The 72,089-nt window shown below is 42.2% G+C and overlaps 1 protein-coding gene across 1 annotated transcript; it reads right to left on the bottom strand.

The window, feature by feature from the left end:
• Positions 1 to 12,790: 12,790 nt before the first annotated feature.
• UVSSA (UV stimulated scaffold protein A) lies at positions 12,791 to 65,859 on the bottom strand. The gene is made up of 13 exons (XM_050338346.1): positions 65,633 to 65,859; positions 65,056 to 65,386; positions 62,351 to 62,471; positions 61,161 to 61,577; positions 59,931 to 60,040; positions 59,198 to 59,326; positions 44,201 to 44,318; positions 31,204 to 31,381; positions 30,079 to 30,231; positions 25,385 to 25,568; positions 24,425 to 24,536; positions 19,693 to 19,876; positions 12,791 to 15,913 (listed from the first exon to the last, which is right to left on the bottom strand). The coding sequence occupies exons 1-13, from the start codon at positions 65,728 to 65,730 to the stop codon at positions 15,820 to 15,822; spliced, it is 2,229 nt and encodes a 742-aa protein (XP_050194303.1). The 5' UTR covers positions 65,731 to 65,859; the 3' UTR covers positions 12,791 to 15,819.
• Positions 65,860 to 72,089: the final 6,230 nt, after the last annotated feature.

The raw sequence follows: 72,089 nt of genomic DNA, 5'->3' as shown, positions 1-72,089 counted from the left end.
TTTTTCTTTCTGGGTCCAAATATCCCAACTTTCTCACCTCTAAACACCGCGGCCCTGGGGATCGCAGAGGGTTTCCGGGAAAAAGACGGTTGTTGTGAAAAATAAATAGTTATTCCATGTCCTGAGAGGGGAGAAAAGGGGGTAGCAAGCGGCGGGGGATAAACTTCTCGGTTAAGGAGAAATAATTTCTCTGTGTCTGAGGGGACGAGAGGACGACTCGGAGGTTTCCAACCCCGCCATAACAGAACTCTGTCAGTTAAAATTAGTCAGCAAAAGAGGTCTGGAATTTGCTCCAGACCGAGCCTCGAAGCATTTTTCATCTGTAAGGGAAAAGCAGGAACGGAGCATTAATAGAATTCAAAAGACATTTTTTAAAGTAGTGCGGAGCTGGGTTAGTAATTATTCCTCTAAACTCATCTGACTTTTGTCATATTAAATAGATCTGGGGGATCAGAAAGACCGACGAGGTCAGCCTATCGCTAATCTCACACTTTTATCTCCAGACAAGGAGAGAAATGCAACTCCATCCCTTCTCTCAAAATAAATACACTCGGAGGCTCCACGCCGCGGTGCGCTTTGCCCGCTGACAAGTTCCCCGGACGCTCCGCACTGCGGCCACATCGCCTCAATGTCGTGGCAGTGGTCAGGAATACGTCTGGGACTGATTGAAAATCACGAAATTTAATTCTTCTCTTTCCCCATTGTAATTAATGTTAGTTCAAGTGGTGGTTTAATTTAGGAGAAGCGTTCCGAAAAGTAGCTCTGGCCAGAAAAGTACCAACACCGCCCCGGAAAACGCCAAGGCTTTCTGGCCAAAGGAGAGTGGCAACAGCGCTCGCCGCTTGTAAAACTATTTTAATGTCAAAAATAATAGTTAAAACTCTCTATTATAAATTCCCATTTAACATATCCCAGAAACAAAATGGCAAGTCCAGCGTCCACCTCCGTCACCAGTTCTAGTCGCGTTGCGTTTTGGTGGGGTTTTTTGTGGGTTTGTTTTTTTTTTTTTTGTCTAAAAAAATTTTTGGTTGGGCAACGGCAGGGATTTCCTAGGGGGGCAAATTAAACCTCTAAACTGCCAGCTTCGGGTTCCCGGTCCGGTCCGCCTGTGAGTGCTGGGGCTGAGCCCAGCTCCTGGGTCTGCCCTGCAGACGCAGCTTCGAGCAGTTTTTATTAATTGTTATTGCAAAAATTACCCCCTGCAATTTCTAACCGGTTCTACAGGTTGCAGGACGCTCGTCTGCACTCACGGGGCCGGGCTGGGAGAAAAGTGACCCGGTTCCCTTCTGTGCGGCGGCGATCGACCGCCTTTTCCATGCGCCGACCTGAACAGAGAGCTGGAAAGGGCTCATAATGAACCCCGAGTTATTAAGGGATATTTTCGGGGTGAAAAGGACTACAGTAAACCTCTCTGCCTCTTTTTCTCCTACAAAAACATCCGTATCCGAAATTAGCGCGTTGAACAAAACACACTTTTAAAGCCACCCTTAATTTTACACATGGGAGTTGGAGGGTTCAGTGTGGGGATACGGACCAGATTTGAGGTGTATTCAGATTTTTGGGGATTAAAACCAACTAAACTACGGGCTGGATGAGGGTGACAGACCAGCGATGCACTTCCTATTTATATATCTCTGTTAACCAAGTTAAAGCTGAGTCCTCGATTAGGGGTTCCCGGAGCTGCGCCCCCGTTGAGAGTGGAGGGAAGTTTAGGACTGTCTGAAAGCACCCGCTAAAAAGGATGGTACTCACAGGCCTCTGCCCCCGACCTGCCCGCAGGGCCTCCCCCATCCCCGTCCCGTGGAGAGAATTCTCCTCCCGCTCCCCTGAAGGAGCCCGGGCCGGGGTGAGGAGGAGCCGGTTCTCCGGAAAGCGCAATTTGCTTTTAGGCTTCATAATGACAGAACCGTCAGCAGAAGTCCAATAGCCTTAAATATCGGATAATTACCCTGTTCTCCGATGGAGACCCGTTAATTGGAGCGTAATATAAACCCAAATAAATTAAATGACCGTTAACTAGTTTGTGCATTGCACAAAATGAGTTTAATTAAGTTTGTATCTGCTCTGCTAATCAATACAAGTATTTACTCCACTTTAATACTTCCATCTCGGGAAGTGACAAGAGGTCAAACCAGACGCAGGAAGGGTTAAAAACGCCAGAGCAAAAACCAGCAAATCTCCCATCGATTCGGAGATTTCCGTCACTAAAATTGTTAGAAGCGCTGTGACATCCCAGGCACGGCTGGCTCGGCCCGGGAGGGGGTTGTCCCCGGCTGCTCCTCGTCCAGCGTCCCGGGAACACCCATCCTGCTGTCTTCCCAAAGTCCTTTCCAGCCACCGGCTGTTTAGTGGGCGCGTTGGAGGAGGTGGGAAGGGGGGTTATATCGCCTGCCCCGGGCCACATCTCGGTGCCAGCTCTTGCCTGAGGTGGGTAGCTCGGCAGGGACAGCTCTGGCAAAGCCTTCCCCGGCTGGGCAGCCCCTTCCCTGCCCCAGGGCTGCAGGGAAGGCTCGTGGGTGAAGGCTGCCCTCCGGCTCCGAGACACCATCCCTGCCGCTTCTGCCAGGCTCCTCGCCATGTACCCCCGGCTCCTCACCCTGTGCCCCCAACCCACTCCCGGTGCAGGGGGTCGGAGGGGCCGGCGGGCCCCGACCAGCCGCATCCCCACGGCGGGCGGAAAGCCTGGAAGGGCCGGGCACCCGTGTCACGACAGCAGCGGGGATACGGGGTGGGTGAATCCCCGAGGACGGTCCGGTTCCTCCTGGGTCCAGGGCCGGGCGGGGGCGTGGGCCGGCCGGCGATCCCTAACAGTGGCTGTCGCTTGTCCGCAGAGGACGGGGAGCTCTACAAGGCCGAGGAGTGCGACCTGGACTACAGCAGCCGGCCGAGCCGCAGCCCCGACAGCGAGCTGCCGGACGACGAGGAGCTGTGCAGCGAGGAGAGCGGCAGCACCAGCAGCAGCAGCGGCGGCAGCTCCGGCCCGGCGGCCCCCGGAGAGCCCGACCCGGGGCCGCTCCGCGCAGAGCCGGCCGAGCCCGGGGGTGTCCCGGCCCCGCCGCCCTCCGCCGCCCCTCCGCCGCCCGTCGGGGCGCAGCCCGGCCCGCAGGCCAAGCCCAAGAGGAAGCGGACGGGCTCGGACTCTAAGTCGGGGAAGCCCCGCCGGGCGCGGACAGCCTTCACCTACGAGCAGCTGGTGGCGCTGGAAAACAAGTTCAAGTCCACGCGGTACCTGTCGGTGTGCGAGCGCCTCAACCTGGCGCTGTCGCTCAGCCTCACCGAGACGCAGGTGAAGATCTGGTTCCAGAACCGGCGCACCAAGTGGAAGAAGCAGAACCCCGGGGCGGACACCAGCGCGCCCACGGGCGGGGGCGGCGGCGGCGGGGCCGGGGGCGCGCTGGGCGGGGGGCCCTGCCGGGGGGGCTCAGCCCGCTCAGCCACTCGCCGCCCATGGGCGCCCCGCTCTCCATGCACGGCCCCGGCAGCTACGCCGGGCACCCGGCCGGGGGGCTGGTCTGCGCCGCGCAGCTGCCCTTCCTGCCCAGCCCCGCCGTCCTGTCGCCCTTCGTCCTCGGCTCTCAGACTTACGGCGCCCCGGCTTTCTACACCCCGCACCTATAAGCCCCGGCGCCCCTTCCTTCTTCCCGGCCCATCCCCGCCGTGCCCCTTCGGGACCACCCGGCCGGGCTCTGGGGGGCCGCTCGCCGCACGACTCCCCCCGCTCCCGAGAGGTGAAACCAAGAACCGACTGGCAGCGACACCGGGAGAGGGGAAGAAGGGACGACCAGGTGTTCCCACCGACCCCGGGGGTTCAAAAGGGCGGCCCTCCCGCCCTCCGTCCTTTCTACGACCCTTTTTGTACGCGATGTGTCCGGACTGAGCTGCTGAGGGGAGGAGGAGGAAGAGGAAAACCTCCCTCCCCTGTGTACATACAAGTAGATGTAAATCATCTTTACCTGTATTTTTATTTTTCACAGTCCCTCGTTGCTATGTGGGTTTGATTAATTTAATTATTATTATTATTATTTGACTTTGCTTTTATTCTGGTCTGGCCACACTCAAAAGACTTTAAAAAAAGAAAGTATTATGTACCCATTTGACTCTCAGGGTAAAGCAGAGAACTTATTGGTCCTGTCCCTCGACATTGCCGAGGCAACGACGCTCCGCTCCCTCCCGTGACCTCACGGTGACGACGGATATTTTTTACAGACGTCACTCTCGAACGACCCCCGAGCTCGGCCGAGACCCTGCGGACCCGCGGGACAGAGGGAATCTCGCCCGGGAAGGGGCAGCGGGGGCAGCTGCCCGGGAGCGGGGCTGGTTTTTTTTACGTTAATCATTTCTGTATATTTCTGGTTGTTACAAAAAAAAAAAAAAAAAAGGTTTTAACTTTGTAATTAATGTATAAGGTGAGGGAGTAATGAGCAAGAGGTGACAAAGAAAGCACTTTGTTTGCTAAACACTTTAAATCAATCAATAAACTCTAAGGAAGCGGTGGTGGCGAGTCCCTGTTTTTCGGCTGAATCTTTGTAAGAAAAGTTTCCTCGGGAAAACGCCTGGCTCATGAGACACTTGGAGGGATGTCTTGCGTCTTCCTTTTTTACTCTGAGAGCGTATTTCTTATACGCAAATAAACTTTATTCTTCTTGTACGAGAGAGGGTATTTCCCTTCTTACTTCCCTTGTTTGCAATTTCTTAATTGGCTTTGTCGATTTGTGCAATATTAAGAACAAAAAAAAAAAAAAAAGGAAGAAAAAGAGAGAAAATTTATATAGAGAGAGAATCCGACATCTCTGCCGTGTTTCCGCTGTCGGCGAGTCCGATATTTTGGATTTATGTAAATTTAGTAAATCGTCTCTTTCAGATTCCACCACTTTAAAATATAAAGTAATCTTCTCATCGCCTTTCCGCCGATTACTTTTAAACTAGTACCGAAGTCGGACTTTTATAATCCGTACTGGTTTTTTTCTAATTTCAAAAAAAAAAAAAAAAGAGTCTATAACCGCTGTGAGCACCCCGAGGTGGTTCCCGTTGGCCCAGGGACGCTGTTATATCGATTTCTCACTCCCTGCGTGACCCCTAAGTACATGCCGGGAAAGAAGAGCTCTCATTTCCCACTAGTTTTTTGTGTTTGTGGCGCGCTTTTTTTCTGCCCTTTTTTTTTTCTTTTTTTTTTTTTTTTCCCCTCAAGGGCAATTTAAAAAAACCCCAGCGTTTTCCGGAGCGATTTTGGGGAGCGCCGCGCACCCCCATCCCCTGGGGATCGGCTGTGGCAGCCACCCCCGCATCGCCGCCCGGCGGGAGGGGTGTCCGTGGTTCCCGGGGTGTCCGGACTTCGCTCCCCCTCTTCTCCTTCCCCCTGGTCCCCCCTTGACTCTCCAACCTGGCTCCAGTCTGGGATCGCGCGAGTCCGGACGCTCCGCAGCCTCACCCCGCTCCCGCACACCCGCTCCAGAATAAAACTGAACGTTTCAGTCCTCCCGTGGAAACAAATTCTGTCGCGATTGCTGATATTAGAGGCTAGAGGGGAGTAGATCCGGCTCCACGGTGCAGACCCCCGCAGGGTCGGTGGTTTCCACGGCGCGGTGGGTGCGGGGTCCATCAGCCTGCGGGAGCCGCGGGGAGGATGCGGGATGCTCCGGGGACTCACTTTCCCGCGTGTGGAAGCGTACAAGCGCCAGAAGTCTCGGACCCGACTCATTTGCATGTGCGACAATTAGAACTTTTACGATAAAAGATGTTCTGAAGTAAAATTTCAGGGAAAACCTTACAAATAGTGTGTTCTGCACAGCTCTTGCTGGTAGGAGAAACCCAGCTAAACTGGGAAACAGATGCTCAGGAGATTTTCTCACATTGCACAGCTATCCTTTTGCCTGCCAGGTTTGAGTAAGTGCTACAAACAGCCGAACTGTCAGCTCAGGTGGGGCACGACACAGCTGAACAGATAAATCAACCCCTCTCTACACTCAAGGAACTCCAAACAGTTCCTTCCTCCCCAGGGGGAAATAATTAGGCTCCAACAGGAGCTGCTCCGAGCTCCGGAGTGCGTGATATTCCTACTGCAGGTCTGTTAGCGTCCTGCCAGTGAAACCTGCTCATGTGAGTATTATTACTCACAGCTGCTGGATGAAGGAGACAGTTAGGCTGAGATCCCCAGTCATTAAACGCGATTTAACAAGGCTTCTCACATTTTATAGCAATGCTGAAAACAGAGCCGCAGGTATCTTTCTCAGCATAGTTTAGGAAGTTATTGATAACCTTTCCTCGAGTGCCTCATCCAGGGGTCTGAGCTCATAGAATTCGAGAGCAAAACTGCAGAGCCTCAGTTCTAGTGCGTGTCCTCCCCGGCGTGCAGCCCTTGCAGAGGGGCAGGGCACCTCGTACGCTCCGGTCACAGGATACTGCCTGTACGCAGAGGGCATTTAGAGAACCAGCACCAAAGAGCTAAAACTCTTAACAGTGCCCCCCGGATCACGACTCTGCAGCTGGTTTGTGGTGGACTGTGTGGTTGCAGCCTCGGCAGTGAGAAGTGGGATGGTATTGACACAGGGCAGCTGTCGAGAAACATCCCTAGTCCGAACGCTCAGCCCCTGGTAAAGCAAAATGCTCTCACCTGGCTGAACCTCCTGACTCCACCCCCGCGTTCCTGCCCGCTGACACTCCGGCTCTCCAGGAGAATGAAACGCGGTTTGATGCAGCAACTTGAGATTGGTCCTACCAGATGGCCCCCAAAACTCCCACAGCGACCCCTCAGCAAGGTCCAAAAGCCATTTCCCATATGGCACCTACCTGATGTACCTGCTGCACTGCAGACAACGCCTGGTGCTCCTGCACAGAGCTTTCTGAAGGGCTGAAGCTCGTTTTCAGTGAGTCATCAGTGAGCTATAGACACCTTGCTACAGAGTAAACAGAATGGACTGGCTGAGGGGATGATGGTTATGACACAAGCAGGAGGTGTTTGCTCTGGTTCGTTCCATGAGCTAATTATTTTTTAATTACTTTGTTATTCATTCATAAAATTTAACGTTAGGAGACTAAGAATGCAGAACACTTTCAGGAGGACAAAGTCTCAGCTCAGGTAAAATGAGCAGCACGTTTGGAGTCTGATTCATTGTGTTCAAGTGACATCTTTGGCATGTACCAAAGATGAGCTGGGGCATCAGCATATTTTTCAACTAATTCCCGTGAAGTCAACGTTAAATCCAAGGGTGCAAACTTGTATTAGGGAGAAAAGATTCACATATTAATTGCATCTTACTGTTGTTCACTATATGAATGAATGAGGTTAAGAGAAAAGTAAACTGCACCTATTTTACTTCACGTATTTCAGCTTATTTCAGCCAACAACTTTCAGCAGTTCATGTTTACTCAAACAGCAGTAAAATAACTTATAATCGAAATAACAGAAAAACCCCACATAAATACAGACAAGTACATTCAAAACAATTGAGGGAGAACTGAAAACATTTTGAAATATTTTGTGTCATTGATTACATTCAGCAGTCGATGATGTTACACCAAATCATTGGAAACCAATTCTGTATTATAACTCCTCCCCAAACTCCTTTTATTATTTCCAGTTGAGCAGGGAATGTAGGTGTAGTGAGTTACTTTTTAAAGTTAATTCTTGGAGGTTTTTGACATGCATCACAGACCTTCTGTTTCAGATTGAACTCACAGTCATGTTACACGTTTCTTCTCCTGTACCGCATAAGCAAAATGCTAAAAATAAAGCTTTGTTTGTAGCAACTTAAATCTGTTTCTCAAAAATACCCCGTGATGTCTACTTGTAGTCTGCCATATTGCAAATATCCATTAACTCCTCTGTTACATGATAAAATAATTTTGCTCAAACACAGTTGAGTTTAAACACTCAAAGGAACATTGTCTTACAATGTCTGGGCAGTTCTGGTCTTCAGGTTGCTGTTGTGTCTCAAAGAGTAAACAAGCCAATATGTTTGTTGTAGAGCCTTTCTTAGGAGCAAATGAAAGAAAGATTTTCTTTTTTTTCTGGATTTCTTTCCAGACTCTGGGAGGTAGAAAAAGGCAGAGACCAGAGAGGACACTGAGGAAGAAGAGGACAGGCAAATAAACAAAGGGGATCCTCACCAATTTGTCTCACAAATTGGGTTTACACAAATAGTTTATTACAGAAAGAACATTCTTCTCTATCTGAGGCTTTTTCTTCCTCTTCTTCCCCTTCTGCCCACACACTCACATTCTGTACCACATGCTCACATCACACAGACATCTCAGGTGGACAGAACGAGGGTTGTCACAGTGAAAATAACCCTGGCAGTTAGAGCTCTTTCTCCTTTCCTGATGCTGTCTGGCAGAGATGTGACTTCATACAGAGTAAGTTTTAAAACAGGTTATCACAGCCTCAGGAACCTACAGCTGCCCAACCTGGTGGTGCTGGGAATCCTGTGGATGCACCCTGTATCAACAGAGAAACACCCAGGACCCAAAAGTCTGGGCATGCAAGGTCAGGCAATATCTGTATTTGATTCTCTAGTTTAATCTCATGACATGAGAAATGTCCAGCTATCTAAAACTAGCTAGCTGTGCCCAAAGTACTAGACTTAATTTTGAAGTACATCTTTCAGATTTTCTTCTCTGCAATGACACAAACCAGAAACATTTTACAGTGACAACGGAGGAGGGATGACACCACAGCAAAGAACTGTAAGTCACAGAAATATTTATGTGGGATGACATAATAAAGATTGTTATGATTGACACAGTAAAACTTCACCCCTTTCAGTAAACTGCTGCTTTTTCAGGAGAAGGAAAACAGTTCTACTAATCTTAGTACAAATAAATAATTATTGCTCATTTTCTTTGTATCTTTTTTCTCCCTCAACCACACACATACATTACAGGAACTTGCCCTGCTCATATGGGGACTCCTTCCTGTCTTTTCACCTGTAACACAGGTAGGATGACAAGCTTTATTTCCTCTGCCTTTGTTCCCAGAGACTGCAGGAGGGGAAGAGAAGAGCAGGAAGAGCTGCTAGTAAGGTTCCTCCAACTCCTTGTGTGGAATGAGAGTTGGTGGTGCCAAGCTGCACTATCTGTGACCTGTTAAATATTTTGAGATGTGTGATTTGGGGGCTTCAAGCACCAGCATTATGCCCTGTAGTGGTGATCTGGAGTGAAATACTGTGTTTGCCTTGAGTGTGCTCTGCAGCTCCCCTGATCACACTTGCCTTTGCTGCTTCTGCTTCAGCACTTGGGAAAATAAACCCATGCATGCAACACTTAATTTCTGCCTGGGTGGCAGGCTCTCCTCCTGGTGCTGTCAGCCTTCAGCTGCCAAAAATGCTATCACAAAACCTCAAAGATATCCAAAAGATTATCCAAATTTCCAAACAGGCAGGATCATACATTGTATTTCCATATACCCTTAACAGGGCACGGGGACAAGAGTGGCTCCATAATGGCATTATAAATACAGCAAATTAATGGTGGATGCAATGCCAACACCTTGTCATTATGCAAATTGGAATGTCGGCAGGGATGGTTATTCAACAACCCCTTTCTAAGTAACCAGACGCCTAATGCTGCTCATTACACCTAAACTAATTAGCACCACATTTAAACAATTTTAATAAGCTTTTTCCTTAACCCCTTGACAGAGGGGATTCCTGATGCTCATGCAAAAACATGCAAGCCCTTGGCACAGGAGCACTGGAGGTTTGCTCAAGGTGCTGGCAGGCAGAAAAGCAAGGGGAAGTCCATCCAGAAATTCAAATGACAATATTTAGGTCATGGACATTTGAAGATGAAGGGACATTTCTCTAGAATAAAGTCCAGCTCAGTTTGCTCATGGGCTCTGGTGCAGCCTTGTCACGAGCACAAACACACTGTGCCCTCTTCCCAGTGTGGCAGAACCTGCTTCCCCACTGCCCTCCTGAGCTGGTACTACATTTAGGCTCTGTACTACCCAGACCTAACTAATAGGAAAGGCTCAGCAAGGACATGAATTTATTTCTTTCTCCACTCAATCAGCTTTGAAGAAGAAGAAGAGGAGGGAAAGCATCAACTCAGAAATTGGAGTAATGAACAGATCTCTCTCCTTTTCCTTCAGGGACAGCATCCGACTCCCACAGCTGGAAGGACAATAACTTTGTCCCATGGGTCCAGCTGCCAGGCAGACCCAGCTCTCACCCACATGTATTTTCCAGGGGATATGCTAAGTTTTGGAATGCTTACCACCTCTCCCAGGTCACCAGGGCTGCCAGATGAGGAGAGCCCAGACTAGTCTTGATCTGAGTCTGCTGCTCTGAGGCCTTTCCCACCCTCTGTCTTAATACCTCCAATTTCTCTTGGAGGATTTTGTAATAGGACCATCACCCCATCCATTAAGAGGGACGCTCCTATGGCTCTGAATGTACCAGCAGGTTTGAATTTCCTTCACCACCTTTCACCTTCCTTTCTGTGTAATCCCCCTCGGTCTCCCCACCCCACACCCTGGCAGGTGTCTGAGCTCTGCACTGATGTGGCACAGCTGCACAAATTTGGGTCCACGGCACCAGCTAAGCTGGGAGAGAGACCTACCTGGGGCTTCCACCTCAAACCCTCCAGCTGGCTGCAGGAGAGCTGCATTTAGGTGGGGGTCTCTTTCCCGAGCTGTGGTTCTTGTTCTGTGCTTGGCTGTGTAGCTGACTGACCCTCGCCCTGATTTCCCACTGCTGGTTTGGCTCCAGACCTGCCCTTTATCTCGGTGGACCTTCAGGTAACTGTGACTGGTGTCTGACTCTGTTCCTGTTACCAAGATTGAGGGTTTTTGTTTGGGTGTGTGTGATGGTGCCTTGTCAGGAAGGCCATTGCCCCTTCCTGTTTTAACCTTCGGCTCCTCATTTGCCTCTCTCTGATGCCTTGAGTCCTCTACTGTGTTTTTTCTCTCACCTTGCAATGGACTAACTTTCCTCTGCACTCCCAGCACTGTGGAATTTTCCTTGGGCACTGCTTGGAGCAGAACTTTCATGTTTGCAGATGCAAATTCAAGTGTTATTTTCACCCGGCAGCAGGATGCTGTTAATTATTTTGGGTATATTTAAATGTAGCTGTTCCAGTGCATGCCAGAACAGACATATGGAGAAACTGCTCTCCAGTAATTACCAAAATAACACCCTTCTCTCAGGCTTTGGTGTCCAAGAGGTCCTGAGGAATGACCTAGCTGGTGAAAGTATCAATGAGGGAGCTCTCTCCTGAATCCATGAAGGTGTTTTTAATGGTAGATGTCAAGGGAATGAGGATTCAAATCCAGCCCTCCTTGCCTCAGTCTGGGGACTGTCATCTGCAAGGCTGTTATCCTTTCTCTAGTTTCCTACATGAAGCATTTTTAGCTCTACTGCGGCTCAGTGTCAGTTCCCATGTGAAAACAGGTGATGTGAAATGTCTCCTACCACTCCCCTTCCATTTAAATTGCCAGTGGCTTGGGCTGCTCCCTGAGACAGGACACGGGACTGTCACCTCTGGGGCCGAGAAGGGATCTGAACTCCACCTCCTGAACATGTGCTCCAGCAGGAGAGCTGTTGGGTGCGTTATGGCTTCCACTGCCTGTTTAAAATCAGTGACTTTGTTAGAGGTGCGTGTTTGGGGGTGTGAGGCATCCCCAAAGGTTTTAAACACCTGATTTTCATCACTCAAGTACTGCTGCAACATCCAGATGTCCTTACCTTTTCCGATGCATCACCTACAGAGACATTCGTGTCACCTCCATGACTAAAGGTATTAGTGTGTTTAATGGCACAGGATCAGCTCCACACACAGCTGCACCACAGCCAGGCATTTGCAGTGTGAGAGACCACCAGATGGCTCATCTGCCTCTGCTGAACTGCTGTGATACCTGCTGAGCTGGGTTTTCCCTGGCTGGCTCCTGAGATTCAATACTTCTTGCTTCTGGCTGGGGGCTCCTTGTAACCAGGAACACCCTTACTGTCCATTTCCACAGCCACTTTAAATGGAACAGGTTCATTTTTTGTTTGTTGTTGTTTTTGGTGTTTGTTTTCAAAAAGAAAGATGTTTTTTCTTTCAGTAATGTCTGCTTTGATTCACTGATGCTTTCCCCAACATGCAAACTGTTCTAAGTAGTGTGATCCACCGTCCACGTGGAACCGCTTACAAATCCCACGTCTGTTTTGCTTACAAAACTCCCAAAAAGCCCCACAAAAAACACAACCCCAACCCCCCAGATAAATCCTTTAAAACGTAATTTCTAAGAACTCCCAAGGGTTACAGTTTTCTAGTAGAAATTTTACAGAAAATGAAATCACAAGGTATCGTACAAAAGATGAGCATGGACCCCTCATCCCTGTAACCTCAGAGGGCATGTGCTGAAGGATTGCTTTTATTCAGAAGCTCCATACCAAGCTCATTTATGTCACTAAGTACTTTGTACTGGAGGACCAGACTCTTCATTCCAACCTTAAACAGCACCAAATCCATACATGCCACAGCCTTTTTCCTTCCAGCCTTTCACTTCCCAGATGCAACCATACTCTCAGGTAAGAGAATAACCACGGAGAAGTCTTTGCTTTCGCTTCCTGTTTTACCACTGAAACAGCCCTACTTAAAAAAGGATGACTCAGATGCATCAGCACAGCTCACAAATCCCTTTGGACACACAGTGTTTAACCTCCATTACAACTGTTCACCTTAACAACACTCCAAGGGCAGAATCACCCCAAGGTGTTCAGGTACCTGGGAATCGCACGCAGCATCCCCAGTGGGCAGAAGTACAATTGCAGAGGTGTCCGAGTCAGAAAGACAAAACCACACACAGAGATTATGTGAATGAAACTTGCATTTATTTTTTTTTCCCCAGAAGTCCTGAGCACAGGATTAGAAAGTCCCAGCAGAAATGCTGCACAATCAGTTGAGCAATTAAGACATTTGCAGAACTAGAGAGCCCAGAGACCTCAAATCTGTAAACTGCTGTTAAGTAAAGTGACACACAAGAAGTGTCATGTATCTAAAAAGTAGATTGCTCTGTTTCGAACTTAAAAGGATTTCTATTTAGTGAAGGTAAACTGGATCTTTGGAGATTGATGCCTTTTTTTTTCCCTCCAGCTACACCCAGGAAGAGGAGAAAGGTCCCCCAAACCCTGTGAATTGTGTCTGACCAGTTTAAATGAGAATGCTTAAGTGACAAATTCAAGACCTGTTGTGTGTGCTGAGTTGCTCTTGTAGACAAATAACTGGATTAAAAGAGGCAATAATTAACACAGGAGGGGAAGGGTTTGTCAAACACCAGATCAGGGGAAGATACCTGTTGGTAAGAGGCCAGGCTAAGGAAAAGGCAGTGCTACAGGGGATGTGTGATCAACACATTCTCCTATGAAGGGTCAGTGGTTTGTCTTGCTTCAAGGCAGAAAGAGGGAGAAAAAAGTTTGTATCCAACTGAGTATATTCCCTACCTGACAAGGGAAGTTCTCACAACAACAACAACAACAACACACAAACAAACAAACAAAAAGGCAGGAAAAGAAAAGCTTTAAAAAAAGCCATTGCTGGCCATCAACCTGGCCCAAAGTCCAGGTACCTGTGTCTGAGTCACTTGCAAGGAAACCTTAATTCTGCAAATTGTCCTTCTGCATGGAAGAGGCACTCGAGGAAAACACCTTTCCTTTGGGCATGTGTGCTTCTAATAAGGAAAGGTGGAAAGCACAGAGTGACATGACAGGAACAGGTTTAACTGGCAGATTGGACAATTGACTCCAGAGAGGAAGTTTTAGCTCACAATTCTAGAACTGACATGACTGAGTAGCATCACAAAATCACAGAATGATTTGGGTTGGAAGGGACTTTAAAGATCATCTCGTTCCAACCCCCATGACGTGGGCAGGGACACCTTCCACTTGGCCAGGTTGCTCATAATGCAGCATTACTTCTTTTTTTTTTCCCCCTCTCAGACTTCTACCACTTGTTTCCAATCTCAGTCCCTGGGCTTTTTATGAAAGGCCCAAAATGGGAACTCCATGGGTTAAAGTGCATCTACTGTTTGCTGGCAACTTTCTAGTGCTGACATTTGTTGCCTGAACCTGCAAAGAAGGGTTAAGTGTCACTACAAAATACAAATTCCCCACTCTTGTCGCAGGGAGCAGAGAAAACAGAATTTATAATTGAACACCTTCAGCCTGTGCAGGCTTGAGAATCTCTGGAATAGTGGCACAATGACCCCTGTGGCTCTTTGGAATGTTAATCACCAAGTGACAGTTTCTTTTGGACTGTCTGGGGATCCAAGCATCCAATGACCAAGATTACATTCAAATGTGTGGGATTTTGTTGGTGGTGGTTTTGTGTGGTCTTTTTTTTCCTGTGTGACTTTCTTCTTAATAAGAAATCAAATCAATTCAGAAGGTGATTCAACTGACTTGATGATGAACTTGGTTTGTCCTTGCTTACATTTTCACCTGAAGTCTTCACTGCTGCATTAGCAAGATTCATAACAGAAGTGGCTTTGCTTTCCAGTGCAGTAAATAATATTTGAAATTCTGGCTTTTTATTATTTTCAGTAGTTCAGAAGTACATCAACCTGTGCTAAAGAACAAAATGTCTTCCAAACTGCAGAGCTTTTGCAAGATAAACTACCAAGATTCAGCATTAATTGCTTTATAAGCAATACCTGTGCAAGTCAGAAGGTATTTGGCAGAACTGTAAATTAGCTTCTGTCTGAGGTGGCTAGAAACTACATTGAGTTGTTAAATTTTTCTCATTTTTAATTCTTATAATCTGCATGAAGAAACACCTCCAACAGGTGAGTGACTAAGACAGAGCTACAGAACCCATTCCATTTTGTATTCAGTATTTCATTGAGAACTTGCAGTTCACTTTGAAATTGATTTTCAAACATTGTCCCTCTGGTTCTCTGGATTTCCTTCCCCCACAAAGCTGTGTGAAATCTTGCAAGAGCACAGCTGGTCAGTGTTTCATTCGTTCTCCTTAAGACACAACTAGAGGCAGCAAAGCAAGTTTGGCAGTTCTGGTTAAGGACCCAGCCAAGAACTACAATCCACACTGGATCCCGCTGCCTTTTTAAACTTCACACTTTCACTTCATGCTTTGTTGATAGCAGGTAAACTGGAGCACATTCTGCGTATTTCTACAGACTTTCACAACATGCCTTCCAGGAGTGGTTCTGAAAGATACCGGGACGTGACCCTGGGAAGACAAGAAGCAGCCCAGGATGACCTTGTCACTTCAGCTCTTCCCTTTGTGCCACAGCCACCACGTTTGAATTAGCTCCTGGATTTCAGTTTGAAATGAGCTGCAAGACATTTGGATTTTTTCAGTGTGTACACAAGAGGTTTTTAGAGGTACTGCAGGAACCACTGTGCTGCTTGCTGTGGCACATAATCTAGAAGAGCAGGTTGAGCAAACACTCTGTGCATTGCCATCTGTGGTAGAAATCTAACTGGTTTTAAGTATTTTGTTTTTTTTTTTCCTGGAGGCATGAAAGTGGAGGCAAATTAAACACATATGCTGGCAAAAGGAAGTATAAATTACAGGAGTCCCGTAGGAAGGAAAAAAAACCAAACCCCAAAATCTGAAAATTTTACCCAGAGAATGTACAAGTCACAAAACATCTCTATTTCATGTACAGTTCAAATAATTATCAACTTGTTGAATGCATTCCATTCCATACCATCCCATCTTGGCCAAAATTAATGTTCATTATCAAATAAGTTAAAATTGCAAACAATTTCAGAACGACCCCTGTGAAAATGTGCCTTGCACAGTATTTTAGTATAAATACAAATATCTTTGATCAAGGTTTTTTTGCAGTTGCACTCAAGAGCAAAGATGATCAACAATTTAATTCAGTGCATAATTAAACTGGTTGGCAAACTTCTCGTGCTTCCTTTGGTCCACCCGGTTCATGGCTTTCACGACCCGTTTCATGGCACCTCTGAAAGAGAAACAACAAAAAAATAACAATTATATTGAGTCTGTGCAATCTCAGAGAATGTTTATGAATGCTGTGGGGAAAAAAAGAAAAGAACTATGATTAATCACTAGCAGGCTTCTGAACACGGCATTGATGAGGCTGAACAAATTTGTCTTGTTAACTAAATTAGCTGCAGCAGTATAAATAGTTTAATTCAGCAATGATTTTATTAACAGGAGTAAACAAATTCAAGTCTTTCAGTTTAATGGCTGTGCCTTCCATCCTCCCAGCATTATTTCTGATAGCCACACACAGCAAGTTTGATCTTCAAATGAACCTAACTGCTCTCAGGGAAATAATAACTGAAAGTACCTAACAGGATCTTAAAAAACTAATACTCAGAAACCCTTATGGAATCCAACCCTCAGTCTAGAATGTTTGTGTGAGGAAAGGGTTTGCTGTTCACTTCAGGTAACTTCATTTAGCTAAATTCATTTAGCAACTTTCACAGGTTACTAAGAGCCTGTTTGATCAGATGTGGGCCAAGTTAAGACTCTTTTGCTCACACCCAGCAGCATCCCCATTTCTGAGCAGCAGCTTTTAATCCACAAGCACAACTCTAGTTTGGGAAGACACCAGACAGTTTTGTGTATCTCCAGGCAGAGAGAGAGGCTACTGCTGCAGAAGTTAAGAGCCTGGAGTTTAGACAGTCAGGACAATGTGTCCAATATCTTATATAAAGTGGGAATGGGATCTCTGCTGCCTCAGGACGGGCAACCATTCAAGCCCTCTGCAGTGCCTGCTGTGCTTGAAGAAGGCTCTGGAATGTTCTTCATATTAAAAAAGGAAATGAAGGAATGAACTTCGGAGCTGTTATGCTTTCTGTTGCTCCTAAAATCAGTGAGGGCTTGCCCCCTTGTTGCTGCTCTATTTGCTGCCATTGTTTCCTCCCAGTAAAGGTGGTGCCCAGAGATTTCTTTTGGGAGGGACTGCTCTACTTCTCAACTGGGTAAGTGGGGAAACTTCTTTTTTCCCCTCCACAAACCTTGGAGTGGAGATCACACAGCTGAGATTTTGAGGGTGAGGAAAAATGATGCCTAGACAGCATGAATAGAAGATTGTCATAAAAGGCACAGAGAGAGCAGGTCTGTATGTCCTCTAACTGGTAAGGCAGAGGAATGGGTTCACAAATCCAGAGGGGTAAGACAGCAATAAAAAGAGGCAGCAGAAGCAGTCAAGAGAATGCTCTGTTGTGAATATCTGCCCCCTCAGAAACTCTGAGCAGCTGTTGTGCACAGCTGAGTGCATCTTGCCTTGTTCTTGCCTGGATTCTTTTTACTGGTGACTTCAGTTGCCTCGGGAACAAAAGCTCAGCAATCTGAGGCTGATACTTGCAGGTGTGCTCAGATGTCACCCTGCCTCTATTCATGAAGGAATTTATCTCCTAACACATCTCCAGGTAAAGACTTGGATGCTCTGCCGACGTGGGAGGCAGAGCAGCCACAGGCTTGGTTTGAGGGACTCTGTCCCACTGAAGAACGTGGGAGGGTCCGATGTCTCCTTGGATTCCTACACCAGAAAGGCAGTTGGCAAGTTCCATCACACAAAGCGGATGGTTTCAAGTCCAGTGCTGCCAGACTCTATTTTGTCACAGCCTGCCTTTATCACTTCTGAGGACATCACAAGCTGTGCAGTAAAATGAAGACAAGATGTGCAGCTGGTAGTGTGCCCCAGCCCTTTTCAGGATCCTCCAGGATCCTCCAGGCTGTTCCAGTTCTGCTCCCATGGTTATCTCCAAGAGAAGCTGATTTCAGTTTTGGCCAACTGCTCTCTGTATCAGCTTCATTTCAAAAGCCATTTTGAAACATCTGACAGCAGAGGTTTCTCCTTAATAACACTCTAAATGGTGGGATTAAAGATTTTTCCCAGCAGCAGCTGCAATGAAAACCAACATTCTGAAAAAACACCTCAGGAGAGGTATACTTTTAACAAAATTCTGCCAATTAAAGTTACCAGAGTAAGGAAAATGTGGTCATGGTTTTGCACTTCAAATATTACCTAATTGGTAGGAGAAAAGTGAGCCTTTAGCAGTGCAGAGTGGCCTTGACACTTTCATGTCAGGTAGGTTTTACATTAGCACCACTGGATTGTGCGATACTGTAAATGAAATGAGATCCCACTTTGATGATCTGTGTGCAATTTCACTTAGCTTTATTGGCAGACTGGAGCCTGGGTTTATCACCTATACATTTCAAGTAATTTGGGGTTGTTATAAGGAGCCAAGGTTATCATCTTGTTTAGTGCTGCAAAGCATGAAACCTATTAAAAACATGACAGGTTTGATTCCCTATGCCTGGCACTAACACACACTCAAAATCATTAGCACAAGCCACAGTAAAGCACGATATGGAATTCTGATCATTAGAACTGTAGGCCTCTGAGTTCTAAGACCAGGTGACATGAGAATTTCACAGAAAATGTGGTATTTCCATACCTGAAAGCAATGTGGATTTCGCTTTGTTATTATAACCATTACATCAGAAAAGGGAAAATAAAAGATTTTAAACAAATATTGTGCCTTGGATGCTGTTCAACTCACCCAGTATGTTTAGGGAATAACCCATCATTAATGATTTTGTAATAAGAATTTTGCTTTTTTGATTTGACAACTTTTCACTATCCTTTGACTACTTCATTTTTGACATGTGAAACTCTTAAAAAAGTTGCAGCTCCTTCCCACCTGATAAAGACCAGAGCTTGCTCAGGCAAATTTATGTTGCAGCCACATCTGAGCAAGAACAGACATCAGAAATGGCACAACAGAGCGGACACATGGAGCTACTGTACTTTCTAAAGCCTGTTTAGTGATGGTTGGTTGGCTCCACATCCCCTGAGCTGGTGTGCCTGCTATAAAATGAACTCATCTGTGTCTGTGTAAGTCCTGGGCACACCTTGGTTTGACATGGGGGGAAAGGGTCATGTACAGAAACAGCACCATGGAGGGCACAATACTGTGCCCACATGTCTCTGGTTCAGGGAATGATCATCTCCAAACTCTTCTCAGTAAGGGAGGAGGAAGGTGCAATGGCAGTGTGACACTGAATAACACACAGGACGGATCCCTGTGTGTCCACACTGGACTGGAAGGTTCTGCATGAGGCCCAACTGGCCATTCAGCATAGCCAGGAGTGGGAGAAAGGAAGCCCAGCAGTACTTAAAACTTTGGGAAGTCTCTGAGCACACACCAGAGGCTTGAGGGCAACTGCCAAGACACTGCTACACACCAAAAGCCAAGGGGTTTTGATGGATTCTTTTATTAACTGAAGTTCTGCTAAGGTCAGTCCATCTTGGGCTTTCAAAAGGAAAAACTTTATTTTCCCTCCACCTACACCACTACAGCAGGTCTGATGCTGTAAGTTGTGTCACTCTGAACACATCGTCTTCTTTCCAGCTCCAGTAGTGTTTGCACACATAAAGCAGCATCCATTTGATTAATAAATGATCATCCAGAGCAGTCAACCCAGCCATTAAAGGATTAAAAAAAAATTGAGAAAGGATGAAAAAAATCTTCCATAGGGAAATTTTGTAAATTAGCTGCAAACCATTCTCAAAGAAATGGTTTCTCTCTTAGTCATCAGTACCTGCTATTCTTTACCCTCCAGACATATGGAAGATATTCCTGCTCTGCAGTCAGACAAGAAAGCTGTTTAGTAAGTGCATGTTAATGCAGAAACAGAAAATAGTGTTGAAGCAAACAGAAACAGTCATTTAACAGGCTTCAGAGAACACAAGCATCTTACTTATTGAAGACTTTCTTCTCAAGCCGGGACCGAGAAGTGTTCGCCTGTTGCTTCAGGTCTGTCAGATTTGGGTATTTTTTCTTCTTCCCTTGCTTCTTCTGTCCTTTTCCATTATTTTTAGAGGAACCAAGATCCAGTCCTGTAGCAGCTTCAACTTCCCTCATGAATTCTGGATCTCTCCACTCTGTTAAAAAGACAAAGTATGGGCTTTGAAACAACAAACCCTGGGAGGATTTGCAGTTCCTAAGGAACAGGTTCTTGTCACCACCGGGCAAAGGCAGAGTGACTGTGCTCTAAGTTACATACACAAGGCAAGGGGAGGATAAAGGAGTTGGCCAAAATGACAGATCTTGATGAAAAAGCCCTGCCAGTCTGGGGTTAGTATCTATTATTGGCTGTTGTAGGTTAAACTGTTCTGTAAGAAAACTTAAAACAAGTTATAGCAGTTCTGTAGTAGCAAAATTCCAAGGAAAATACTCCATGTAGGAGAGGTGACATAAACAGAGTGATTATTATTTGGAAATTGAAAATGTCAACGATGTAGCTGAGGAACTAAAAAAAAAACCCTAAAAAAAAGGAAATATGTCAACTTTTGAGCAGAGTAGGGGTGACAACATTGTGACTTTTCTTGCATTAATAATATGTGCTTTAAAACATGAACTGGAATAAAATTCTTGAATAGGACAACACAACCCTGTTTCCATGAGCCCCATTTTGCATCTAAAAAAGATTCTACTTTCTAAGCATCCCACATTTCCTCAGTTTAATTATCTAAATCAAGTTTCTTCTCTTGACAATGGCACAAGTTAATTTATCTGATCAAAACCTGTTTTACAGTTTTATCAAAAACTTAATGCTTCAGGATCCAGCTACACACTGTAAATGGATTCTGATCCTAGATGCCACCATGGGAAAAAGCATGAACAATTTAGACTGTAAACTCTTTGAGGAAGCCATGGTCTTTCACCTTTAGTGTAGAGTCTTGTGCATCAGAACAAGGTAACGAAGTAAAAATGTGGCTGGAGGATGGACATCTGCGAGGGGGAAACTCAGGAAAATGGCATTGAATTGTAAAGACTTTGAGTACATGGGTTGGAAAAAAAAATGTAGGAAGTACCACTTCAAGGAGAACATGGACCAAATTCAGCATAATCCGTATTTTAACAACAGGAATTGCCAGTCATTCATCATAGTTTCCTGCACATTTGTCAGCCTCCAGAAACTGTAAACAAAAAGTCTACTATCTTTATTTAACATCATTGTAGATGTTAAATATAGAAAAATAAACAGTCCTAAAGGACTACACGATTTCTTTTATACACCAAGATGGTCGCTGAGTGTGACAAACCCCACTAACAACATTTCAGGAAGGCCAGAGGCAATGTCCTCACTTAAGAACACGGTGTTAAGGAATACCAGAGCAGTTTTCCAAGGAAAAGTTAGATTTAACCTACTATAGGACTGATTAAAATCCAACACACCAAAAAGCACGAGGAAAACGAAGCTGTTCCAAGAGCTGAGCAGAAGAGGTAAAAAGGGAGAAAACAGAACACGTAAACTTGATAGATCATAAGACCTCAGAGACTTTTTTTTTTTCTCTTTTTTTTTTTTTTTTTGAAGTGAAGGAATACAGAACAGCACAATTCAGATACAGGAACGATTAATCCAAGATTAAGGAAAACTGTCTAAACAGTTTATCTCCCAGTAATAAGAAGGCGTCACAGTTTAGGAACCCCGTGAATGGAGCAATTGTTTAAACACAACGAAAAAATGCCGGCATCCAGTAGAGATGAAATGAGCATTTGAGTAAAATGAAGGAGCAATTTAAAAGCTTTTGAGAAAAATCAATAGAATGCCAGGGAAGAGCAGGCTTTTTGAGCATTGATGGGCCCCTAAAGCTCTTCATACATTGTTACTGAGTTTAGCAGCAGGGAAAAGAAAATTACACAGTTTGCAAGGGTAGGCGGGAATCAATACTGTAGTTAGTAAAGAGATGCTATTTCACATCTGAGTGGCCAGCGGCCTGCCTGCACCAGCCTGTCCTGATACCTGTTTGTTAACAAGTCACTAAGGGCTGAAAAACCAGATACTCTTCAGGGTTGACACAAAAAATAGGCACTTAATTTGCTCCTGTGTGCGAACTATTGGAAAAGGATGAACGCTGCAGATTAGCGGGTCAGCGTAATCCCGCCTGGTTCACTGTTTCAGGACTGCAGAGCCCAAAGCACCATTTTGTGGATATCAGCTAGAGTTTAAAATTTTACACTAAGATAAAAAAATGCTCCATAATAACAACGACAGTGTTGTCAAAACACAGTCATTCTCACACAAACTGCATTACTTTTATATAACTGTTTCCCCCTTTCAATGACACAAAGATAAAAATAAGCCTACCACTCAGTAGGAAAGAGATACAGGAAGAATTTTGGTGCAATTTACCCCCACAATTGATCCCCAAATTTTATTATTTTTCAACATTTTTCGAACTGTCATAATTAATAAATGTTGTTGTCAATCAATAAGACCAAAGGACTAACTGTACACTTGCATATTTTTCGTAGCAACACTGCTAAGACTTGCTTCAAGATCTTTCTAACAAAAAAAAACCCAAACCCCAAAACCCAAACATCAGAGCAAACCAACCAAACACACCCCTCTAAACCACAAGCCCCAAGCAAAGTAAAAAACATTTTCAAAGGTTGATGAAAATATTATAAAGCAAATATAAAACCAGCGAGGCACAAGGAAAAAAGAAAGCAACAAAAAGCAACAAAAATAAAAAGTATTTAGTGACATCTGGTATACGTGTGGCTTTAGAAACCTGGAAGGTTTTGTCCAGTAAATTAAGTGCCACAGCTTGTGCAGTATTTCCCCAGCCAGACGGGATGGACCTTTGTGTGACATCTCAGCTTAACAACCACACTCAATAATGCAATGCCAACACTGGTTTGGGACTAACATACACATCCTTGTGGGCCAGAGGTGAGAAGCCTCTAACACCACCGAGCTGACACTGTAACAAAAATAAATACTATGTCTAGCCTTAAGCAATAGCAATTTCACAGGGAAAAAAAAAGAATCAATATTTTTCAGTGCAAGTGGTTTTTATACCAGAGTATTAGTTTCTAGTTCGAGATCTCAAGTACACCTACTAGTTTAACTTGCTAGTTTTGGTCTGTCATAACTAAGCTGGGAACTTTCCTTTTCAACACAACATCCACACTCCTGCCCTGGTTTCGCTGTGACAGTCCAACAGTGTCCATGCTGTCGGCTGGGTGCCAGTTTAAAACACTTATTCCACCTGGACAGGGAGGGAAACTACCTGCAAAAGTAGCACTTTGACACCTGCAGATACCAGGTGGTGTTCAGTAACTGCTGCACTGGTGTGGTGCTGAAACACTCTCTCTTAAGTGAGAACTAACTCCTTCAAGGGAGTATTCTATAAGAAATTAAAATGCTAATGCTCACGGGTGAGTTTAATTAGAATGCAGAATACTTACCTAGAACAAATATCTTATAACAGAGAAAAGTAAGTCCTGCTGGAAGAAGGAAGATTAAAGAAAAGCTTCGAAAACAAATCTGTCCCCTCCAATTATACTCTATGTCTCTGCTGGATAGATCCCTCTCTCCTGTCTTCCTTTGCAATCTATCAACTTCCAGTGCCTTCCTGCTTGCAGTCCCCCAAGTATCTTCTGTCTATCATTAATGAGGTTTAGTTGTACTATTGCAAGAAAGTCTCTTGTTCTCCTTGGAAGTCTTCCTGCCCAGCTACTCACTGCCTGCTGTTTTTCTAATTCCCTGCGCTCCTTACCTAGCAGTCCAGAGCTGCACCCTGCCTAAAAATGCCCAAATAATAATCTTGGGGAAGGAAGAGCCTTCCCCTCTACACCTGAAAGCTGCAGCCAAGATGCAAGGAGAAGGCCATTAATTTTGTGGCCCATCCCCAGTTGGTTAAAATCAAAATCCAGAGTATTGCACAGCAACGTGTAAACAATTAGACAGCACAGCTCTGCTTGCTGCCTTCCTCAAGCCCATCACAAACACCCCTTTCAGAACTTCAGAATGGTTATAATGCCAATAAAGCAAAGGCCAAGGTGAGCACTTCTCTAGCTCAGAGGGTTTTCTAGCAATGCTGCACAGATGCACAGCATAACAAGGCCAAAAATTCTCCTTCTAAAACACAAGTGGTAAGTCAGTAGATACGGGAAATGTAGACTATGAGAGATATGAACAGATACAGCAAAAACAAGTTCCCGCATTGTGACAAAACATACACCTCTCCCAGTATTCGTGGGAACACAATGATCCCAATAAAATCATCATTATGTTGCATAAATCACCACTGCTAGGGAGCAGCAACATCAGGTGACTTCTTCTCAGAAGCACGGAACAGTTACTGTCAAGCATCTCCCAGGGAAAAGGTTTAATCATCCTTGATAAACATGCTCCTTAAAGACAAAGGCTATAACTTCTCTGGGTGAGCAGTGTTGGGAACATTACAGTAACTACTGGAAATAAAGCACAAGTGCAATGTTAACCTTGTTCTGTGTACACATGCATCCGTATTTGTCATATGAGTAAACACCACTGCAAATGAGCTGCAAATTAAAATCACCTGGAAAGTAAAGGGGAGAACGTGGTTAGGAGTGGAACAGGTAACAGCTATCTCCCACCTCTCCCTAATACTTTTTTAAATTCTATTGTTTTTTAGGATGCTATGCAGGACACAGACCTGGCTGGGCTGCTTGCTTCTCAAACCTCATCTTTTCTTCTCTGGCTCTGTCCTCTGCGTTCACAGGAACCCCAGAGTCATCCCGAGGAATTATCTTTCCATGGAAAGGGCACTTGAGAAAGAAAGAGGAAAAAAAAAAAAACAACAACAAGACTTTTGAATGAAAAGAAAATGCTTACATTTTATTCAACACAACATAAAGCTGGACACTGGAGCTGAGCAATGAAACTACGCTTGATTCCCAGTTCCCCTTAGAAACATCAGAATCCCATAAACATCATGTGTTTAATGTGTTCAGAATCTGAAAGAAATGAGCTCTTTTTCATACAAATATCCACTTTCAAGAGACCAGGTAGCACATCCTGTCAAGTCTGGGACTAGGGCACCAATGACGCATCATTTACGCTAATCCCATTTAAATTATTTCAGTGCATTCAGATCCTTCAATCTCAGATAATACAGGAAAAACAGGGATACTAGAAGTATTTAAGCAAAGTAGTTCTGCTCAACAAAACTTGAAATTTTGAGGCTGTGTAGAATTTACCTTTGATAAAACTCAATTTGTAAATAAAATTTCTTTGCCCCTCAAACACAGAAGTTTCCAAAACCAGTTAATATCAAATATGCCCCTAAATGAAGAAAAATTTTCAGAAAAAAAAAACAAACACCTGTTTCTGCCTTACTGCCAGGTACTCCTACAGCAAGTATAGTATAAATAAAATACAAATAATTTATACTGAATGCCAAAAACATTTAAGAGTTCTTTAAATGTTTACAGCTTCTTTACCAAAAGGCTGTTTCCCATAGGAAGCAAATATTAACAATGAACTTCTCCAGATGTGATGTTCTTCCACTCCCTTGAGCTATATTCACAATGTGAAACTAACTTTTATGTGTATGTTTTAAGGAGATCTCCTTCAGATACCACAGATCTTGGAAGTTATGTAACTCGATGCCTACCTTAATCCGATCTTGCCTTTCACACAGACTCCCATCAGGCATTGGTGCCCGACACTTGTGTTTCACCGGCTCAAACTTGCCAGCGAATGTTATATATCTAGTTTTTAACATTTCCGTTATTTCTTTATTTTCCACCTCTTCCTCTACTTCACTGGGTGCCCAAAATCGATGCTCAGATGTAAATCTGCGAAAATAACGAATGGAAATTATCCACAGAGTTGTAAGAAAGCACATAAAGATGCCAGTATCAACCTGTGCTAAACTCACAAGTGAAAGGAAGGGAAGCTTTATCAGCGAATTAAAAAATCCTCTATGACTCCACCAGTCTTTCTTATGACTCCTATATTATGAAGATGCTTTCAAAATATCACCAAAGTCCCTCTAGTATTGATTTCCTGTTTAACCTGCTAAGCTATTACAAGTCTGAGCTTTAGCTCATGATCAGACATCCAGAGTCAGTTATCTGATATCTGGATTCAGGGAATAACTTTGTAATTCTGTAGTGAACATTCTTCATAACAAAATACTTCTATGATTAAACACAAGACAGATCAAGGAGGAAACAGCTTGATCTTAACTGTACTCCTGCAGCAGCAGAGAAGCAGGAGCTGAAATCAGAGTGTGTTGCAATCCACTGAGATCAAGGGAAAGAGCAATCAGCTGAGCCTTATACAGAGTCTTTCTTCCAGGTTCTCCTTTACAGTGCCAGTAAGTATGAGAAATTATCAGGTGTTCCTCTAGGAAATTAGGCTAATCCATTGAAAATCTATTTTAAAATGAGACACCTTACCTATATTTACAGACACATATAGGCAGACAGACAGAGAAGATCAGTGCCGTGTCAGTGGACGTAGAGAGTGGGAGGGAAGGGCAGCAAGGACCCTTGAGTGATGTAGTATTGCCAAATTTTCTCAAGGGCGTTCATATAATTTCATTTTAGCCACGCTGAGCTGCCAATAGTCTGTAATGAGAAACAGGCAAACCCAGAGGGCAACTACCTGACTCATTTTAGTTGCTAATCTTAGAAGACAATGACTGTCCCTATGAAGGCAAATGTTTCCTTCTCCTAATCATGAAAAGAAATTATGGGTGACCATCTGAAGATTAGATATCTAATTTTAAGATATCTGAAGTTAAACAACAATAATCCCACCCCAAATTTAATGAAATACGAAGCTGAAGAGGAAAAAATACTACTAAACTAAGGAAAAAAAAATTCCAGCCTCCATGTCTGCTGCTTATTAAAAGCAAAATGGAGATACCAAATGATAAATGTCTCAATAAGGACATAAAATCCACAAAGGACACTTTACAAACCCTTTCTCCTACACAGCTCTTCCCCCATTCAGTTCCAGACTTATTTGAGAGGATTTTCTCTATCCACATCCAATTCCTCTCAATCACTCCTACCCTTGGACGTCATTCCTACTTCTGACTGAGACTTTGCCTTCTGCAGCCTGCAGAGCCATACACACATGATCAGTGGCTTCACTCGTCACACCAGTCTCAATTCACCAAAGCACACAAGCCAGCAACTGAAAGAATTACTGTAGAAGGCCTGAAAGGGTTTTGATGAATTTTATGTAAGCAAGTTTTCAGCAGGTGACAAAGGAAAGAAAAAAAAAGTAGGGGAAAATACCTGACCTTGGCAACCTACAACTTAAATAGGTGCTGGTTTTATATATATCTCAGTATGACTTTAGTCCAACATTTGAATGGTACAGTATTTTAGCTTCAGGAATTATAGGGCAAGACAATGAATAGAAGAATGAAATAATTTTATTATTTGCTTAGTTTGATGCGATGCTGAAACCAAGACTGACTGCCAGCTCTGTGCTACCAACTCTGCAGCCACACAGAGGGGAAAGCATTCCTAAAAAGACCACACAGTATTTTTACGTGCATGGTAGTCTTGCAGAAACTCTCTGTAAAATTCTAGTGTACTCTGGTGGTCTGAACTCCCCTCTCCCTCTAAATTATCAAATTAGAGTTACATGAGAATGAAGAAGCATTTAACAGTTGTGCATGCTAACCTTTCCAATCAGGAAATAGTTCTATTTAATATTTTTTCTGTCTCACTTCCCTTAAACACGCATTCAAAAAATGTAAAAAACCCATTAAAATTATATTTTACTCTATGAATCATTGATCAGTATTTGAGGACTGGACTTAAAACACATATAAATTCCTACACATATATTCCCAAATATTATTGTTTACTACAAGCATCTAATTTACTTTCTCCCAACATGACTTACAAGCAGGTGAGAGAAGAAAAAAGCAGTGGTAATTCCCAAAGTTTTCTGATTTCTTGTTGTAAGTTAAGCAACATTTTAAAGGGGCAGATACTTGTTCGAAAAAATGATGCACGTGACAAGTAAAACCTACTTGGAAGATGAATCAGAAGAGGAACAGATAATCAACTAAAAGATAAAAAAGATCAACACCTCACACTCATAGAGTGTTCCTGATCCAGACAAATAATAGAGGGTTTAATATATGAGGAGGAATAAAAGACAAATAACGGTTAACAAAAAACTAAAAGAAAGACAAGCTACTGGAGAAATGTTGCATTCTTTCAACAAATTTATAATGATCTTAATTCCTGAAATGATGGGGAACTTACAGAAGAGTTGAATAAATGTAAATTCTAAAACCAGATGCTTACAGAGATCCTGAAGCAAGTGCAAAATGGGCTGATTCAAACAGCCTAGTCAGAGTCAGTGCTGCACTAATGATCCTCCTCTGCTCCCAAGAGTAAACTCATTTAATTCAAGGAGGAGGGTAGATGAGTTTAGAAGGTCCATGCTATCCAAAACAGTCTGCCAAGCTGACAGCAGACTCTACACAATACAACACTGTGCTGTATACACTACCTACCCCCCCAAAAAAAGAAATATAAAGTACTGCTATAGTTTCATAAACTCATTTTAAGAGTTGTTAAACTAGTTTAATGAGTTGTGTAAGTGAAGGCAGAAGTGAAGAAAATTGTTCAGCCCAAATTTTTGTCAAGCTCACAGCTACTGTCACTTTCTAGGGAAGGTGATGGATCACCATTGACCAGCTAAACAAAACTTCTTTAGAAAATCATCTTCCCAGTAGCTACATTCTCACTATCAAACTCCTAATTTATTGTAAATGCTATGACTAAGTAACTATACTATTAAGGAAGTGAAGTGGAAAGACTTTTCCCCTTCAAATTTAAAAAATTCAAATTCCATACACATCCCATATGTGTTGTCTGTTTTCTAGTTTCCTTTTTTCCCCTAAGCATCTTATAGAGCCAGTATGTGTGCATACAGAAAAGGTAAAGGAGTTGACCAATAGCTACCATAATTTCTCAATAAATATATTTTATCCTCGGGGTCAATGGTATTGTGTGTGCAGAGTTACTTAAATTATCTTTACTTAGATTGGCATATCTGTAGTTATAGACTATAAGGCTCAGAAGTGTGCCCTCTATTTTATTGGGAAGCATAAAAATAAAACAGTACAGCACAAAGCAGACAGGCAGTGAAATATGCTTCTGATTTCACTTAGGACTCGAGTAACTCATCTGCAATGTAAAATAAGGCCTTACTACCTTTTTGGCACTATCACAGACAAATGCTTCCTAAAGGCCCTGCTGAAAATCTTAACCATTTTACAGGTTTTGAAGACCCTACACCACAAGAGATGGAACCCAAAGCTTGGAGTGACTGTGGCAAAGCACAGTTCTATATCAAATTGAACTAGTTTTCAGTAATTTAAAGAATACTCAGCATTTTATGCCACCTGGTACAGGGGCAAAGCTTTCCTTTTGTTCTGTTCGGCCAGCACTGTCTTAACACTGTGACCACGTGTTGGTTTTCTCGATTTGTTTTGGTAAGAAAACAAACTAAGTGACAGTAATACTGCTAAGAATATAAGAGCTTGATTTGCAACACAGCCAGTCACTGATTTTTTACTTTTTCAAGCCGGGTATGGTACACACTGATTGTAAAGTTCTGGTGGACTTTAAGGAAACTTATACGTAAAGGGAAGACTTTGCATCCCAACTTCCATTTGAAATTTCTAAAAGGGGTTCATAACTGACTCCTAGAAACAAGTTCTGATGGATACCTACCAGCTCTTCTCCCCAGCACTGCTAAAGCCTTCCCTAAGTCAGCAACGAGTTGAAACACAAAACCTTCCCAGACAAGAATGGAAAGTGAAAGATCCACAATTCAAATCCTGTAACTGCCACCTTTTTCTTGTGAGACTGAATAAGCATATCAATTTCCTCAGCTACCACCCTGCAAAGTCAGGAAAAATACCCCTGACACCTCCCCAGCCTTTCTCCTGCCTTGCCTGCTACTTATTTAGACAGCAAAGTCTCCAGCTGAGGGAATGCCTATCAAGCACTTGGGCAGAGCACTTTGCATAATGAGGTGCCAAGTTAAATTGGAGTAACTGATTCCATGCTGCACACATGAAAAGAGCAGAAAAAAAAAGCGTGCTTTGAAGCATCAAAGGATATTTAATTAGTATCACATCTTCTCAAAACAAATAACATTTAAAGGTAGAATTTCTGACTTTGTTTATGGGTCCTACAACACAAGGGAAAGGAGAAGAGTAATTATCAAAAGAAATAGCAGTCACCCCACTGCATGACCCCTGAGTACAAATAAATCTATTTATTTGTTTAATTTGTCTTAAAAGAAAAAGAGCATTACTTGAGAATCTTCCCAGCACTTGGCTGATCCTCTCCCCAGTAGTGAAGATCTAATCCAAAAGGCATGAGGGGAGCTTTAGCTCTTTCTTCCTCTAGTTTTCTTCTCTTACCATCAGGATCCTCCAAGGCTGCTGCCTCAGGAGTTGCAGATTCACTGGAGAAAATTGATGAAAAGTCAACACAGAAAACAGCAATGATCACAACAACTTTTTCTCTGTTTTCATTAGATTTTTCAGATGACCAACACTAATATTACCTTAGATCTAGGCAGGTATGTGGTACTGGAAATCATTTTTATAAAGAACTTACCACGGTAAATTCATGCCCGTGTTTGCATGGCAGTGACACAGACTGCAAAGTCTTTCTTTTGTTGACAAAATTCCATCTTGCAATGTACTCATCGTGCAACACCACTACAGAATTCATTAGTCTTACTGACTGAGCTTCACACAATCTCAGTCACCGTACTGAAACGTTAAATCTTTAAAGACTGAAAGTCAAAATGTACACTCCAAACTCTACAGTTCTAATGAAGCAAGCCCCTTTCTCAGATCACATTCCACTTTGCTAGGTTTTGGGTGCCTTTGTGGCCAAGGCAGATGTGTCTTTCCAGGAACGTGCCACTAAGTAGGTGACTCCCAGTTTTATCCCCAAATCCCAGATAAATGCCAGGCAAGGCTGGAGGTCTACCAAACTTTGAACAAGACTGACAACAAATATGAACCAGTGCAACACATCTCCAGGTAGCACTGACACCTAAAGTCATTGGGGAACCAAGAGAAGGTTGAAACTAGTTGCTAATTTAGTATCAGGATACGTTCTGTTTAGCTGCAAACAAAAAATTACCCGAATAAATAGGGATAGGATTTTTTGTTAGCAAAGAAGGGAACAGTGTATTTTCATAAAGGCCATTTACACCAAATGAAAGCTAAATTAACTGGGAAGTAAAAGATTCCTTAAGATCATGGTGCAATATTCAGCAAAATGTTAAGCAATGAATGTAACTTCAAACTGAAACCAAGACAGCCTTAGCAGCTTGCCTAGTTCATGAATGCTTTTCTGTGTGCTGTCGTGACTGATAAACACAGGAGCAAGAGGATTCTACAAGAATTAAAACAAAGATAACCTGGTGTGAGGAGGTGGTAGCTTTGGCAGTTTGTCCCTAATAAGTTTCAGCGTGGCAGCTGCACAGGTTGGATCAAGTTCATCTTCATTCCCTTTCAGCTGCGCTCGGGAGCTCGGTGGAGCTGGTCCCGTTGATGTCTTCCCCACTGGAGCTTTTGGAGGTGCCTCAGGCTCCAGCCCTGCAAAAAAACCGTGATGTTTAGGAGGGATTCACTTCTCCCACCCTCACAGTGGGAGCAAGCAGCCCAGGGTGCTGATTACATGTCTTACTGCTTTCAGTTTGCATTAGACATCAATCCCACTCAGGGATATTCCTGCCTGTGAAATGTTTCTCATTTTTTAACAGATATATACTGAGTAACTACAGCAAACCAACTTTTAAATTTGTGTGACGTGACGACAAAGAATGGTGTTACTTCATTCACTTTGGAAAGAAGGATTTTACAACACATATTTGCCCAAAGTGCAATACTCCTTTTTGTCTCTAAGTTTCTAGTGCCACATCTGTTGCCGGTACGTCATTTCTGTACTCAGGGTTATATTAAGGTACAATAGAAGAAAGGAACTACTGGCACTACTGTTTAACAACTAAGAGCCTCAAAAGACATCTAAGAGTAGGAGAAAGCAAAAAAAAAAAAAAAAGCCACACATCCATATGGTACTGTCTGCTAAGATAAATTCTTTGTGGTGGCTCAGCAAAAAGTCCTGCTGAAACTGTTCTATCCTTGAAAGGGGGAGACACATCTGGGTGGGGATTCACTGCAACACAGGACTGATAAGAAGGGGAACCATCATCACCCAAAGCTTATTCAATGAAAAAACAAAGCATGTTTGAGGCACACCCCTACTCTTTGATGAATCTCAGTTACCATATTGAGAATGTAAAACTAAACAGCCTTTTCTTCTTCCTGATTTGTTAAGGGGCAGCACCAGGGAGATTCAGTTCCTAAATATAACTGCAAACGGAATTATCCAGAGAACATTCTTCTTTCACAGATACTAAACCACAGACTTTACCAAGAGGAAACATCCAAGTGCTGGCAGAAGCAGCAAGGACACCCCCAAAGTGTGCTCCAGAGCCAGTAAATGCCTGAGCCACACCTGAGGAACAAACCCCTCTGCAGGGCAGCACTGATGTTCAGCACCAGCAGCTTAATTACTGTGGGGCCACTTAATTACTTTATACAGCCAGATTAGAGAGCCAGCACGGGCTGTAAGGATGCAATTAGAAAGGCTGAGCAGTTAGACAGCACTTGCCTCTACCTGCTGAGCTAGAGAAGCAGCTCTATTAGCCAGGAGTAGAAACAAGAACTTTTCAGCCAATGATAGCTAAAATTGGAAAGATGAGACCCCTCACACTAATGTAATAGACTGTACTTGTCCCCTTTTTTAAGAAAGCCTTCTTATAAAATAATTTAGTGAAATGCAAGGTCTCATCCCTCAAAAAAACCCCCCTCTAAATTAATACAAGAAAGTCATGGTTTCACAAAACTAAAGTTTTTAGCAAATTATCTCAGCCTTCTTATGAAAAGCAACCAAAGTTTAACTAACATGTTTTAGCCATTATTTGTCATTTTTACTCTCTTGCCAAATTATAGCCAGTCTTGAAGCTGCATCCAGAAGCACTCTTGTTTTGCTAGTAATTAAACGTATCACAAGACATCAAGTAAAAAATGAAAAGCTCATGTGATATCTAAGACCTGCCCTCTGAGTGGGAAACTGCAAGCCCCATAGTGGCAGATGACTTTGGTACACAAAATATTTTCATTTCAGAGAAAAAAACATTTTTCACACACACACAAAAATTGGAACAATTTGCCCTGACTGCTCTTTCCACCTTTTAAGGTATTCCAGTAATTCATCCTGACCTTGATTCATTTGCACCACTCATTCCCTTTAGCCTATGGAATGCAACCCATGGCATTGCTGACTCAAGTCACAGGTGGAGGTGCAGAGGCAGCAGCCTTCAAGATCCACCCCCTGGGTACACATGGCTCTACATTTTCCAAGTATCAAGATCAGGAGCTGAGTCCTTGTGCAGGGAATGACATCTCATCCTTGTTTTGCAAAGCTCCAAGCTCAGGGCACTGAGAAGGATGCCCTGTCAGCCTCCCTGTTTAACCAAGTTCCTGGACACACTCTCCCCAGAGAGAGCTGACAATCCTAATTCAAAATCCACAAAGCTAGAGCCTCTCAGAAGGAGAGGAGAAACAAAAGGAAACATCCACTTGGATCTGGCTTGTGTGCACGTGTAGCCTTTAAATTTTGTTGCGTATAGCAAACGGTCACTTCAACCATTCCTAGATTTTCTGAATACAACTATCTCCAGGAAAAAAAGAGAGCACCCCAGAATACTCTCAAAGATGAGGACTCTTCTAACACCATCTGAGATCCCAAGTCTCTCTCTAGTATAGTTTCTGGTGGTAACAATGAAGGGAAGTGTTTTAAGGGCAAGAGCAGCAATGATGATGGCAGCAGATGGCTTACCTGCCTCCTTCGAAACAACGAGGGAAGGAAATAGCATCTGGAGAAGGAAAGAGGATGAGAGAGCACTAGCCAACAGCAGTTAATAAGCTTTCATAAAGACTTCTTTGCCTTCTCTGCTTGCTCTCCCATGACACCTCAACATATTCCTGCTGCTTACCCAGTGTATGACACAGAGGAACATGGACCATTTTAAGAAGATGACTGAAGTAACAAGATGCAGCCTGGGTGGGACAGTGTTTTGCCATGTCCATAGAGCAGAGCCAGCTCTGGCAGGCTGATGCATCCCACCTCTCCAAACAAAAGGCTACTGGAGTATCATGTAGATACCCCACAGGGGTGAACACACATCTGAGAGGGGGTATTTCAGTAGCACCAGTCTGGCAGCTGTCCCAGAAAGACTTCAGCAAGTACCCAACTGTCCAAACGTTCACAGGCATGGAGGATTGCACAGGGGACAGAAGAACATTCACTGCAGTCTGAAGCCAGTGTCAATCCAGCTTTTCCCCAGCTTCCTGCTCTTATCTCTGGAAAACAGCCCAAAGCCAAAGCCTGCATTCCTAAGGCAGTGCATCTGCAAAGACAGTGCTGCTCGAGCTGTCCAGTGCTTCCTGGGAACTGAAGTTAGCATGGACCATGATGCAAAGGGGGATCACCCCCCCCTTTTTAATTTTCATGTCCTCAGATGGGAGGTTAGAACCTGTCTCCCAGCTGTGGGCAGCCAGAGCCCACCCTGCTGTTGGTTGTGACGCTGCTGAGCACCCCTGACACTACTACTCCCTTACTCACTCCTGTGAAACCTGTGAACACACCACAGTCACCGTGTTATCCAACCTCCTCTCCAAAGTCAACAAGGCTTTACAGAACATCGTAAAAAAATAGTTTAAAGGACTGATCTGTGCATTGGAAACAGCCTCAAAATTAGCAGAAGGACCAGGAATAAGGGAAGTGATAATTAAATATAATAGGATGGATCTAAGCAGAGAAATATCTAGGCTAAATAGCAAAAGAAATTATCTCATTACACTTATTAGGCTGCAGACTTGCTCTTCAAGAGGGATAAAGGTGCCTTCACAAAAATGTTCTTTTAAACAGCACTTCAGTGAAATAATGATGCAGGAATTTTGAATTTATGCCTCTGAAAAGGGGGCTGGATAGGACTCCTCAGCTCTTGTCATAGGCTGGAAAGGGAAACAGCCCCTCTCAGGTGCTTTGTAGCAAAGTGAAGTAGAATTAACCCAGAAGATTGTTATAACCATACTTCAGTATCATCAGTATTTGGGAAAGTAAACTCTCTTTTATGACAGAAACAAACAGGCCCTTTGGCATGAACAAGGTTAACTGAGAAGAATATGTCACAGACTGCATCTGCAACGTAGAACTGCTTAGACTGTATTTAGAATTTTAAATTGCTTTTATTCCCTTTTTTTTTTTTTTTAAGGAGCCTTTCTGAAAAGCATTATTTAAGGCAACATTCTGTTTAAAGCATGTGTACTATTTACAAATTGTAAAAAGTCAGAAGACAGCAGGTTTGTGTCTGTCAACATACCTTTTCTCTCATCTTCAGAGAAAAATGTGCATATGCAATAAAGATCTCAGAACACCCCTTTTTTTCCCAATTTTTTCCTATGATGTTTACAGAAAACATGACTGCTTGTTCACTACAGTGATTTTGTTGGGGAGGAGGAGGGGAACAGCAGTGACAAGCACTCAGCAACACACAGAAAAGGCAAGAGAGATAAATGGACAATGTGACATTTAGACAGATAAAATCACATCCAAAAGATCAATATAGGAATTCTTAAGAGTTACAAGAACAAAATATTTTCTCATTGATTTCTTATTTTAAGCCATTAACAGAAAAATAGCTAAGGGTAAATACACTACAACATCAGTAATACCACCTCCACTGTGGAGTTTTAAAAAATATTTGTGTATGAAATTAGTTTTTGCAAACAAGATAAAGACAAGAGTCACCATGCAGGCAGCCCCAGCTGAATGGTGTCCAATGCCAGGGTGGGGATGCTTTGTTTTGGTTTTAAGATATAGATTAAGTACAGTTTTAAAAGTAAAATTCATTTTAAGAATCCTGCTGTTCTGCGTGGTTTATTTAACACCAAGTACAGTGCCTGGGTTCAAACTGTTCCAATGGCAGCTTTGAGAAAGAATCATAAAAATGTTTAAATCCCCTTTTTTGTTTAAATTGACCAAATGGCACCTATTTGCCTGAAGCAATAAAGTAGACCATGTTCACAAGATAAATCGATAGAAGGAAAGAGAGAGGCTGGGGTTTCAGCTGAAGTTAGGCTGCTGAATGCTGACATTATTGATTTTAGCTAGTTCAGCTGGCCTTGTAATTAAAATGTAAATTTGAGAAAGAGATTATGTCCTGACAGAAATGGTGGGATTAGGGGGAGATAAAAGCCCCTCAGTGAAAATTCAGAGCAGGAGCAAGCACAGGTTTCCTCAGCTGTGTGGATTTAGACGAAATCTAGCTACTTCAGATTCACTTAAGTTTAATTGAAAAAACGGAGATAGAATATAAACAGGTATTATGGACTTCAACTTCCCTGAGAAAAAATTTAATAATTTCTGTTTCCCATTTGTTGAATCTTAGTCAAGCCAGGAGTATGTGATTCATATTAGCCCAGACACTCTCCAAGGTTGTCAGGAAAATCCGGCAGTTCAGCTACAATATTTCCCCACTTACTCTATTGTGCTCACAATGAAAATGCCTGCCTGTATTTTACTCAGGAGCACAATAAGCTTTAGCCCTAAGTGAACAGGACTTTGCAAAGCTTCCTTCATATGGACTTGCAGACCAGAGGATGCTGAAATGCCAGAGGTGGCTTTAGCAAACACTCTCACCGAGCACATAAGCTGTGTGTGCACTCAGAACAACTCATCACATGGACAACTGCACATTTTAATATTTCTGTATAAATTACACCACTTTAAAAAGTTTTCAAGGGGTCTTTACAAGCAAAGATTGTAAAAAAACCCAAAAAAGATGTCCTCGTTGCCTTTGAATGCAGCTGTGCTCATTTACATGTATGTAAAATTTGGAATTCCTCTTTGGAAATTCAAATTAAAGAAAAAAGATAACTATGTTAGTTAACGAGAGGAGTTCATTAACATTACATAAATACTTTCTTTGGCCTAATGGAATTATAGAATATATTAATCTGTTATACCATTACCTCTCATTAATTAACCCTAATTTATTACTGTTTTACAGTCATAGTTAAGAACCAGAAAAAGCCCAAAGATGCAGAGTTTATACTAGACTCTTTCTACACCTTACACCCTGATGTCTTAAACTTCTTGCTTATCATTTTGCAGGCCCTGGACATTGCATAGTTCCTCCGAGGCATTCCACTATCACAAACCACTCAAAATATATCAACATCTGGTGCAGTCACTATTAATTGCCAACAACTTAGCAGAACTCAAGCATATCCCATATCCTGTTAGATTTTTCTGGGAACCTTATTTACATAGAAGGACCTCACCTGAGAGTGAGGGAAGTTTGCATGACCAGCCAATTAGGATGGATCAGAAGAAATATCTAAGTCAATACTTCTACATGGATGTAGAAGTATTTTGTTGGAAGTGCTAATCATGGTTTTTCATAAACATGAAAAGTTTTCTTCATTCCAAATACTGTATCACAATGATTTTTACTCATTTATTGTCCTAAGTGTAGCTAGGCCTCCGCAGACCTCAAAGGGCCTCAAGGGAGGTTCAGGTTGGATATTAGGAAATATTCCTTCACTGAAAGAATGGTTTAGCATTGGAACAGGCTCCCCAGGGAAGTGGGGGAATCACCATCCCTGCAAGTGTTCAAAAAATGAGTGGATGTGGCACTTTGTGATATGCTTCAGCAGGCATGGTGGTACTCGGTCAAAGGTTGGACTTGTTGATTCTGGAGGTCTTTTCCAATCTAATGATGATTCTGTGATTCCACATAGAACTTGGTGTTTGTCCATACACAGACATATTCAAAATACACTGGTATAATGAGGCAGTCTCACTTGTCAACTTATAATTAAATATTTCTAATGTACTTCTAATGTTGTATATGCTAAGAAAAATTGAGACCACACAACACATTTGATTTACTTCATATAACAACTATGTCCGATTTTTTAAAAAAAGATTCATAGTAACATTAATAGAAATCTTATTCTGAATACTAAATTATTGTCTAGGGAGAGAAATACAACTCTGTGTTACTTGCATTTTCCAAATTTAGGAAAAAAGAGCCCAAACTACAAAGGGCAGTGAAAGGTAAGTCGGTACTTCTGCCTGTCCTTTCCTCTGGAAAATATGATTTGCTTTTTCCCCTTAGAGAAGTCAGGTAATACCCTTATTTATCCTAGACAGTGTAATTCTAAGTCTCAAATTCAGCTCCTGAGAACAGAGGAGTGCTCCTGAGAACTCAGTGAGAGCGCTTCATCCCCTCTGAAGTCTGCAGGTTTGTTTTTGCTGCGGTCTCCCCTAAGCTGTTTCTCCCCATAAAACCATTTTCAATATTCTTCACATGCAGGAAGAATTCCCTCAGGAAGTTCCTGAGGTATGGAGACCAGACAAATCAAATCTGACTGAAAAGCTATTAGATATTTAGAACAGAACCCAGACAAACTGAGAAATCACTGCAGTAAGCAATGAAAGAGCTTAAGTATAATTTTTAACTTCCATTTAGGCATCAGACTTATACCTCACCCCAAATAAACCACCTTACCTTATGTCTGAAATACAGGTACCTGTCAGCAACACAACCTGCTGTACTGACCCCACACTTGGCTTCTCTTATTTGCACTGAGTCACCCTTGAGTCAAGTCTACTTCATGATCACTGCCATGATAATTAACCTCTCTCCTGAGGAAGCCTGGACTCCCTCCCATTTTAAAAGCTATTAAAAAAAAAGAATTTTAGGAAGTTTTTCAAACGTGCCCACCACTGGGCAATCCTAATAATACAAAAACTAAACAAAGTATTTACCTAAAAAAACAATAAGCACTGAAAGCAGGTCTTCCACTGAGTATGTCAGAGATGCCCAGATGATGTAGTCAGGGATGTAAAATCAACACTTAGGATTTGTGCTTTTTCCCTGTGATTTCCAGAAGATTTTCATGTGTACTATTAAAAAGAACCAAAACCCCACAATGGAATAGAGGAAAACGTAACTGTAAAATCAAGAGACATTAATTCTGTTTCAACTAAATCTGTTAGACGCTTCTATGAAGGAAAAAAGATAAGTATGAAAGTTATCATTTCTTCACAGGTTAGAATAGGTGGCATCTGTTTTGCTTTATCAGCACTTGCATATGTGTGGATTTTTTGCCAAGTGTAGCTTTAAATCTGTTATATAAACCAGACAAACTTTTTTTTTTTAATGGGAGAAAAAAATGTAGATATAGGATAAAAGAGCACATTACCATCATATTCAGTAACTAAACCCACTGTTTTCCTAATTCCTACATCAAAAATGAAGGAGAAAAACAGAGCTAAGAAAGAGTGAGCACAGTGCAGCTCACAGCAATATCTCTGTGTTAGATGACATGCCTGGCTTCAAATTCAGTGTCCTTGTTCTCAGCATGACACAGACAGAACATTTGTACTTGACCACACAAATAAAGACATTTAAAAGCATTTAGGAAAACTTTTCTGGAGGGAATTAAAGAACCAGATGCCAATAAGTCAGTAATTAATTTTCCTTTTTTTTTTTTTTAATTTGTAATGATGACTCTATGATGTTCCACATTTCTGAGGCTGTTTTGTTTTCATAACTGTGTCCCCTGCATGTCTTGGCAGATGAGAGAATAACGAGAATAAAATTATTAAGAACAATATGCATGCAAGTCTGCTGCTTAGGTACAGATCAGAGTATACCTAGTCCATACAAACAAGTACATTTTCCGAATAAATGCCCCAAAATGCATGACTTTTACTGCTTCAAATAAAAAAAAATCAATCATGCATTAGTCTACACAGTATTATGCTGTCATTTCTAATACAGGCCTTTTCATGTTCTAAGATGCAAAAGCTATAAAACCCCACACCTTTAATGAAGGGTCGCCATAGCAAGTTTATTTATATGTCTAAAATGCTCAGAGCGAGCTGCAATAGAATAACTTCTGTGGTCTGAAGCATTCCCAATTCTATGGAAAGAACCAGGTGACAACTTCTCTACTGAGGAAAGAGTGCTTTTGTACACCTTATTAGTTCAGTTGGGGTATAAGTCTTCTTTCTCATGTTGCTATGACTTTTCATAGTAACAACAACAACAACAACAAAAACACAGAGAAAAGTATGACTCAAACACCATCAGATTAGGAAGGGCAGTGTGGGGACATTTAATCCACAAAAGCACATCACTCTGTGATGAGGAAGAATTTCTGAAATGGATAGAACTAACCCTTGGGATTTTAGAACTGCAGCTTTGATCCCAGTATGAAAGAAGTCTCAAGCAGTCTTTAAGATGCAACATGAACCACTGAAGCAGCTCTCAGGGACCTAAAAACATTCTGGCTTAAGGCTCAAGTACAAGAGAAGTATTCTGTTTAACCACATTTGAAATAATGGTTTGTGTTCTTGACTGTACAGTCATTCCTCACAGAATTTTGGATAAGGATGAAACTTGATAACCAACAGACTGCTTCCATGCTAATATTCCCAAGTCAGATGTCTTTCTCGTGGCACCACTTGGAAAAGAGCAATAGCACTTCCCTGTCCTCAAGGCATTTTGCATAATGCTGGTTCATGAATGCTTGTACTGGGACACAAACAGGAACTATCAACTGAGGTGGGTGCAGGAAGGAATCTCTTATCCTGGCATCAGCACCAAATTTTGTCAATGGCACAAGAACGACATCAGGATGCACAGCTCCATCCTTACCTCATCCACCTTTAAGGCTTTATGCCAATGCAACTTCCATCTGACCAGCAAAGGCTGGCATGTGGAAAATCTCCAGTGGAGATCCCTAAAGCTTTCCTTTAAATGTCCTTGATTTCCCAGGGCTTAGCAATACCAGCCATACAAGGGCAGTGGAAATCAGCAACACCAGTACTGAGAACAAGACCGACCTTCAGCAAATTATTTTCAGTGTTGTTTCTTTCTCAGCCCAATATTCCTCTTTAGCAACACAAGGTATTAATATTAACCTCCTGGTCCCACAGGAGGGCTGGTCTCTTGTCTGCTGCAGACATCAGGTGCAAGTGTAAATAAGGATTATACAAATGGGAGGTCGTTAAAAGTCTGGTAATGCTAATTTGGCATGACACCCCTAATGGGTTATATCTTCACACTCCAGTTATCTAATCACCTAAATTCTTTTAACAAATTTACATTTCATTTTATACACGGAGATTCAAATTGACCTGCTCAATTCTCCCTCCACCCAAACTGTACCCATGCTCAGTTCATTCACACATTTAATATCCTTATCAATTTTGAGATCGTCATCATCAACCACATATACAAACAGATAATACAAATGCGCATGTCTACACAGTTGTGGATAAAACTTCCCTTGTCTCTAAATATCTTTTAACTTTTCACAAGCTTCTTAGATCTGAGGAGAACCACAAAAACACATGAACGAGCTGTGAACTGGAGAAATGTAGCAAAGCCCCACCTGAATCACATTTAGATAAAGGTAAAGTCACTGCTGCGATCACTGCACTTGCTCCTGGAACAAAAAGGCACATTTAATTAGAGAGGTGGCTGCCTAACACAGCCAGCTCTTGATGAGAACATGCTGCTATGAAATCAATATATTATTGTGTATTTTGACATGATAATTCACTTTCCTAAACGAAGTGTGTCAAAGGGATGCTTATTTTGGTTTTGCATATTAAAAACAGTGCAGAAGAGAACCCAGTAGAGCAAATTTGCCTCATGCAGACCTGAAGTAATCACAGAAGTCAGTTGGTTTATGCAATAGTTTTATATATTGGTCTGTGAGATAGATTTTTGAACTGGTAACTCACCAGTTTGTCCAAGAAAGCAACTGAAGTACACAAAGACAGAAGAATGCATGTGCTTAAAAGATTGCCTGAATTCCTTTCAGGAATTCTGAGTTATTTTAAGACCCTTTCCTGAACTGGGAACTTATGCAATAATTTTAATGGCAGTGAGTAAAGCTGAATGACTTCGGAAACAATCAGGAATGATGAATCCTTTCAAAATGCTATTTTTAACAAACACACCAGGTAAAGAACAGCCAAGTGTGACCATTAGCTCCTACATAACTACATGTATATAAAGTGAGAGATTTTTGTTTCCTGATTGATTGGCTGCTGCACTATAATGTATTTTCCTATCAGCAATTGTTTAAATACAAATTGGGAATTTCTTAATCCATTTTATATAGATTTTTATATATACACTCAAATAGCCTTGAGTAGATAGCAGCCTTGTTCTTTCATCCTTTTCCATGAGGAGGAATTCAAATAGCAGCCAAATATTGCCTTAGGGTGATAAAAAGGGTGGTAAAACACTTTGTTTTTAAGAAATGTGTGTCCACAAGGAAGACAGGATAAAAAGAAAGAGGTGAACACATTTCACTTCCAGTGGAAGCTGACAAGTACAAACAGAACTTTTGCAGGTTAGAATTCTTTAGGCTGCTGCTAAAGATATGGAAAACAACTTCCAGTACCTGGAAATATTACAAAAATACCAGTTTTGGCACAAGGAATAGTGCCAAAGGAAGGGAAAAAAAGAAAAAAAAGAAGAACCACAGCTACGTAAATAACCAACCTCATTTGTTCATTCATTTACTATCATTACCAATGCTTTGGACTCTTCCATCAGTCACACATATATAAGAAGCTTTTCACAACTGTCTGGAGAGCTGCTGCCTTTCTTTTCCATTATATTCCTTTTCTCAAAGTCCCACTGTTAGCAATAATCAGAATTTACTCAGTATTTATTGCAAGACTGACACAGTTGGGATAACCAACACACACAGGTATAATTTTATCAAAATATAACATTGTTTTCCATGAACAAAACAATAAAAGACTGTCCAGTTCCTGAGTTTGTGTCCTCCAGGCCTCTGCCACTGTTCTGTGTTCACACACATCTGCTTCCCATTTCATGATCTCAGTGCTCCCAATTCCACTTCATCTTCCCCAGTTCTTGGCTGGACAAAGTAAGTGCCTGCAGGCTGTTTCAGGCACCACCTATTCCAAGAGCCACACCAAACCTCACTGCAGCTCCCTGCTCAAGGTACCAGTCGAATTCCCAGGCCTCTAAGAATCTGCAGTTGAAAATTTCCAACTCTCTTAAAGGCATGGAGGAAGAGAACCACATTCAAACAAACTGGAACCAGCCAGCTGGACTTGCTGCAAGTCCCCTTAGGTGGGGAACATCAGATAATCAAGGCAGGCCTTACTTCCCAGGGTATCCTGGTAGGTTAGGTCCCGATTGGGTAGATGGGCTGAGGCACAAGCAGGACTTCCCACCTGGAGACACCCTTGAGCTGACCCCTGTAACTACAGGTGATTGTTACTGATCACCTTTCACTGTCTGTAGCCAACTTTGATGGCAGAGGACAGTAAAAAGATCACTTGAGCTACACAATCTTGGGTTTACACAGGCACACCCCTTTTTTCAGCCAAAAGAAACGTTTGGCTTGTACAGGTAACAGCTGCAGCCTGACTTTCAAGATGGAAACTGCAGATAAATGAAACATAAGCATCAATAGGACTGAAAAAGGCACAGCACAGCACAAATCTTACACAAATAGTCACAGAGGAGCAAAGAAGCAAGACACTTCTTACAGTGGCCAAGATTTTTAACTTCTATGTGGTGGCAGCTACCCTTTCCTTCTCTACAATGTACTGAAATCTTATGAGTCCTAAAGTACACGATGCTGCCCAGAGGCAAAGCTGCAGACACTTACTGAGATGTGCAAAGGACAAAGGGTAATGCAGCAAAACTGAATTATTTAAGATGAACTTTTCCTCAGCAACCTCCCCTCTCAATTTCACAAAAACACATTGTAAGTGTACCTCTGTTTAAAAATTACCTACTTAGAACACACAAACAAATATCTCATTTCAGCCACCTTGCAGAGCTGTAAGTTGCCAGCTCTAAGGGAGGAAGTGGCTGTGCACCTCCAACTGCTACTAATGCAGGTGGTGGAACAGAACCTTCTCCCATCTCACCAGACCAGCATTTCTAATATTCCAGCTCATTTACAGCTTTACTTGGCAGTCCCTTCGCTCTCAGTATGTGTTTTGCACACTTACAAGCACACAGGGGGCTGCCTCTGGCTCTTAACTCCACGGATGGAATGAAATAAGCTGCTGGTCTCTCCTGCTCCTAGAAAGTATTTGTTTATCTGGAGCCAATCGCTGTTCCTGTGTCCATGTAATGACTTCCTCAGAGCAGGCAGAGATTACCCACCCCACTGATCACTTTATTACTTCGGAATGGCTGTTTATTTACTTTAGTGCAGCAGCAACACGCAGGGATAAAGCTTGTCACAGCTGGGCAAACTCACCATATTCCTTACGCAGGTGGTCTGGAATGTGGGGCTCATAACCTTCCTTCTCGGGGACCTCCACAAAGTCATCTTCATCCTCCTCGTCCTCCTCATCATCATCATCCAAGGCTTTCATCTGCAGAGATATTTTTGTTGGTTTTTTTTTTTTTTTTTTTTTGTAAATGTAAAGATTGCTTTTCATTTCCCTTTACTTAACTGAAAATATTTTGCAGACATCTTGATAGCCCTACTGAGACTGCTCTATGTCAAAACTATTTCCCTAATTATGTATTTAATCTTTATCTAAGATTAGGCCTTTGCTTAACATTTTATCTCTAAAGCCATAGTCTATCCTAAGGGCTTCTTTAAAGCCCCTTTTATCCATTAGAACACACACAGTTGGTGAAGTCTGAGAAAGTGTGAAGCTATGAAATAAGACCAAAAAATCTTAAAACAACATCCAGATTTTGATTTAATGAGCAAATTATAGCCTTACCTCTTCTCCTTTGGATTATTTCACTCATTCAGCAGCACCCAAATAGTCTGTGGCATGTTAAATGGTATCACAAACTGTTTCAGAGCTCAAAACCAGAGCAGGCAAACAGGAGGGGAAGGTGATGAACTGGCAAGTTAATACTGACCCGAGTAGGAATATTCAGTAAACTACAGTGGTTCACTGTGTTTCTTCACAACAGCACTAAAAATAACTGGCAACACTCATTTCTTAGCTCATTTGGTACATCCCAACCGTTCATTCCATTAGACTGCACACACTGCTATGGTTAAGAGCAACAAAACAGGATTTTTTAAAAATGTGCATTTGGTCTGTCTTGCAGTCTGAAACTGAGTATCTACAAGTAGCTGAAAAAAAAAATGCAGTTCCTACCAACTAGCCAGGGCAATTCATTCACCTAAGTGGTTTCCTATATCTCATTTCATCCAGCTACTACTGTATATTCCCCAGCAAATCTCTCCATTTTTTCTAAGCTTTTTCCACACCTGAAAATGATTTTTTATTCTAAATTACACGTAAGCTTCAAGAATCTGTGCCACCAGACACAGCCTGTACTACCAGAGCTTTAAAACAGCAAATGCCAGCTACCTTAAAAAGGTAGCAATGATGAAGGCTTTACACTGTATTTCCTTTGCCCACCTTCAGAGTCACCTTATTCCCAACAACAACATAATTAGCACTTTATTGTACATTTCCCATGTGCTTTTACAATTCTAGGAAATAATAAGGGCTATCCCCTTAATCCAACCTTAGCACAGGCTATCACTTTTTTCCACTTCATTGCAGCAACCCAGATAAGGAACAGCATCATTTTCAGTATTTTCAACTGTGTTCTTTACTCCTCTTGGTGCACCTGACTTCTGTTGATATTCATATCAACTCCTCATTGCTACAAGCACCAGAGGATACTGTAGGTTTTGCCTGAAGCAGAATTTTCCCAATTTAATGCACTACTCTAATCTTGTGTCACAGCTGAGTTCCTTTAAATCATACATATACTCTGAAGCCAAAAACCTAGAAACCAATCTTGATTTATCGAATGTAGTTAAGAATTTAAAATAAATAACAACTTCCTTTAAAAAAATTAGTATTTTTTGGAGGGTCAGTATTATTTGTAAGCTGGAATGAATTAATTTCTAATACAGAACATTAATTGGTATTAATGCACATTGATACACATTAACACATAATGAATGGATGGTACAAATTAGAAGTAAGATTCTTCCCTTTGTTTAAAAATTCACTTTAAGAAAGCTGCAGTTCCAGTGAAAAAAAGGAAGAGGAAAAAAAAGAAAGATTTACTCTCCTGAAGGCCAGAGCTGATTTACTATTTCATTCTCACCAGAAAACACCTAATTAGTCTTCATTTTAAAATAAAGACTCATCATAACCATGTTTGAGAGTACCCTGCTGCCAAAGGCAGGCAAGACCCACTACTCAAGTCTCTTCAGCACAATTATCCCTCCCTCAAGAGCTGCCAACATCCAGGCTATCCTGGAGGATCCTGCACCCGGGATTACTTTTTGTTTCCCCCTGCAATTATTCTTCCTCATGTAAAAGCAAGCAGCAGTTCAGACCATACCTGGCCTGGCCAGATGAACACTGAGCCAAGATAAGAGTTCCAACCAAGGAGAGCGGCAAATGTTCCACCACTCATCACAGACTCCCAAAGCCACCAGACTTGAAAGCAGAACATCTGTGTTAAACTACAACTTTCAGAAGACCTTCCCAACGGCTTCTAGAACGAAAAAAAATCATCAGGCTTTGTACTGCACAAGAGAAGAGGGCTATGGACTGAAGAGAAGTTTGCTTGTGTTTTGATTTTGATATTTTGCTGGTGTTGTCATCCTCTTTTCATCTATTAGGAACAAATTAATTAAATTCACAAATAACCTCCACTCCTATTGTGCTACAAGCTGGACAACACCGTATTTTGCACGCTCAGGTTCCATTTCTCCTCTAGCTATTAAAAGAAGATTTCACCAAGCTAAAACCTGTCATAGATTATCTTAGTCTGCAACCTTGTGCCATAATGTACAAGCTGATCAACTTTCACATCATAAAGCAGGGAAGGTAAATTCAGTGTGTTTCCACAGTTTTTACTCAGCAGTCTATAAACAAATAAACAGCAACAGGTTTAAAGAACTGAGAAACAGTGTTAAGAGAAAGAAAACTCGGTTCTGACTGATCATTTAACTTAAATTGCCAGATTTTACCTAAAGTAGCAGGGATATAATACCAGTACTTCCTTGCATGTCATATCTGAGAGGACTAGAAGGCATGCTGGGTGCTATCTTTAATTGAAATTTCCCCAAATTTGTTCACATGTCACTGGGGACATGTATCTCTCCATACAGTAACACACTAAAATTCAGTGGGCTTCTCCAATCCCCAACTTGAAAACTGCATTAGAAGCAACTTTGCTGCATAACCTGCACGGCCTAAAACTTTAAAGCACGCGAAAAGCCTGACAGAGAAAAGGCATAATCAGATGCAAATTCACTTTGTTTAGGTACAATCCATGAACTGTGCATTCGAGTACTATAGAAAACATTAATCATGGGAAACTGTAATTTTTGTTATCAGTCTAACACTAATCAAAAGGGAAACCTGTCACTACCGCTGACCTGTGAAACGTCCCAATTATACTCTTCGGAAATGACAGGAGCACTTAACTTCCTCACTGAGTAAATGACGACGATCAATCAAGTTTGAATAACAATGAGCCACGGAGCTGAAAATTATTTTTTGTATAGAATCTCCCCAGGAATTTATGAAAGGTGAAAAGCAACCCAAGGTTTTAGGGGCATTATGGCTTTCAGCTAGTGCAGCACATATCAAACACTAAACAGAATTTATGTGTTTTAATTTTCTAAAAGGTAGATGTGGACTTGGTGCTACAATGCATAACATATAATGCCAGATTTTAAATATGGGGGTCATTTTCATAAAATATTATGCGTATTGTTCACACCCTTGAATTTCCCTGGGGTCTTCTATTAAATTTAGATTTCCTGTAAAAAAAAATTAACTGCTTAGCTAACTATCAGGAATTAAGCCCCCTTTTCCCTTCAAACAGACATGAAGTCTTTATTTTGATAAAATCTTCAACCAAATGAATAAGTTATCTTTTTACTTTAAAATATTAAACTTGTCTTTGGTGGAAATTCAAGAAGTTGCATAGTAGTATTGGGTAGTTACATCTCAATTTACTTCATTCCACTGGTACTTCATCACCACCATCCCATTTATGCTGGTTTGTTCCATTCCCTTTCTACAGAAAGCAGGAGAGTTCATGGACAACACCCTCAGCCAGAAAAGTATCTTTTTTCTTTTTTTTAAATTCCTCTTTTCAAGCATGAAGAAAGCTCCAAAGCAACCTCTACAGATGCAGTATGAAAGCTCAACCACCTATAATCTACATTTCCACTTCAGGTAAACTTCTTCAGTCAATTAAAAAACAAACAAAAAAAAAAACAAAAAAACAATCCACCATTAAATCAGAAGAAATAAATATTGAAGATAACATTTTAAGTGCCAGAATTAGTAAATGATAATCCTTTAGAAATGAGAGGTTAGGTACTTGCACACAAGAAAAAGGAGACTAGGACAAAAACAAGCAAGATGCCATTTCTAGTGAGCCACGTCTGGAGGAAGTAAAGTATAAATGCAAGTGATAAATACCTCAATGTAAAGCTTTCCTTGTAGTGTACAGAATTAAACACCTCTAAGATAAGTAGTCATGCAACTGCTTGTTTCTCAAACACCTGTCAAAGAACGTGGTAAAAAAAAAAAGGTCCTGGTTTCAAATCCATTCTGATTATCAGGTGATATGAGGAAAGTCACTAACACAGGCCACCATCAGAGACAGAGGATGAACTACCTCTCCTCTGTCACTAGAGAACAGACCCCCTGAGGGCAGACCAGATTCCCAGAGATCAGTGGCTACTTGCATCACCATTGCTCTTCAAGTTGCATGGAGAAGGGATTTTTTTTTTTCCCCCCTGTTAACCTGCTCTAAAATGCTGAAATTTCTTTATTTATTAATTTATCTAAGCCACAGAATCATTTGCAAAACTATTGTTGCTGTTGGTTGGTCTTTTTTTTATTTGGTAGCATTCCTGACTAGATATCTCCTGGTGAGAGGAAATAGGGTTTAACTGGGCAATTTCCAGATTCTTGAGCTGAACCTATTTACATATGAGAATATGGTTTTAAAAAACAACAAAAAATACACATGCATGATCTTCACTTTAATCACTTAAAACATCTTCTCCTTTCTCCTGATTTTCACTAAGAACTTAAAACAGTGCTGACTAGATCAAACCATTTACTCCCTTACTCATAAAAAAAAAAACTGGAAAAGCAGATGTTTCCTTATTACTAAAAATCCTGAAAACAGACACTGGGTGCCAGCAGAAATGCAATTGTATCTTTTACTTTGCAGTCAACACTGCAACAGCCCCCGGCTGTGAGTGCTGCTCAGGGCAACCACAGCTCCACTTAAAGGCCCTGTTCATTCATCTCAACCAGGAATAGATATGGAAAAAAAGCCTCCACCCACCACACAACACTTGGAAAGATGGGAAGAAAAGCCTTTGGCCCTTTTCTCACTTTGATACAAATTGACTGCTACGTTCTGTTACGAGGATTTAAAAACCCAGGTCTCTGCAATCGTAATTAAAGCAAGCAATAAAATGACTGAAATATACAATGCAATCACTTTACAGGAGTAGATGTACAGCCTTTACTAATTATTGTAGAGAAAGAAGGAAGAAAAAAGATAGCACATGAAGAAGTCGTATCTACTTCCTGAAACACCACCCACAAACTACAGCTGGGACCATTAAATAAATTTTGCATGGTCTAATTAACTTGGTTTGCAATCTCAATTACTTTTCACCCAAGAAATCTCTTTTGCTCAGTTTTATGTGTGCCTGTTTCCCTTTTTAAAAAAAAAAAAAAAATGATGTAAGGCATTCTCAGACAAGTGAACTCTAAACTTCATTTGTCTTTCAGCAGGCTTGATGGCTATGCATTTAAAAACCCATTCTATCTTATAAACTAAAAATTAAATGTACTCAGCTGTGATGGTCGTCATTGCATCTGCTATTTATATGCTAATACCCTCACTGAAAGATCTTGCAAATTATTCCACCATGCCAATATCTCATGTGCATCTACTCAAAACCAACTAAATATTTTTCTAGAAGATTTTGGTTAGGGAACCAGAATATTTATTGCTGTAGAACCTAGTTAGAGGGGCAACCTTAAGCATATAGATTTTTTTTTTTATTCAACCTCAACACAAAACATACTGCAGTCACGTTAAATGAAATTTGGGGGCATTCTATGTAAGAAAACAGTGACTGGGGTAAAAATAATTTCTTCAGTGCTAGTAATGGAAAATGAATAGTCAAACAGTGTATCTTACATGTAAAGACAAGTTCCTCCTTTTCCATTCCTTTATACACAATCACCCAGCGCAAGATGATGTGGAAATAAATGCTGGCATTTGCACAGATTTTAGAACCATGCTTGGGTTTTCCTGTGTGCAACACAAACTGTTAACAGAGCTGTATTTATAGGGACCTCCCACATGCTCTCCCTCCCCTTCACTCCGTGATCCGAGCATAAATTCAAACCTCGACAACTGCAAATTAGATATGTGGTCCAGGCAAAGCACATTTTATGTTTACCCGTAAAAGTATCACCATTCATTCTATTTGTAGTTGCTCAACAGCACACAGGCTTCTTGGCCAGGCTGACTTTTATCGAGGAACGCACTTCTCACATTATTTCCTAATTTCCAGAAGTTAGTAAAAACACTTAAAGGGTTCCAGCCCAACACTGAGCCCAAGTACAACGCTGGGGAACGAGCAAACCTTGCTCCAAATTGCTTTAGCAATATAACAACTACCCAGTGAACCAGTTTTTCACTAAAGCATTGCACACTAGCCAGAGTTTGTATTTTCACAGTCCTTACTCAAGACTCCCTCAAGACTTTGTGCCAAAGCCCTCTCTTGAATCAGTCTGCGTTACCAGCTTCTGCATCTCTGGACCCCGGCAGGCTCAAGGTCCCAGATAAGTTTAGGAGGGATTTTAATAAAAAGCAGAAAGGTTTTACTCAAAAAGACCAGTAGGTTTTAAGGTGCAACAGTTCAAAAAAACTTGCACCTTGGTGAATCATCATCATTCAAAGGAAATTGGTATGTCCAGGGTACCCAATGGACCAGCACGGAGCCCCAGATGTATTTTCACACCTCACTACTTGGGCTCCTACCATCCACCAAAACCAACAGTACTTGGTTGCATAAATAACCCTAAAGCCTAAGTAAGTTGATTAAAAAGGCACAAAGTTCTCTTGCATGTCCCACGATTTTCATAAAACAAGTATCACATTCAGTTTTAGTTCAGCTACCAAAGGCCTCCAGTTCTAACAATGCTGTTCCATTCCATGCACCCCTGTGAGCTAAAATCGAAATCTGCTCCTTTTCATGATTTAATTCCCCCAAAATGAAAGAGAATTGGTTCCCACCAAATTCGTGCTGACATTGGACACCTATATTTAATTTGTTTTATCAACAGCAACTATCGTGTCAGTCCCTTAAATGTCTTTGTGTAACATTTATACAAAAATAATGGTTGCATCTCACTTTTAGAAGCGCAGCAATTTACTTGTCCCATGCAGCTGCTGTGCATACATCAAGCACTACAGCTTATTACACACTAAAAAAGAATATATTTAACAGCAGTATCTGGTTTCTTTTTTTCATTCACACTGGGAGATGAGCTAATCAGGTATCACTCCATCAATTTGGATTCTCTGATTAAGTGAAGATTGACCTTCATAATCTGCATTACCTGAGTTTTTTCAGCTTCTGAAAGGGACACTCTCACTATCTGAGCTTAGTGCTGCTACAGAAATCTTCTCTGGATTAGGTTCCAGCCAGTTCAGGTTCCTACTGCAACAGGAGCTCTGTTGTGGGTACATGGGAGGCACTGGGAATCATTAGGGGAAGAAGTAGAGACAGGACTATCCCTTTTGATTTCTGCTTGTGTTCAGATCACATTTAAACCAACCATAAAATCATCACCAAGACATATAAGCTGCTGTTCCCTGTACAACAGCAACCTGCACAAAAAGCTCCACCAGGTAAGAAGTAGGTCAGGTAGCTGCATAACACACTAAGAAACACCTGGTAGAATTTAATTTTTAACGTTTCAGGAATTGCAGAATGGATGAAAGAATTTTAACAAAATATTACCCACGCCTTGAAACCAGACTTGGTTTCTTCCTAACTCATGGATAACTGGGAGAAAGGAAACTCTGTAAAGTTCTATTCAGTTTTTCATCCATCTTGACACAAAAGGAGAGGTTTGCAGGTTCAAAGGCTGTGGTGTGATGAAGACAGCAAAGCTAAAAGCCAAGTGACACGAAATCACGTCTAGAGTTCCATGCTCAGACAGGAATGTACCCAGAGCAGAGCTCCCAAGGTGTTTTCCCTTCCTACAAGCAATAGGAAAGGCCTCATTTTGTCCACAGAGAAGAAAGCAGCTGTTGGGCAGCAAATGCCAAGGTTACAAATGCTACCCTGAACAGCCACTACACATGAGAGCTAACCCTGCTCCCTTTTTCTTTCCAGACTACTCATTTTCCAGCACACCACTCCAGATGGAATTGTTTAAAGCCACTGACTGTGAGGTCCAGGACTGGCTCTATCCATTTCTGGACCAAAAGGTTGGTTTGTGGTCTATTAACAACACGGCCAGTCAAAAATACCTCTTTCTTTACCACCCCCCAGAGAAGCCTCTAGGTTTTCCAGAGCTTTTCAGCTAGTCCAAGTGATTTCTGAACTATACTCCTATGATGCCTGGAAATATTTTAGCCAACACTGAGTTATTTAATTTTTTCATGATTCAGAGGCCTACACATGATAAAAGCTAAATTTTAGAGCTGAGGAGGGGAAAAATTCTCATTACTAGTCCTTTCCTTTATGAAATTTTAGAAAATGTGATTTTCGTCTAAAATGTGCTATGACAAGATTCCCATTAGCACTCATTCATGCAAAAAAAAAAAAAGTCCTACTGCATTTGATGGATTACCACCTATCACTTGCACCAGAGCAAATTGTGCTGCCAAAATTTTGTATCCACCACCAATGCATATCTGCCTCTGTCTCATGAGCCAGTCTGTGAACACACACACTGTAAAGTCAGTAACTAAATTGCAGCTGACTTCAGTGATCACATTTAGGAATGAATCTGAACTGCACATTTGTTAAAAATTATTTCAGACGCTTGTTATTTTTAACAGGTAAATATACAGCTCGATAAAATAAGCCTAATTTATTACACAAAAGTCAACTAATTATTCTGTGCAGGACACATAACTTTACACATATTCCTGATTGTGGATTCTGGATGTGAAGATATTTACTTCGATATAACTGCATCTAAATTTAAATGTCTCTGTTAATTTAGTATGTGCTCCAAGCCTGAAAATCTTCTTCCTTTCCCGTTTTTATAAAGACACATTTAGCAATGTACCTTCATGAACCTCACAAATAAATTCAATATTCATCCCCCTTGCAAGGTAGGATGCATAAAAAGCAGGAAGCAAATTTATATCCACTACCTGCAGAGTACACAACTGCTCAGTATTCATAGATGAACCAAGGGAGATGACCCTTGGGCCCGAAAAACTTAAATACTTAACATAAGGGTTAACTTGATGATAGAGACATCCCACCTTATTTTACAGTCTATTAGAAGAGCTCCAAATTGCATTGTGCGACCTGCGAATCAGATGGGGATCAGAGGTCGTCACAGTGACAACCTTAGGAATTCATGGCTAGATCTGCATAACAAGATATTTTTAATAACTGCACAGCAGTGGCAGGCTGCACAGCCAGGGCAAGGCATAAAACACACCACAGCAACAATTCAGCTCTAGAAAAGAAAAAAACTCAGCCAAAGCCATCACCCGGCTGATCACACACGAGAACAAGTGAGCGCTGCTCTGAGGGTTCATTCTACAGTGTTTTGGTTCCTATCAGTCCTACATCCTAATAAGACTTGCAAAACTAGAAAGCTCTCTTAGCTGAAAGGTGGTTACAAAAGAGACGTTTCACGGAAATAATTAAAACATGACAATTAAAATGGCAAAGAGGGAAGAGGAAGCATAAATGTATGACTTATTTAATATTTGCTGTTTACTTTTACAGTTATGGTTGACATGGCTTTTTTGATAAACATTAGCTAGGAAACAAAACCAAACTAAAATGTTTCTGGGGCTACCAATCTGACAATACAAACTTTATATAAATTTTATTTATTCTGAACACATTACATGCTAACAATATATAGAATCTGATAAAGGACCTATTAAATACTCCTATATCTCTCATAAGTTTTGGAAAAAATACAATCAACATCGAGTTACTATTCACATCTTAACAGTGAAATGCTTCCAGTTTTCAAAGGGCAAATTTTTAGGATTTCAAAGCAGCACCTGAGGAAAAGACTTCTCTACAGAGGTGTCTCTCTTGCTCTGTGGCCTCAGTATGTTTTAGCAGGTGTGGGTTCAGGCACCGTGAGGGATCAATTACTCACATCCCAGAAACAACTTCTCTAAGATGAAGAAAAGAGGAAAAAGCATAGGGATGTGAGTACAAGAAGCTGTTACAGAAAGCTGTCAGCTGGACTGGATTGTCTGTGGCTGCAGAAAGAAGCAGAAAGAAAAAAAAAACCGCAGCCTTTGCTTCCGAATTTTAGAAAATTCAAGTCCAGCTTTTTCTTTCTAAAGGAGGCACTGACTTAACTAAAAGCCAGACTTGAGAAGAGCTGGTTATAAAGTTACAAAATGATTAAATAAAAATGACTGGTTAGCACTGCTAAAATGACAAACTGAAGTTAAATATATGGGGAAAAAAAGCAGCAGTGGTCTTGTAGCCAAGTAATTGGTAGAACTCTTGGCTTAATTTACAACACATTAAAATCTTAACCTTTTAATATATTAAAATATTTTAAGACTAAATTATGAGCAGCAACTATTTAAATTGTAAATTTGTGGCCATTTTCTAACATTACTCTTTCATAAAAAAAATCTAAACTGTATTACAGTGAGGTTTGATTATCAGATCAGGTTCTGGACAACACAAGGACAGGCTCCTCCAGATCTAATTATTAATGGCATTATTGAGTTCAACCAGATGTTTCACAAGGATAAAATTAAGTACACGAATAAATCAAGATCCAAGTGCGCGCTCCGATTTGACAGAAGATAAGGAAAGGTGAAACAAAAAGTAATGAATACAGTTAATGAAAAACTATATATCCCTGGTTGTTAATGTAACTTGAAATTTAAAATTGAACATGTAACAGGCCTGTTAAATGACCACTCTGCTGACAGACAAATGAGCGGGATGTTTCTCACATCGTCTTTCCTGCTGGATTCTGTCTGTCCAAGTTTTAGACACCCTGAGTACTAAGCATTCCACAGCTTCCCAAAGTAATTACAGAGCAGAAAGTCATACTTTCAGAGTACAAAAATACCGTTAAGGAGCTACATTTCTATCAAAAATGTCGAGATTTCAAGTATTATCCTAATGGATAATCCTTTATGGAAAGGATGTAACTGAAAAGTAGTGTACATGATTTACAACACAGTATATACTTGTCCTCTCACAGCTTTTAAAACTGCAGGATCATTTGCATCTTATCAGCTGTCAATCAGATGCTAAACAAGAAAAACAATTAAAATCTAGTATTTTAAGAAAAGGAGGAAGACATCAAAAACCAGAATGATTTTTAACTAGCAAAAATACTTTCAGAGAACAATTTAGCCATAAGTAAGTTATTCCTACAAAATAATTAAGCCTCTGGAAACAGAAATACCTACACCAATCTCAGCCAATGATTACAATTGTAGTGGTATAATAACTCATCTAAATCGAGTCAAGAATTAACTCGAAGGGTCTCTGGTGTATTGCTCTTGCAGTAAGTTTACCTGAAAACACAGACCGAGCTGATGGCTGGCTTTGGATCAAGGTGGCACAGAGAAAAATGTGGAGCATGCAGTATGCACTCCCTCTACTGGGCACTGGAATTATCCCAAGCAGGCATTCCGAGAAAAAAGGGATATGTCCAAGCATTCAGGTACCGTGAAATAAAAGCCTTTCTACAAGTCCCTCCCTCTTCCCCCTGGATTCGGCTAAAACACAAGTTCACAGGAAAATGGATTTCAAAACTCTTGTTTATACTCCCGAAATGCAGTTTCTGTCAGAAACCTGATTCACCCAAACAAGAATTTAACTACCCTTGTGTAAGCACACAAAAACCCACTTGCCTTTGACCAACACAGCACGTCTGTCATTTTTTGTCCAGCTCCCACCCATCTGAAACAGTAACAGCTCAGAAAAAATTTCTTGATGACTCCTGATCTGCTGGGGGCACAGAAACAGGAAGAGGGAATCTCTGGGCAGCAGAGATGTATTAATAATTATAAAATCTGCTGTGAGGGGTTTGTTTCTAGACAGCCAAAGAACAACCTCTCTTTTTCTTTTTCCTCTCCTCCCACAGCTCCTGAGAGCCAACTGCAAAATGGTGCCACAGGCTACTGGTGCTGGCAGGGTCTAAGTGTCAAGTGGAAATGCTGGCCCTCCTTGTAATTAAGGCTCTCTGATGGTTTGAGTTCCTCACTCTCACAGAAGAGAAAAGAGGTGGTTATAGCTCATGTCACTATAAACCATTTTAAGTCAAAGTGTCTCACTGTATAAAGTCCTGTGCTTTCCTTCAAGTGACTTTGTGGAAATGAAGTTCCACAAACCTACAGGAAGTTCTGTACTTTGCAAAGCAGTGGGACTTTTCCATTTTTCAGTAGAGGTAAAAAAAAAAAACAAAAAAACAAAAACCAAAACAAACTTTGGAGAAAATAATTTGTGCCAATTTTCTAACAAGGCTGTGACTGCCCACAAGTCCTGCCTTGGAGGCTGGTGCTCCGTGATCTGCAAAATGAAACAAGAAACAATGGAAAGTTTGGATGCAATAATTAGGATTGCCAAAAGCACACTCCTTGTGCACCAAAAAAAATGATTCTTGTGTGAATGCAGGCCAGGTAACCACCAATTTCTTCCTCTTAGTGTAATTTACATCCAGCTACACTGCTGGTATATCCATATTAAATGGCAGCACCAAGAATTACTCCAGATATATACAATTATTTGCATTTCAGCCACATCTTTGTATAACTGAGCAGCTAAATAAGAGTACCAATGACACATGGCAATGGTAAGGGACTTCAGCACCTTCTCTCTTTTAAGTGGCAATTTAAATCTCTGCAGGATTGAGAGTTATAGTAGAGTTCACAGTAATAAATCTCCAGGTTCACCGTCTCTCACTAAACCCTTTGCTTTATCAACTTTCCTGATCTCAGTTTGAGGATGGGTAAAGCCTCTACTCTCTCTGTTCCAACACAGAACAGAAACAAAGCACAGAAAAGAACAGACAAAAAGGGGGAAAATCAGTGACCACAAGAAGCATGGAGATTGAGCACGAAGAAAATGCAAAAAGTCTGATAACTCTTGACAATTCTGCTCCATGTGCCACCAATAACATCCGTAATGCCCCATGCTGCTGGGACAGGGTGGTCCAGAGCCAGGGCTCTGAAGGACAGACAGACCATCAGCACTTCTTCTCCGGGGTTTAAAGACACAGAAGGCAGTAAAACTTTGGCATGGCAAGAGCTATAGCTCCAAGGACACAAGGACAGACAGAGCCACAATACATAACACAGGCAGCAATGCTGAACTAAAGAGGAGTTGTGTGTTTCATATGCTGACATGTAAATATTTGACAGATGGGGATTTAATAACCATGGTCTAAGAGATTCTGTTTATTTTGTTCAATCAGACTCTCAATTTACCATGTTTTTATGTTTCAGTAAAGTCATCTGACACAGGAATAAAATATAATTTATACAGTTGCCTTCTGCAGTACAAAGCTCTTTATGTTCAGGTTATAAATTTAAAATAACTCAGCACTAACACTAAATTTGGTTATTTTCCACTGGAGAAAAACCCTAGGTGTAATTATATATTGTTTTCAATGCTTAAGTCAACTCAATCTGCATTGCTCCATTTTGAAAGTATTCCTTATTAGCACTGCTATTATTTTCCTTTTTTTTTCCCTTTTAGCAATGGAATTTATTAGCTTTCAACCTAAGAGAGGTATAGTTATAAACATGGTATGTAAGCATATAGATAGCACTGATCACTCTCCAGAAGTGGTAACAATACCACTTCAAACACATCCCCATGCACACACACACACACACACACACGAAAATCAAGGCTTGAATGTCCTTTATATCTTGTAAGAAATATAGCAACCAATATTCCATGCAGAGGTGCAGCAAATGAAGCCCTGTCAAGCAAATGGCAGGAATGACAGCAGATGTCTGGATTCCTTCATAGCTGGTTGCATAAAGGTAGCACACATATTTCACTGGAGAAAAAAGGGCTCTGACAAGACAGTCTTTCAGTACTTTTCATTCAGAGTTGGCATTTTTGACTGGTGTGGCACATCAGCAGGTGTTAAGATGATGAACCAGATTAATCTTGATTAAGCTCCATTTGCCCAACGAAAGCAAAGTCTGCAACACTCAGTCATGGCTAAATGAGGCTACCACAATGTAGTCCAAAGGATAATGTCCAGATCAGATTCTTACAATCCAGTAAATCCAAACCAGACTCTAGTCTGACCCCTGACCCAAACCACTTATTTTCATGTCAAGCTATACAGTAATTTCATCTGATCAAGCCAACAGAAATGAGTATTAGGCAGCTCTGCTTCTTAGTTGCATAAACAAGCCATTAGACTCCTTTTTTGCATCTCAGTAACGTATTTGATCTTCCAGCCTCTGTTTATTCACAAGTTCTATCTATTTCACAAGAACTGTCACAGGTAGTTAATCTTTGTGAAACAGTTTAATGCTCTAAAGCTTACATAATAACCAATTCTCTTATGGTAACCTCCATCACATCACACGCTCACCAGAGAGAGTAAATGCTGCAAAGCAGAGAAACTTCTTTACTGAATTGACAGACACTCACATAGTTTTGCAAGTTGTAAAAGAACATGAGTAGTACTGTGTTTACTGAGAAATATGCACAAAAGAAGCTGAGGACATAACAGTGTTCCAACATGAAGAAACTAAGAGTAAATAAAATCTGCACTTAACCACTTCTCTATCCTAAACAACAAGAGGGGATGCTTTTAAATGGTTTTGTCTAATAACCAGGCCACTGGCATATTATACAGGTGTTTACTGCAACTTCCCTGAGTGAAGCTACAGCCAGCTAAATTAAGGTACTTTTCAATAAAACTTCTGTTGAAAAGTTCCCCAGATTAGAGCTTAAGAGAAAAGAGCTTTTTTTGTATACAAGGTAAGATTTACTAATGGGGTCCTCTCCAGTAAAACAGAATTTCGAGAAACTCACCACTTTTCTTTTTCTTGCTTTGAAGGAAATGTTCATTTCCTTGTACTTCTTCATAGCAGCCTCCAGTTTATTCTTGAGTTCAATGGCACATCTTAGCCGATCATCATTGATTCCTGCTCTGGTGAGTAACTGCAAAGGAAGAAAACAACGTTCTTACTCATTTTTCTAGACATCTGAGCAAAACAAAATTTCTAGTTTTTCCTTCATAATTAGTGAAATGACATTATCACAAATTCTTGTCTTAAAAGTAATGATTAGCGAAGCCAATTCTTTTCCTATACAGAATATTAAAAACCCAACAACAACTAGTGAAGACAAAGAACGAACAGCTATTACAAACATCTCCTGAGAGCGTCCTTCCACAGGCCAAATTCCATGCAGGAGGCTCCAGGGCATACTGTTTATCTGATAGACAGGTGTCTGACAAAAACAAGATGTGTTTTACTTTAACCCTTTGCAAAAAGCCCTATTTTATCCTGTCTTACAAAAAAAGAACAGATTATTGACTGTAGGTACCACACCCAAGGTTGAGAGCTATCAAACAAGTTACAAAGCTCCTGCAGCCTCCTTTGGTCCACCCCTACTGAAAGAGAAATCTTTCCTAGTTGCTCCTATGTTCCTTTGACCTTATTTTCCTTTTGGCTCACTCTCCCTCAAGACTTTCTGCACCCCAGTCTTTGTTTCACCATCTTTTTGTTGAAAAATTTTTTAAAAAATTGTCTCTTTATCCCACCTGAATCCAGGACTGTATAGAAGGCCAGAATTTGTTTCTGAGAAGTTTGTGAGCGTCCATGACACTGTTTATGATGGCAGTGTTATCTTCATTCTCTTGCACTTTTATATCTGCTCAAAACAGGGAAAAAAAGAGTTAGACCATGATGTTTATGTATCTTAGACATAAATATTTGATCACTTCAGGGAAATGTACAAACATCAGAATACTTCTCTGTTCAGTATTAGTTATTCTACCATTATCCACATATTCAAAAAATCCGGGAAAAAGATGAAGTTTTCAGTTCAGTGATGCCAGAAAGAATTGTTAAGCCATCACGACTAAGGAATCACCAAATAAACCACAGACAAGTTCAGCCTTACTATTTTCATTACACCTTGTCCTAAGTTCAGAGGAGCTGGGCCTTATTGCACCAGTTTCTGCATATTCAATATAAAATAATCCCTGCCCTGGTGGCAGTGGGGACTTGATTGCCAAAGAAGCCAACTATGCTACTATCCCAAGTAAAAATTATACTTTTCACATTGTTAGTCATTGATAAATCCCACAGATTCATTTCCAATTCTGTTCTCAGCAAGAACAGAAGCAGGTAACCCTCCTTACTGTCTGCACATGAAATCCCGTTGGGACAGCATTTGTGGGATACTTCCAAAATACAAACCATCCTAATTTTTCTAGAGGTAATTCCCATTAGCAAAGTTATATATACAAAAGACTTCCTAGCAAAACTACTTACTGCTTCTTGCAAGCTGTCAGTAGCAAGGAAAAAGACAAGATTAATAAACACTCAACTGCAAGATTTTTAAAGTAGCAGCTTAAACTGCAGCTATAGAAAGAGGTGAGTAGTGAAGCATAAGAGAAAGCAAATTATATAGGGTAAACAGATTATTTTTTTAAAAAATGGGAAACTCATCTTATTACAGGTACTATGAAATGCCGTAATGGGCTTGCAACCACTGATACAAAATTTCAGTCTTAGAAGGTAATTAGTAAAATCTGTTATTCACACATAAGAACACTGAAAATTTCTAAGAACAGTTACAAGATGAAGCAGAAATAGAAAAAGAACTCCAAAGTAAATCAAAGTGGTATCTAGGAATCCCAAAGCAAAATGGTGTCCAGTAACCCCAGCCTTTAAGTAAAAAAACCCCAAAACCACAACTACAAAGCACTTTGCACAAAGGGTGAAAATAGCACTTCCAGCTATATGTCAAAAAATTTTCCAGGTACCTGTGGAGATTTCAAGGTCTAGAGTGTACTTATGTGAAATAAGCCCGTGGTTCCTAACAAAAGTCTGGTAATCATCATCATCAAGAGCAGGGTCACTGGACTGAACCTCCGAGCGTGTGCCTCCATCCAACTCTTTGTGCTCAGGCTCCTCCTGTTTCTCATCCAACTCTTTGTTTCCATCAGTTCTGACACACTGAGAAACAGGGAGAATGTCCTTGCTGCAGCATGGCTGCTCATCATCCATGTACCCAAAACAGGACTGGTCAGCTTCCCCCCGGGAGGAGGACGGGGATGCAGACATTTGTTTGCTGGGTTCCAGTTCCGTGTCGTTCACAGCGAAGTTGAAAGGATCTGGCATCAGAAGCTGGAAACAGTTTTCCATCTCTGTCAGTGTATCAGCAATCTCCTGGGACATTTCTATCAAGACAATTGTTTTAGAATATTGTTAAATACTGTAAAATGTTAATTTCTCCAAAGCAGACACTGAGTTACAAAACAAATCTGACTGCCAAAGGGGGGAATCCATTTATCCAGTGATCAGTGATGATTTAGCCATACACATCTCCCTCTGCTGCAGAAACTGTCCTTATAAAAGTGACAGTACTTTTCTTAAGCAGGAAATCTAGAATTTCCTGAGCAAGAAATGTAGAATCAGGGTTCCGCCCTTCCCTATCCTCTCTAAAATTTCATTATGCAAAGATGACACAAGTGCTTCATAGAATTTGAAGGAAAATGGTGAGGATATTCTTAGTGATGTTGGTGGGTATTCATTCTACAGCTATAAACTTTATAGTTGCACATAGGTGTAGCCATGAATAAATGTTCTTGCTCCAAGAGATGCTACCGATAAAAATTACTTTAAGAAAGTTGAATCTCTTTAAAATTCCACTCTCATGCATGAAAACATTTCCAGCATGCAGAATAAATGCAGACACAGTTGGATGCATCACATACAATGAAGTAATTTAATTAAATAACCCTTTGAAACTGCAGCATAACATACTAACTATCTGTGTTCTTCTCTGGCATTACAGAAATGTTTTTGCTATGCACATATCTCAGGAGCTCAGCTATGGTCAGCTATTATTTGGATAGCTACTCTCTTGTTTTATATAACCTTAAAAAAGGTTGCTTTAGAAACAAACACCAAACCAAACCAAAAACCCACTAGAAGAACTGAAGTAACTGACCTTCCATTTCTTTTTCAGTTCTTTTGACTTTTTCTTTGTAAACGTTATCCAGCCGTTTTTGCCTCTCCTCCTCCCTCCTCCTTTCAGCCACGGTTCTGGCGTGCACATCTTGAAAATCCACCTAAGGAGGAAATGAGGAAAAAAAAGGGTAACATCCCTCGTAAGAAATATATAGAAAATCCATTTCCTAAGATCCTTATCTGTGGTGAAAAATCCTCTAACACCAGCGATCAGCCAGAAGCTCAGCAGCATTTCCTTTTATCTCTTCTCCTCCTCGAATCAATAACTACAGCAATTCTGAACAGAGCTTTTATTTCTGCTAATAAGGGACTGCTGAGAATCAATGGCTTTCAGAAAGGAATCATAAGGTAGAAAAACAAAACACTTGGATTTTCACCCCTGAAGTGCAGGAATAAACTAGGCTGTGGGAGACTTTTGTCACAGCACTGGAAACAAGGATTTAGGGAGAGTGGGCAGGAAGAGACTAAGCAGGGTAAACATTAAGATTACATCAAAACATTACACTGGATCCACTATTAATAAAAGAAATCCAGGAAAATTTGTAAGCACTACTACCACAAGTATACATCTCACTTACTGAAGAGCTTTGTAAGCATGGAAAGTAAAATACATTCAAATTAATTTTAAAAAAAGACCAAATTTGTGGTTTTACAATTATGTTTGTTGGATTTCGGGATTGAGTGAGAAGTCAACATTCAGTCTCACTTTCTTATGAGTAAAATATAAACATAAATCTGGGCAACTCAAAATGGTGTTTCTTAAAATATTTGCAGTGTGGGGTTGGTTTTTTTTTTTAGTTTGGTCTTGGAAGGGCTTGAAAATGTAAATTTTCACTCCTGCTTTAAGGAAGGGAGTCTTGATTGTGTTACTGCATAAGGAAACCCCTTTGAAAAAGAAAAATACAGCAATCCTTTGATTGCTACCCCAAAGCTTTTATTCACTTCAACAGAGATGACATGGAGTGCTGAGCAAGCCTGCACTTTGCTGATGCTGAAGCTCACAGACTCTCTGGTGCAATGTTTGCAGATACAAGCACTCACTGAAGGTGTCTGTCACTACTGCCACTCTTAGATGATCCAGTATGTCCAGTAATGGCTCCCAGATACTGACATCCTCCACCAAAGTTCTGGAGCCACAGAAGTGATTTTTGTGTAATAGCTGTCACAGAAACTGGCCTGGAGAGTCCCCAGCAGTTTAGGGAGAGAGGCACTCGCACCAAGCTCTTCATTTTTAGTGGGGAATGGGTGGGCAGAAGGATGGTAGGGAAAAGAATTAGTCTCACAGCCTACAGCAGCACATGGATCACCAGTGAGCTTCCTTTGGTTTTCAGGATCTGATTTTTCTACCAAGCTTGCACAGCTCTCCACACAGAAGTAGGAAAGCATCTTCTGACTGTTTATAAAATGATTTTGGCGATAGTTTAAAAAAAAAAAAAAAGGCCAACCGAAACCACAAACCACACACAGAGCTAACACAACTCCTAAGCTGCCCTATACTGCTGTGCCAAACCTGTAACTCTCAACAGGAGAGGTCAAAATGCCTCCTCAAAACTTTGGGTTGCGTTTCACACTTCCAAGCATTAAGTTGGCAAAAGGCCAGTTGGCTCACATCAAGTCTTTAAGTACAAGAGTTACCGAACTACCTGAGATTGCTGCTATTGATATTGATGTTTCCAGAGGAATTCAAACTCAGCTGCTCTAGAAAACAGCACAGCCAGCCTCGCTGGGGAGCTTGTATCACATGGGGAGGGATCCCTCAGTCCTAACTGACCACAGGAGCACAGCCAGACCTGCCAGACTCCAGCAGAATTGTCACACACTGGGTAAAACTGTGCCATGTATTTAACCTCCCTTGTCTCAGTCTCGCATTTCTCCTTGTCACTGTCATTTAGTTTCCTTTCTTTACTAAACAAGACAAAAAAGGAGGATCCAGAGACAATCATCTTTAGTGAGCAGATGCCAAGAACTCTATTAAAAAACCAGCAGAGTGCAGTAAGTAGGGAACACGATGAGCTTAGTGTGGAACCAGAACAACAGAAACACATCATGTATCACAAAGGTTTTTTGATGCACTGTAAGGAACACTGAACATCTGTCTTTCCGAAGAGGAAGAAAATCAGTATGTTTATTGAAAGCCTGTTACCATCACAGATCGTGTGAATGCTAGAATAGCATTCCCAATTTCATTCTCTGTGCAGCAGAAGACATCCTAAAGCAGCAGTTATGTTCCAAACACTAACTGGAAGCCTTGAAGGGAGATTTAAAAGCAAGTGGTTACATACAAGAAATTTTCTCTTTAATAAAACTTCTTGTATGGCACAGTAACACTGCAGTTGGTGGGGGTAACCACCCACACTTGCTGCCTCTGCTGTAAACAGCAAAGGGAAGCTAGAACTGGACAGCTCAGTACAGAAATCAGGTTAGTTTAAACTGGCACAGAAAGACTTAATTGGTTATCCTCAGTTTATGGTATAACCATTATTTCCCTTCCAAAAAAGGGCTAAACGTTGGGGCTCCAGGCAGGATTCAGCGGGTGAAAGCAAATACTTCTTACACCCTGAGAAAAGGCTGAGCCCAGCTCTGAGCACAAGCCTGGGGCTTTTAAAACTTTACAATCCCGAAGGATGGTAAAGGCTTGTTTTCCAAAGACCACGCTCAACAGGACGTGTCCTACAGGCAGAGTACCTTCTTATTCCGCTTTAGGAAGTGGTATCCCAGGGAAAGCTGCTTGTAAGCCTCCCCGTACTTCTCGTGCCAGTCCTGCACCGCCCTGATGGCCGCTTTCCTCAGCTTCTGCGCCACCTCCTTGGGCGGGGGAAGGGGCTGCTCGTGGTCTATGCCCACCGTGAGCTCCAGGAACTCCTGGAAGTTGGCGATGAGCAGCGTCCTGAAGTGGTGGGACCTGGCGAAGAGCTCCTGCACCACCTGGAAGGCGGAGAAGCGCATCTCGGCGTGCTCCTCCTGCAGCCGCGTCACCAGCAGGTGGAAGGCGTGGCTGATGTGCTCCTCCGACGACCTGGGCAGGGAGACGAGGAAGGAGAAGGACCGGGAGTTACTTAAAGAGAGGCTCAGCACATGAAAAAAGCCAGAAGTTCGTGGGGTTTTTAAAATTTATTTTAAATTTTAAACCTGGCAGCACCCAGGCCACCCACAGCACCCAGCCCCCACAGCAGGGCCCAGGGCGGCTCCCGGGGCCGCTCCGCGGCTGCCCGGCCCGGGCAGAGGCAGCGGGGCCCGGCTCGCTCCCTCCCTGCCGCCGTACTTGCAGATCTTCTTCAGCTCCTTCATCCTGCCCGGCTCCAGCCGCGGCTCCCCGGAGGTGGTGAGCTCCTCCACCAGCTCGGCCAGGCGCTGGTCCATGTCGGCCGGCAGCGAGGCAGTGGAGCTGCCGAGACACTCGCCCCGCCGGGCGGGACCTTCCTCAGCCCGGGAGAGCCCCGGCCGAGCTGCGGCAGCGCCCGCGGGCCCGGCCGCGTCTGGGCGGCGCCATCTTCGGCCCTCAGGGAGGCTCCGCCCCTCACTGACCACGCCCACCAGGGAGTGAACTCCCGCCCCTCAGAGGAGGCCACGCCCCTCAATGAAGCCCCGCCCCTCGGGGCTCTCCACACCACACACCCCCCTCCAGCTGCGGGTGGTACCGTCCTCCATCCCCCGCCCCCCCCCTCCCGGCCCGTACCACCGCCCCGCCCACGTGACGCGCCGGCACCCGGAAGCGCCCACAGGGGAAGGGCGGGGGGAGCCCTTAAAGGAGCCGCGGCCCGGTTTGGGGGTGAGAGGGGGTTTGATCCTTTGGTGTTCACGGACACTCGTTGTGACAGAATCGTAAAAACGCAGGGTCGCAGCATGTGCTGAGCTGGAAGGGACCCACAAGAGCCCGACTCTTAGCCCTGCACAGGGCCATCCCCGAGAGTCACACCGTGCGCCCCGTGGAATGTCGAGGGCTTGGAACGGACATGAAATATCGTGTCATTCCAAACCCCTGCCATGGGCAGCCACACCTCCCCCCAGACCAGGCTGCTCCGAGCCCCGTCCAGCCGGTCCTTGGACACCGCCAGGGATGGGGCAGCCCCAGCGTCTCTGGGCAGCCTGTGCCAGAGCCTCACCGCCCTCACAGGGAGGAATTTCCTCCCAATATCTGATTTAAATTCCCCCTGTTTCGATTTGTTCCCGTTTGAAAATGATGTAGGATAATTGAAAAGTGCTTCCATGAATCCACAGCTCAGGCATGTGTTGGAAGCCACGTGAGTGAATTGGTGCTGCAGCTCTGTCTGCGATTGGGAAAGACAGCACTGAGCACTTCTCACGAGAAATGAACTTAAATCTTCGACCAAATTTGCTGCAGTAAATGAATACATACATTTGCAATCACTCTGTTATTTCTGATTCAATACATCAAATCAGTGGCAACTCACTTTTTAGCAATGTTTCTCCTTTCCCCACTGCCTTCCGTCAAAGAAAATGGATTTCCATGTAAAATTCACACAGAGAATGGCACCGTTCATTTTGAAGTTTAGATCAGTTTGCTCTTTCATTATTCCTTATTTTTTCTATTTCTCTTCCTCATTTGATTGAAAGTGCCTCAACAACTGCTTTCTGTTAGGGTGATATTTGCAGAAGTAGAATTGCTGTACTATCTGGAAACAGAATTTCAAAATGAGCCTCAAGCAACAGAACTTACCATCTACAAAGGCACCGATTTCATACCCTTGCATAATGTTTAAAGAAATCCCTGCAAGGAGCCATATGGTTTTGCAAAGAACCGGCTGATGAATGAATGCTGAGTTATGTAACTCATTCATGGTAGTCCCTTAGGCAAATCCCAGCCAGAGCTAGGCTATTTATTTATTTATTTGTTTTAAAAAATCAAAGACAATTACGTAAAACTGTGTTTGCTCAAGTTGCTGAGTCCCTTTCCGCTCTCTATTTTTTAACGAACGTGGTAAATATCCACCATTCAAGTATCTCCGGATATTTTTCCTCTGGACCAACATGCTAAAAGGCTGAAGAGAACCAGAACACTGAAGAATTCCTTCAGCTGCAGAAGTCCCAACCCTCTGCACCTGCGTGGATTTTCCCTGGCACGGCTGTTCTGGGCTGCTCCATGGAGGGGAGTGCAGGACACGGTGGAGTGCAGAGGCAGAGCTGAACATCCCCTCCTACCCACTCAGAGCCTCAGAGTTCAGTGTCACTGTCAGTTTGCAGCTGCTCTCAGCAAAGCCTGAGCCTGCAGCTGAGTGAGTGATACCCTGCAGGAGCAGAGATTCTTCCAGAAACGCTGTCCTGTCCACCACCTCTCCAGGATACTCAATGCTATCATGATTGGCAGGAGGCCTTTGCAGTGGGAATGTTGTCCTACAAGATATTTCCAGATATGACCACTCGGTCCATCCAGAGGTCATCTCAAGTTCACCCGATATCTTTGGCCAAATACACAGGCAAAAAAACTCCAAAATTTTGCCCATTGACACCAATTACTTGGGTCTGGCTGTTCTTACATTAAATAAGAACCATTTGTTCCACTACAAATATAAAAGGTCAAACTGATGGCTCTAGGAAGGATTTTTTCAGACTTTGAGCAACACTAAATTATCTGCTGCAGTCTTTTCTAAAAGAAACATCTCAGTAGGAGACAGTTCCACCATTTCACTGGATGATTCTTTGCCAGGGTTTGTTTTCCAGCTTTGCAATAAAGGAGAATGTCAGTCAGAAAGGAACCCCCCTGAACTTTTAAGATAGCTGTATTCAGCTTAATGATATGAAATTAAAAAGGAGGATTTCTTTTCCTGCCAAAATGGAAGTTGGAAAAAAAAAACCAAAACAACCTTCCCTACAAATAATTTGGAGTTAAAATAACTTTGGTTTCAGATCTGAAGATACAGAAACATGATAAACACTGACATTAAATTGTCACCAAGTTTGTGCCAATTGGGCTGCAAAGAAAATGATCTCCTATGTGAGCTGAATAGATGCTGAACCATTGCTTTGAGTCGAGCAGAAGGGTGACAGATACTTGAAAGCTTTGAACTACCCCATAAGGGGTAAAGACTATGTTTGAGCAGATGTTCCCAAAGGAGAAATAGCCTATTCATTAAACCATCAATAATGCAAGGCCAAAGATACTTGGTGACCTCCTCTCATTACGTGAAATAGTGACTGTGATGACACTTTTGCTACTGTGAGGTTTTGTAACTCTGCCCTGGGAGAAGATGAATGAACCTGCTCTGTATGGTCTAGATCACTAATTAAATAACCACTCGTGAGCTGGATGGAGCAGCAATCACTGTGGGAGAACCACCACAAATCAAGGAGAACCTTCCTACCTGTAGCTTATATTCATGCCTAGAATAAGCTTTAAAAACAATCCTACAGCGATTCCTGACACTGCATGTCAATGTGAACACACCTGACTGCTATCAATGAGGGTAAGTTGCTTTCTCCTCCTTGGAAAGATCTGTGCAGACTTGAACTGGAACTTTATGAGCATTTTTCTGTGTTAGACAATACATGTCCACATCACAAGTTAAGATTGTGACATGAATGCACCCAGAGAAGACCAAAGCACACCCCACCTCACTGCAAGTGGGTGTCTTTGGGGGCCTGGGAGATGTCAGCCTGTAAGGCAGGACTCAGATCAGGTGGCTCAAAAAAGGAGGAGCTTGAAGCTTGTTAACATGTAGAAAAGGAGAGTGCAGAGGAAAAAGGAGGCTCCCAAGCTTCCAGAAGAGGGGATCCAGCCTCTGATGCTGAATCAAACAGTGACAGGAATGGCAATTTCACACTTATGCAAATATTGCTTTCTAACATAAAACATTATCAGAAGTTTCTTAAACAGCTTAGAGACTGGCTTGGGTGTCCCACTGACTCATTGATGGAACTGTTTTGGAGCTCTTTCTGCCTGATGGATGCCTGAGCTGTCCCATCCTTGGGAAGCCACAGCCTGTAATAGAACTGCGGTTGCTCGAGCTGGATTCTCCAAATTAGAGGCTGCACAGAACTGTGGCTTCAGATACCCAAAGGAATTGCTTTTTAATTCGTTTCCCAAGGACGTGGAGAGAACTGCTCTGCTAAAAGCTGCAATGCTGCCTCCAGTTACCTGGGAATGATGGAGTCCATTCCTGATGTGAAACTGTTGTCGCCGCTTTCGGACCGGACGGGTGATGGCTCTGCGTGTGTCACAGAGCCATTGCACACCACTGCACAAACACTGCCTGATCTGTGGGTTTCCATTTCAGATTCCTCTGTCCTGTTCATGCACCGAGCAGCTTGAACCCACAGTGACATTTCAATCAGTCACTCGCAGGAGCAAGTCCTCAGTCATCCATCTAAATCCACTGCATTCCCTCAGCACCAGGAGAGTGCCCAAACGAGCCTGATCTCAGCCCTCAGGCCTGTTTGGTATTTCTATCACCTTTTATTAGCAGTGAACAAAAAAGCCACATGGATCAAAACAAGCTTTTCCGGGGTATTTCTTTTACTTGTTATGGTAAAAGAACGCTTTGTCTCTGTGAAGTGATTATTTATACAGGTCAGTTTTGCAGGCAAAAGGAAAGTCCCTGGCTTGAGAAAATTAGAAGGTAGTTGGGACAAAAATAGAGTGCAAAGACCACAGTTTAAGAGAGAAGGAAGTATTGAAGTATAACTACAAGGAAGAAGGAAGAGTCTTGAAAAGAAGACGGTATCAAGTTTTGTTAAGTGTCTGTAGCCATTTATTTATGCTTTTAAGGAGGTGTGTTGCACTTCTGGGGCTCAATATGCAAGTTGGAGCAGAATGGGAAAATATTTATTCATGTTCCATGTACTTGTGCCCCTTTGCATGCTCGCAGTCTCTGCTGCAAGTGTGTCACAAGAGTCCCACTGACCAATACACAGCATGAGGCAGAGAAGGACCTGGGAGTGCTGGTCAGCAGCGGCTGAACATGAGCCAGTGCGTGCCCAGGTGGCCAAGAAGGCCAGTGGCATCCTGGCCTGTATCAGAAACAGCGTGGCCATGGGGACAGGGCAGTGATTGTCCCCCTGTGCTGGGCACTGGTGAGGCCACACCTCAAACCCCGTGTCCAGTTTTGGGCCTCTCACTACGGGAAAGACCTGGAGGTGCTGGGGCATGTCCAGAGCAGGATAACAAAGCTGGGGAAGGGTCTGGAGCACAGGTCCAACCAGGAGCAGCTGAGGGAGCTGGAGGTGTCAGCCAGGAGAAAAGGAGCCTCAGGGGAGATCTATCTCTAGGACTCCCTGAGAGGAGGTTGTAGCCAGGCGGGATTCAGTCTCTTCTCCCAGGTAACAAGTGACAGGACAAGAGGAAATGGCCTCAAAGTTGGGCCATGGGAAGTTTAGATTGAATATTAGGAAAAATTTATTCACAGGAAGGGTGGCTAATCACTGGAAGGGGCTGCCCAGGGAAGTGGTGGAGTCACCATCCCTGGAAGTGTTCAGAAAACATGTCGATGTGGCACTTGAGGACATGGTTTGTGAACATGGCAGTGAGGGGTAAGTGGCTGGATTCAATGATCTTAGAGAACTTTGCCAAACTTAACAATTCTCTGATTCTATTCTTTCATATTTTGCACTGTTAAGACTCCCAAAGTGTTCCACAAACTTTCAGGCAGCTGAACTTCAGCGCAGCCTGGAACAAGACTCGTAGGTACAGTCAGCCCGTAGGAAGAACAGGTTGATTTTGAGAAGATCACACGACAGATCATGTCCCAGAAGAGCTCAGTGCAGAATTTGGGGTGCTGACTCCATCCCCTGAGCTGCAGCTCCTCCAGCAACACATCCCTGCCCCGGTGTGACCTCAGCAGTGTTACTCATGCAGCCACCCCTGTTCTGTGTTTCAGCTTGTTTCACGTGAGTGTTAAAAGGCCTCTTAAATGCATCGCTGCTACTTTTCCTCTTTGCACGAGTCACAGTGGTAAAATTATATCAAACACTGAAAAAGCAGTGTGGTGAACATGCCTCAGTAAATTGTACACCAAAGCTTTCTTGGCATCCTATTTGAGTGGCATGAAGATCACCTCTTTCAAGAGGGACAGCAGATCAAAACCCCAGCTTTTTGCTCTCCTCATAATTTCCTCCAGAAAAAAAAAAAAAAAGGATCAGTTACGGATATTTCAGTAAAAAATAGCAAGGGTGAGACTTTTTTCTGGCAGAATCTGTGTGAACTGTGACGTGCTGATCTGCTTGGAGCAACCCCTTCAACAACCTTGGGTGTGGTTCTGCAGAGCTCTGAACATCCAGTTCTCCTCCAGGTCATGGAACTTGAATTCTAGGGAAGTGTGTGTGGGGTTTGAAATCTAAACACAAAACTGGTGGTCAGTGGTTTCAAATGGACAAAAACTATATTTGTAGGGATAGTAGAGGAGACTGTGCTGCCGGCAGTGGTCTTAGCTGGGTGACTGTGGCAGCCTTTGCTCAGCTGAAATCACAGAAAATACCCTCTCCTTGCCTTTGTCACTGTGTTCCTACATGGCCACGAGAGGCACAGCCCCTGAGAGCCACAACACCCTGATTGCTTAGGGGAAAAACGTTTCTAATTTTATTTAGGAATTATTTAATTTATTTAATTAAAAAAAAAAAAGAAAAACAAACAAACAAACCAACCCCTAAAGTCTGCATTTTTAGGGAAAAAGTTGTTATTACGTTATTTAAGCTCACAGAGCTATCAGAAGAATAAAGTACTTTTTTCAGATAAGTACATTTTCCCATGAGAGTAAAATTGAACTTTA

This window comes from Myiozetetes cayanensis, unplaced genomic scaffold (assembly GCF_022539395.1).
Source record: "Myiozetetes cayanensis isolate MyiCay16 unplaced genomic scaffold, myiCay2020 scf7, whole genome shotgun sequence".
NCBI classification, from domain to species: Eukaryota; Metazoa; Chordata; class Aves; order Passeriformes; family Tyrannidae; genus Myiozetetes; species Myiozetetes cayanensis.
The sequence above is the reverse complement of the archived record's forward strand: the minus strand, read 5'-3'. Positions and strand labels throughout refer to the sequence as shown.

What these genes read in the sequence shown, in the direction of transcription:
- UVSSA (XM_050338346.1), bottom strand. Translation starts at nt 65,730, where the DNA reads ATGGACCAGCGCCTGGCCGAGCTGGTGGAGGAGCTCACCACCTCCGGG. An exon ending in CCACCTGCGTAAGGAATATG is followed by an intron (nt 31,382 to 44,200) that starts GTGAGTTTGCCC and finishes GTTTTTTTGCAG; the next exon opens with GGCTGGAGCCTGAGGCACCT. An exon ending in AAAGGCAAGATCGGATTAAG is followed by an intron (nt 24,537 to 25,384) that starts GTAGGCATCGAG and finishes TTCTTTCTCAAG; the next exon opens with TGCCCTTTCCATGGAAAGAT.